Genomic DNA, 71215 nt, shown 5'->3' with positions numbered 1-71215 from the left:
TGAATGACTTTGTGAATGAGTGTGTGTGTGTGTCAATGAATGAATGTGAGTGCGGATGAGTGTGTGTGTCTTCTCTGTGTGTGTGTATGTGTTTCAGGGGAGCGGTAGTGTAGGGGTTATCGCGCTGCGCTACGAACCTGGCCACCCGGGTTCGATTCCCGCTCACGGCCAACGCCACAGTCCGTTCAGGCTATACGGGGTGATCCTTTGTCTTTGCTGTATGTGTCCATGTGTCAATGTGTGCGTGTGTGTCCATCCATGTGTGTGTGTGTGTCCATGTTAAGGCTATATGGGGGATCTTTGTCTTTGTGTCCATGTGTGTGTCTGTACGAGTGCTGGTTCAATAGATCCCCCTCCATGTGGCATCTATTTTAGGAGCACGTGTTCAAACATTGCATTTGTTACAGTATTTGGTTTGCATTTAGAGTCTGCGTGCGTGCGTGCATGTGCGTGCGTGTGTGCGGGCGTGTGCATGCGTGTCTGTGTGCATGCGTGCATGTGCATGCGTGCGTGTGTGTGCGTGCGTGTGTGTGTGTGCGTGTGTGTGCGTGCGTGTGTGTCTGTGTGTGCGTGTGTGTGCGTGCGTGCGTGTGCGTGCGTGTGTGTGCGTGCGTGTCTGTGTGTGTGTGTGTGTGCGTGCGTGTGCGTGCGTGCGTGTCTGTGTGTGCGTGCGAATCTGAATACCTGGTCGGGGGATAGTTGTGTACCAGCACTGTGGGGAGCGGTGGTGCAGCGGTTAGCGCAACGCTGCGCTACGAACCCGGCCACCCGGGTTCGATTCCCGCTCACGGCCACCAATTACCACGGTGACGATTATCTGAACCGGTCCTAGGCTTCCCCTAGGTCGACGCAGTCTGATGTTAACTACCTCGCCAGGTCTACAGGAGGTCGTGGGTTCGATCCAGACCCTGACGCCTGCTGTATATTTGTAGTTTGCGGTGTCTCTCATCATCATCATGGTGGCTAGGAGATGTTAACTACCTCGCCTGGTCTACAGGAGGTCGTGGGTTCGATCCAGACCGACGCCTGCTGCTGTATATTTGGAGTTTGCGGTGTCTCTTTCATCATCACGGTGGCTATGAGATGTTAACTACCTCGCCTGGTATACAGAAGTTCGTGGGTTCGATCCAGACCCTGACGCCTGCTGCTGTATATTTGGAGTTTGCGGTGTATCTCTCTCTCTCTCTCTCCCTCCCCGTGGCCGCGTGGATATTTTTCGGGGTCCTCCACATTTAGAATCATCAACAACACGCGTTCAGAGTATTTGGCTTCTGTGCATTTCCATATGATGATGTAAAACCACTTCGTTGAGCTATCGACAGCCGGCTCGCTTTTCATAAAGACCTACATCGCTCAGTGGGCCCTTACCTCGTCGCGAAATATAAACTCCTAAAAAATATATAATTTGAAACAACGGTTTTACCAACACCTTCGTTTTTAAACTCGGGGTCGAGAAGGGCGTCAATGGCGCCTGAGACACGCGGCGCGCCCGCGTTTTGTGCAAGCCGGTTCCACAATTTAGGGACCCCGCGGCGTTTTAGACCTACACGCAAAGACAAAAATTAATAAGCCGGTCCATACGACACATTTAATTGCTTTGCTTGGAAGGAGGCAATTAATTGATTATTCCATGCCGATTTTGACAACGGGCATCCATTGTAACCGGACCTGAGAACGTCGTGCACAATTTGGAATTGATTGGACAACAGGAAGGAGACTAGCTTTTGATTTGACCACGACACAGGAGTCAAGTTCAGCAAAACCGTTGAATAAAAACATTCCTTGTCGTTTTTTTTTATAACTATACACACACCGCGAGGAGGGAGAGAGACCTGGGAGAGAGCTAGGGAGAGAGGGGACAGCATTATTGATACAGACGGGGAGAGCGAGAGAGAGATCAATGTTTATATGCATGAAGAGAGCGGTAGACTTTTTGACTTTTTTAAACAACTTTTATCGCCGCCAGCAGCAACAGCACTGGAGGCGATTCCGAAATACGAAACACACAAAGTCACCAGCAACACAAATAACACAAACACGATCAACAACGCGGGCGCTGTGGCGCTAAACGCGTCGCGCACAACACGAAATAAAAGTCACGTGGTGGTGGTGGTGTTGGTCATCGCGCACGTCACAGTGACGAGCGAGCGCTTCAGAAGGTGAACACGTGGGGTGGTGCCGTCCACGCTGGTACAGAGAGGGGCTTGTCCGGCCACCCCAGCGTTCGAGGCAGACGCGCTGCACATCACCGACACGTGTGTGTGTCACGTGGCGTGCTCCAGCCGGAGCCGCGCCTTAAGCAGGCCCCTGAACACTGCAAGCAGCACAGATCAGCCGTCAGTGTCACCTTGCAGCGTCTTTTTACCTCGTTCTGTACCACCGCCAACTTCGCCTGAGCACAGGCGAAGTTGGCGAGGTCATGGCGCTTGTTAGCCAGATAAGGCACCACCCCATGAAGCTGCTGTAGAGAGCGAGGGGGGGGTGAGAGAGAGAGGTGGAGGCATGAGGAGAGTGACGGATCGCATGGAGTGAGGGATGGAGAGGGAGGGAGAGGGAATGGCGATGGAGGGGAGGGGGAGCTGGAGAGATGAAAATGGCAAAGTTGCTCCCGTGTGTCAAGCGCGCACGCAGACGGTATCTGTAAGTCCCTATTGAAGTCAGCACAGAGCAGCGACGGCCCGGCCGCCTTTGTCTCTCCAGTGCTGATGTTAAGGCACCACGCCGATTAATCATTTGAGGCCGAGTCCATCTAGAAGAGCCCCGGGACCGGACGTTCGCTGGCACTACTCTCGGTCGCGAGCGGGAGCCGAACTTGGATCTTTGCGGGGTTCGTAGCGCTGTACGCTAACCACTGCGCAACCGCTCCCCGGAGACACACACAGACGGACAACTCTCCACACATTCTCTCCCTCTCTCCCATCTGTCCCCTCTGCGCGCGCTCTCCCTCTCTCTCTCCTGTTTGTCTCTCTCCCTGCGGGTCTGTTTGTGAGTCTATGGCTCTGATGGTGTATGACTCTCTGTGTGTGAGTCGATGGGTCTCTGTGTGTGAGTCTATGGGTCTCTGTGTGTGAGTCTATGGGTCTGTGTGTGTGAGTCTATGACTCTGTGTGTAAGTGTGACTCTGTGTGTGTGTGTGTCTATGACTGTGTGTGAGTCTATGGGTCTCTGTGTGTGAGTCTATCACTCTCTGTGTGTGAGTCTATGGGTCTCTGTGTGATGAGTCTATGGGTCTGTGTGAGTCTATGGGTCTCTGTGTGTGTGAGTCGATGGCTCTGTGTGTGAGTTAATGGATCTGTGTGTGAGTCTATGGGTCTCTGTGTGTGAGTCTATGGCTCTCTCTGTGTGAGTCTATGACTCTCTGTATGTGAATCTATGACTCTCTGTAAGCCTATGACTCTCTGTGAGCCTATGACTCTCTCTTTGTGTGAGTCTATGGGTTTCTGTGTGAGTCTATGGGTTTCTGTGTGAGTCTTTGGCTGTGTGTGTGTGAGTCTGGGTCTCTGTGTGTGAGTCTGTGACTCTCTGTTTGTGAGTCTATGGGTCTCTATGTGTGAGTCTATGGGTCTCTATGTGTGAGTCTATGACTGTGTGTGAGTCTATGGCTCTCTGTGTGTGAGTCTATGACTCTCTGTGTGTGAGTCTATGACTCTGTTTGTGAGTCTATGGGGCTCTGTGTAGGTCTATGGCTCTCTTGGCGCGAGTCAATGGCTCTCTCTGAGACTTTACGGGTATGTGAGTGAGTCTACTGCATCATTCTGCGGGTCTCTGTGCGAGTCTGCGTGTATATGTGCATGTTTTTGTATCAATGTGTGTGTGGTAAATGCGGAGCTGCGTAGACTTAACGTTGTCAAGATCGGCCTCTGTGGAGGAGGCACGTGAAGGATGCTGCTGGGCAGTTGGAGGCAGTCGCCCTCCAACAGAAAAAAAGGGCAGAAGAGCGATGCTCACAACAACTAGCAGTGTGCTGGGTGGATAAATTACAGAGAGTTGGCACAGCAGGAGGCACAGGTGGTGCATCTGCCGGTAATCTCAGTCAGCCAACCCGTGGCACCTGGGTCTGCCCCGTGACCTCCTGCACCTAGCCTGGCACAGCAGGATTGACAGGTGGTGCATCTGCCGGTCATCTCAGTCAGCCAACCCGTGGCACCTGGGTCTGCCCCGTGACCTCCTGCACCTAGCCTGGCACAGCAGGATTCACGGGTGGTGCATTTGCCGGTCATCTCAGTCAGCCAACCCGTGGCACCTGGGTCTCCCCCGTGACCTCCTGCACCTAGCCTGGCACAGCAGGATTCACGGGTGGTGCATCTGCCGGTCATCTCAGTCAGCCAACCCGTGGCACCTGGGTCTGCCCCGTGACCTCCTGCACCTAGCCTGGCACAGCAGGAGGCACAGGTAGTGCATCAGCCGGACATCTCAGTCAGCCAACCCGTGGCACCTAGGTCTACCCCGTGACCTCCTGCACCTAGCCTGGCACAGCATGAGGCACAGGTGGTGCATCTGCCGGTCATCTCAGTCAGCCAACCCGTGGCACCTGGGTCTGCCCCGTGATCTCCTGCACCTAGCCTGGCACAGCAGGATTGACGGGTGGTGCATCTGCCGGTCATCTCAGTCAGCCAACCCGTGGCACCTGGGTCTGCCCAGTGACCTCCTGCACCTAGCCTGGCACAGCAGGATTCACGGGTGGTGCATCTGCCGGTCATCTTAGTCAGCCAACCCGTGGCACCTGGGTCTGCCCCGTGACCTCCTGCACCTAGCCTGGCACAGCAGGATTCACAGGTGGTGCATCTGCCGGTCATCTCAGTCAGCCAACCCGTGGCACCTGGGTCTGCCCCGTGACCTCCTGCACCTAGCCTGGCACAGCAGGATTCATGGGTGGTGCATCTGCCGGTCATCTCAGTCAGCCAACCCGTGGCACCTGGGTCTGCCCCGTGACCTCCTGCACCTAGCCTGGCACAGCAGGATTCACAGGTGGTGCATCTGCCGGTCATCTCAGTCAGCCAACCCGTGGCACCTGGGTCTGCCCCGTGACCTCCTGCACCTAGCCTGGCACAGCATGAGGCACAGGTGGTGCATCTGCCGGTCATCTCAGTCAGCCAACCCGTGGCACCTGGGTCTGCCCCGTGACCTCCTGCACCTAGCCTGGCACAGCAGGATTCACGGGTGGTGCATCTGCCGGTCATCTCAGTCAGCCAATCCGTGGCACCTGCGTCTGCCCCGTGACCTCCTGCACCTAGCCTGGCACAGCAGGATTCACGGGTGGTGCATCTGCCGGTCATCTCAGTCAGCCAACCCGTGGCACCTGGGTCTGCCCCGTGACCTCCTGCACCTAGCCTGGCACAGTGGTGTGGTGCATTGCCGGTCACCTCACTCGGTTGGCGGTACTCCACTAAACATCAATCTCCCCGTAATTTCGCACCTAAGGCAGAAACAAAACAAGGCGCAGATGACAAGCCGATCTGATTGTGTATCGGGTTTTTTTTTTCCCCCTGCTTGATGCAGTTAAAAAAGCCACCCCAAACAAGCCTAAACGAAATCTTCCGTAAACCCGCCGCTCGATTTGGCACTTTCAGATGAACGTTTGAATGTCCACGTTATAAAACCGCACGCTCCACCACCCCGCCCCCTCCCCCCCTCCTCCCTGAAGGGGGCCGATCACGCCGTGGGTCATCAATACAAAAAGTAGTGCTGCCCTAGCGTGCGTGAGAAGCAACAGATCGCGTACTGCCGTTTCATAGCGTGCCTGACCTTCGATCCCGTCTCCTAACGCTTGACTGTCAAATTCAAGTGGTAAACTGGTTTTTAACTTTTCTACCAGTTAAGGTGCCCCACCCCACCCCCCACAAGATTGAGCTATCAGGACGTAGAAGAAGTGTTGTTTGGGTGTTGCGGAAGCGACCTGGCCGTCACGAATGATAGCTCGTCGGCCGTGGGCTTGTCATCGTCATCGTCGTCAACATCGTCATGGTCATCATCATCGTCATCATCATGGTCATCATCGTCGTCATCATCATGGTCATCATCGTCATCATCATGGTCATCATCGTCGTCATCATGGTCGTCATCGTCGTCATCATGGTCGTCATCGTCGTCATCATGGTCATTATGGTCATCATCGTCGTCATCGTCATCATCGTGGTCATCATCATCATCATGGTCATCATCGTCGTCATCATGGTCGTCATCGTCGTTGTCATCGTCGTCATCATGGTCATCATCATCATCATGGTCATCATCGTCGTCATTATCGTCATCATCATGGTCATCATCGTCGTCATCATCATCGCCACCATCATGGTCATCGCCGTCGTCGCGTGGAAATGTGTGGTTGCCAAATACTCAAAACTCGTCGATTCTAAATACGGGAGGGGAAAAAACAAACCAGGAGGGGAGACCGGAGACAAATCCACGCAGCCACGTGGAGAGAGGCACCGCAAACTCCAAATACACAGCAGCAGGCGTCAGGGTCGGGATGGAACCCACAACCTCCTGTGTACCAGGCGAGGTAGTTAACATCTCATAGCCACCGTGGTGATGGTGGTGGTGGAACCCACAACCTCCTGTAGACCAGGCGAGGCAGTTAACATCTCCTAGCCACCGTGATGATGAGAGACACTGCAAACTCCAAATACACAGCAGCAGCAGGCGTCAGGGTCGGGATGGAACCCACAACCTCCTGTAGACCAGGCGAGGTAGTCAACATCTCATAGCCACCGTGGTGATGGTGGAACCCACGACCTCCTGTAGCCAGGCGAGGTAGTCAACATCTCTTAGCCACCGTGATGATGGTGGTGGTGGAACCCACGACCTCCTGTAGACCTGGCGAGGTAGTCAACATCTCATAGCCACCGTGGTGATGGTGGTGGTGTAACCCACGACCTCCTGTATACCGGGCGAGGTAGTCAACATCTCATAGCCACCATCTCATAGCCACCGTGGTGATCGTGGAACCCACGACCTCCTGTAGACCAGGCGAGGTAGTCAACATCTCTTAGCCACCGTGATGATGGTGGTGGTGGAATCCACGACCTCCTGTATACCAGGCGAGGTAGTCAACATCTCTTAGCCACCGTGGTGATGGTGGTGGTGGAACCCACGACCTCCTGTATACCAGGCGAGGTAGTCAACATCTCTTAGCCACCGTGATGATGGTGGTGGTGGAACCCACGACCTCCTGTAGACCAGGCGAGGTAGTCAACATCTCATAGCCACCGTGGTGATGGTGGTGGTGGAATCCACGACCTCCTGTAGACCATGCGAGGTAGTCAACATCTCTTAGCCACCGTGATGATGGTGGTGGTGGAACCCACGACCTCCTGTATACCAGGCGAGGTAGTCAACATCTCATAGCCATCGTGATGATGGTGGTGGTGGAACCCACGACCTCCTGTAGACCAGGCGAGGTAGTCAACATCTCATAGCCATCGTGGTGATGGTGGTGGTGGAACCCACAACCTCCTGTATACCAGGCGAGGTAGTCAACATCTCATAGCCACCGTGGTGATGGTGGTGGTGGAACCCACGACCTCCTGTAGACCAAGCGAGGTAGTCAACATCTCATAGCCACCGTGGTGATGGTGGTGGTGGAACCCACGACCTCCTGTATACCAGGCGAGGTAGTCAACATCTCATAGCCACCGTGATGTATTGCCCAGCAGCGCCGTGGTGGCGTCACTGCCACTTAGTGGCGAATGGCGGTTGTTGGTTGTGTGTGAGCGGGTGGGTGGTTGTGTGTGAGCGGGTGGGTGGTTGTGTGTGAGCGGGTGGGTGGTTGTGTGAGAGGGTGGGTGGGTGGTTGAGTGTGAGCGGGTGGGTGGGTGGTTGTGTGTGGGTGGGTGGGTGGTTGTGTGTGAGCGAGTGGGTGGTTGTGTGTGAGCGGGTGGGTGGTTGTGTGTGAGCGGGTGGGTGGTTGTGTGTGGGTGGGTGGTTGTGTGAGAGCGGGTGGGTGGTTGTGTGTGGGTGGGTGGTTGTGTGAGAGGGTGGGTGGGTGGTTGTGTGTAAGCGGGTGGGTGGTTGTGTGAGAGGGTGGGTTGGTGGTTGTGTGGGTGGTTGTGAGTGTGTGTCTGTGTGTGTGTAGCGGTTAGCGCGCTGCGCTATGAACCTGGCTACCCGGGTTCGATTCCCGCTCACGGCCAACACCAGTGACCATTATCTGAACCGGTCCCGGGCCTCCCCTAGGTCGACTCAGCCTCAAATGAGTACCTGGTGCGGTGTGTAAACATCGCCACTGGGGAGACAAAGGCGGCCGGGCGTGGTGTTGGCCACCACCAATACCCCCCACCCCTCCCCCCACTCCTCGTCTACCGTGTCGCTATGCATAGCATAGGTTTGTGCCTCCTGTGACTGCACTTGCCCCGGCAGGCTGAGCAGGCTACACGGGGGGGGTAGGCGGGCTTTATCTCTGTGTGTATCTCCACCACATCATCACAGACATCAACTCCCACCCGCTGATTCGCCCCATCTGCCTTAATTGTGTGTTCACAGAGAGAACGCAAAACAGATCATGTACCGTGTGCTTGTGATGCTTATGCGTGTGTGTATGTGAGAGTGCGTGTGTCCGTAGGTCGACTCAGCCTCAAATGAGTACCTGGTGCGGTGTGTAGTAAACATCGCCACTAGGGAGACAAAGGCGGCCGGGCGTGGTGTTCGGCCACCCACCCCCTCGTGTGCCGTGCCGGCCTACAATAGGTGCTCGCTAACAGCACTTGCCCCTACAGACTGTTAAGGCTACACGGGGGATCTTTGTCTGTGTGTGGGCACAGTAGGGGGCACAGGTGGTGCATCGGCCAGTCATCTCAGTCAGTCGACCCGTGCCACCACCTGGGTCTGTACCGTTCGACACTTCACCTGGCACTTAAAGTGCACCTAGCCTGGCATAAGGGCCATGGTGATGTCACCGCCACTTTGTGGCGAATGGTGGTTGTTGTTGTTGTTGTGTGTTGAGAGTGTTTGTGTGTGTGTTTTGTAGAATTTTTGTGTGTATTTGCAGAGTGTGTGTGTAGAGTATGTATGTGTGTTTGTAGAGTGTGTGTGTTTGTAGAGTGAGTGTGTGTAGAGTGTGTGTGTGTAGAGTGAGTGTGTGTGTTGAGTGTGTGTGTGTAGAGTGTGTATGTGGAGTGTTTGTATATGTAAAGTGAGTGTGTGTGTGTATATAGGCAGAGTATGTATGTGTGTTTGTAGAGTGTGTGTTTGTAGGGAGTGTGTGTGTGTGTTTATAGAGTGTGTGTTTAGAGTGTGTGTTTGTAGGGTATGTGTGTGCAGAGTGTGTATGTGGAGTGTGTGTATATGGAAAGTGAGTGTGTGTATATGGAAAGTAAGTGTGTGTGTATATAGGCAAAGAGTGTGTGTGTGTGTGTTTGTAGAGTGTGTTTGTAGTGTGTGTGTGTAGAGTGTGTGTGTATAGTGAGGGTGTGTGTATGTAGAGTGAGAGTGTGTGTATGTATGCTGTATGTAGAGTGAGTGTATGTGTGTAGCGTGAGTGTGTGTATATATAGTGAGTTGTGTGTGTAGAGTGTGTGTGTAGAGTGAGTGTGTGTATGTAGAGTGAGTGTGTCTATGTATGGTGTGTGTATGTAGAGTGTGTGTGTAGAGTGTGTATGTATGTATAGTGAGTGTGTGTATGTAGGGTTAGTGTGTGTGTGTGTAGGTTGTGTGTATGTATGGTGTATGTATGTAGAGTGAGTGTGTGTATGTATGGTGTATGTATGTAGAGTGAGTGTGTGTATGTAGAGTGTGTGTGTATGTATGGTGAGTGTGTGTACGTATGGTTAGTGTGTGTATGTATGGTTAGTGTGTGTGTATGTATATAGACACAGTGTGTGTGTGTATGTAGAGTGAGCATGTGTATGTAGAGTGTGTGTATGTATGTAGAGTGTGTGTGTGTATGTAGAGTGTGTGTATGTATGTAGAGTGTGTGTATGTATGTAGAGTGAGTGTGTGTATGGTGAGTGTGTGTATGTATGGTTAGTGTGTGTGTATGGTGAGTGTGTGTATGTATGGTTAGTGTGTGTGTATGTATGGTGTATGTATATAGACACAGTGTGTGTATGTAGAGTGAGCATGTGTATGTAGAGTGAGTGTATGTATGTAGAGTGTGTGTATGTATGTAGAGTGAGTGTGTATGTAGAGTGTGTGTATGTATGTAGAGTGAGTGTGTGTGTATGTAGAGTGTGTGTATGTATGTAGAGTGTGTGTGTGTGTGTATGTAGAGTGTGTGTGTGTGTGTATGTAGAGTGTGTGTATGTATGTAGAGTGAGTATGTATGTAGAGTGAGTGTGTATGGTGAGTGTGTGTATGTATGGTTAGTGTGTGTGTATGGTGAGTGTGTGTATGTATGGTTAGTGTGTGTGTATGTATGGTTAGTGTGTGTGTATGTATGGTTAGTGTGTGTGTATGTATGGTGTATGTGTATAGACACAGTGTGTGTATGTAGAGTGTGTGTATGTATGTAGAGTGAGTGTGTATGGTGAGTGTGTGTATGTAGAGTGAGTGTGTGTATGGTGAGTGTGTGTATGTATGTATGGTTAGTGTGTGTGCATGTATGGTGTATGTATATAGACACAGTGTGTGTGTATGTAGAATGAGTGTGTGTATGGTGAGTGTGTGTATCTACGGTTAGTGTGTGTATGTATGGTGTATGTATATAGACACAGTGTGTGTGTATATGTAGAGTGAGTGTATGTATGGTGAGTGTGTGTATGTATGGTTAGTGTGTGTGTATGTATGGTGTATGTATATAGACACAGTGTGTGTGTATGTAGAGTGAGTGTGTGTATGTAGAGTGTGTGTGTGTATGTAGAGTGTGTGTATGTATGTAGAGTGAGTGTGTGTATGTAGAGTGTGTGTATGTATGTAGAGTGAATGTGTGTATGGTGAGTGTGTGCATGTATGGTTAGTGTGTGTATGTATGGTGTATGTATATAAACACAGTGTCTGTGTATGTAGAGTGAGCATGTGTATGTAGAGTGAGTGTGTGTATGTAGAGTGTGTGTATGTATGTAGAGTGAGTGTGCATGTAGAGTGTGTGTGTATGTAGAGTGTGTGTATGTATGTAGAGTGAGTGTGTGTATGGTGAGTGTGTGTATGTATGGTTAGTGTGTGTGTATGTATGGTGTATTATATAGACACAGTGTGTATGTATGTAGAGTGAGTGTGTGTATGTAGAGTGAGTGTGTGTATGGTGAGTGTGTGCATGTATGGTTAGTGTGTGTATGTATGGTGTATGTATATAAACACAGTGTCTGTGTATGTAGAGTGAGCATGTGTATGTAGAGTGAGTGTGTGTATGTATGTAGAGTGAGTGTGCATGTAGAGTGTGTGTGTATGTAGAGTGTGTGTATGTATGTAGAGTGAGTGTGTGTATGGTGAGTGAGTGTGTGTATGGTGAGTGTGTGTATGTAGAGTGTGTGTATGTATGGTGTATGTGTATAGACACAGTGTGTGTGTATGTAGAGTGTGTGTATGTATGTAGAGTGAGTGTGTGTATGGTGAGTGTGTGTATGTAGAGTGTGTGTATGTATGGTGTATGTATATAGACACAGTGTGTGTGTATGTAGAGTGTGTGTATGTATGTAGAGTGAGTGTGTGTATGGTGAGTGTGTGTATGTAGAGTGTGTGTATGTATGGTGTATGTATATAGACACAGTGTGTGTGTATGTAGAGTGAGTGTGTGTATGGTGAGTGTGTGTATGTAGAGTGTGTGTATGTATGGTGTATGTATATAGAGTGAGTGTGTGTATGGTGAGTGTGTGTACGTAGAGTGTGTGTATGTATGGTGTATGTATATAGACACAGTGTGTGTGTATGTAGAGTGTGTGTATGTATGTAGAGTGAGTGTGTGTATGGTGAGTGTGTGTACGTAGAGTGTGTGTATGTATGGTGTATGTATATAGACACAGTGTGTGTGTATGTAGAGTGTGTGTATGTATGTAGAGTGAGTGTATGTATGGTGAGTGTGTGTATGTAGAGTGTGTGTATGTATGGTGTATGTATATAGACACAGTGTGTGTGTGTAGAGTGTGTGTATGTATGTAGAGTGAGTGTGTGTATGGTGAGTGTGTGTATGTAGAGTGTGTGTATGTATGTAGAGTGAGTGTGTGTATGGTGAGTGTGTGTATGTAGAGTGTGTGTATGTATGGTGTATGTATATAGACACAGTGTGTGTGTATGTAGAGTGAGTGTGTGTATGGTGAGTGTGTGTATGTAGAGTGTGTGTATGTATGGTGTATGTATATAGACACAGTGTCTGTGTATGTAGAGTGAGTGTGTGTATGGTGAGTGTGTGTATGTAGAGTGTGTGTATGTATGGTGTATGTGTATAGACACAGTGTGTGTATGTAGAGTGTGTGTATGTATGTAGAGTGTGTGTGTATGTAGAGTGTGTGTATGTATGTAGAGTGAGTGTGTGTATGGTGAGTGTGTGTATGTAGAGTGTGTGTATGTATGGTGTATGTATATAGACACAGTGTGTGTGTGTAGAGTGTGTGTATGTATGGTGTATGTATATAGACACAGTGCCTGTGTATGTAGAGTGTGTGTATGTATGGTGTATGTATATAGACACAGTGTCTGTGTATGTAGAGTGAGTGTGTGTATGGTGAGTGTGTGTATGTAGAGTGTGTGTATGTATGGTGTATGTGTATAGACACAGTGTGTGTGTATGTAGAGTGAGTGTGTGTATGTAGAGTGAGTGTATGTATGGTGAGTGTGTGTGTATGTATGGTGTATGTATATAGACACAGTGTGTGTGTATGTAGAGTGAGTGTGTGTATGGTGAGTGTGTGTATGTAGAGTGTGTGTATGTATGGTGTATGTGTATAGACACAGTGTCTGTGTATGTAGAGTGAGTGTGTGTATGGTGAGTGTGTGTATGTAGAGTGTGTGTATGTATGGTGTATGTGTATAGACACAGTGTGTGTGTGTAGAGTGTGTGTATGTATGGTGTATGTGTATAGACACAGTGTGTGTGTGTAGAGTGTGTGTATGTATGGTGTATGTGTATAGACACAGTGTGTGTATGTAGAGTGTGTGTATGTATGGTGTATGTATATAGACACAGTGCCTGTGTATGTAGAGTGAGTGTGTGTATGTAGAGTGTGTGTATGTAGAGTGTGTGTATGTATGGTGTATGTATATAGACACAGTGTGTGTGTATGTAGAGTGAGTGTGTGTATGGTGAGTGTGTGTATGTATGGTGTATGTGTATAGACACAGTGTGTGTGTATGTAGAGTGTGTGTATGTATGGTGTATGTATATAGACACAGTGTGTGTATGTAGAGTGTGTGTATGTATGTAGAGTGAGTGTGTGTATGGTGTATGTATATAGACACAGTGTGTATGTATGTAGAGTGAGTGTGTGTATGTAGAGTGTGTGTATGTATGGTGTATGTATATAGACACAGTGTGTGTGTGTAGAGAGCGAGAGCTCGCAGCTCCCCCTCGTTAATATCGGCACTCTCTGATCTGCCATGCTCTTTATTGTCCCTCCCGGGGCGGGGGGGGGGGGCTCGCGGGGGATCCTCGCGTGTGAAGTGAGTTTGACTCGGCTAACGGAGACCCCACATCCCTCTCTCTCGCTCTCTCCTTCCCTCTCCATCGCCCTCTCCCACCACCTTCCTCCCTCTCTCCCCCCTCTCTCTCCTTCCCTCTCCTTCCCTCTCCCACCAGCTTCCTCCCTCTCTCCCCCCCCTCTCTCCTTCCCTCTCCTTCCCTCTCCCACCAGCTTCCTCCCTCTCTCCCCCACCCTCTCCTTACCTCTCCCTCCCTCTCTCCCGCTTCCTCCTCCTCTCCGCCACACCCCCCCTCTCTCCCTGAGGGACTAGGGATCAGTGCTGAAGGCTCTAGACTCTAGAGTCTCACTCAGAGTCCCACTCAGAGTCTCACTAAGAGTCTCACTAAGAGTCTCACTCAGAGTCTCACTCAGAGTCTCACTCAGAGTCTCACTCAGAGTCTCACTAAGAGTCTCACTCAGAGTCTCACTCAGAGTCTCACTCAGAGTCTCACTAAGAGTCTCACTCAGAGTCTCACTCAGAGTCTCACTCAGAGTCTCACTCAGAGTCTCACTCAGAGTCTCACTCAGAGTCTCACTAAGAGTCTCACTCAGAGTCTCACTCAGATTCTCACTCAGAGTCTCACTCAGAGTCTCACTCAGAGTCTCACTCAGAGTCTCACTCAGAGTCTCACTCAGAGTCTCACTCAGAGTCTCACTCAGAGTCTCACTCAGAGTCTTACTCAGAGTCTCACTAAGAGTCTCACTCAGACTCTCGAGTGAGAGCCGGGCCGCTGGGATGCCAGGCTAGAGCCAGACCATTCACACGCTTCGCTCTCTTTGCCTTTCCGCCTCACCTCTCTCACACTCGCCACTCTCTCTCTCTCCCTTGCCCTCTCTCTCTAACATATCTCTCAATCCCAAGGGCAGTCTCTAAAAAGAGAGAGAGAGAGAGATCGTTTAGTCTTCTGTGCAGACCCATAATTTGCTTTTATTGTTTCTCTCCAACCAGCCATGAGTGCTGTTCCACTCTCTCCCTCTCTCCCCTCTCTCTGTCTATCTCTGCTCTCCCTTTTCCTCCTCTCCATTTCACTCCGCTCGCTCTCTGCTCTCCCACTCTCTCTGCTCTTCCTCCCTCTTCTCTCTCTCTGTGTCTCTTTCTCTCTCTGTGCGCCTCCCCTCTCTCCTAATCTCCCCTGTATATCTCTCCCCGCGGTCAGCGCACGGCGGTCCTAACGAACCCCCATCGTTCCAAGTTGGATTCCCGCTCACGGCCAACATCGGTGACGGTTATCCGGGGCGCCACGGGGACTAGGGGATGTTAACTACCTCGCCTGGTATGCGGGAGGTTCGTGGGTTCGATCCCGACCCCTGACGGTCTGCTGCTGTATTTTTGGAGTTTGCGTCTCATCATCATCATCATCACGGTGGCTAGGAGATGGTAATTACCTCGCCTGGTATACAGGAATTCGTGGGTTCGATCCCGACACCTGACAGTCTGCTGCTGTATACTTGGAGTTTGGATTTTTCTCCGGGTCCTCCGGTTTCACCCCCCGCCCCCCCCCCCGAACCACATTTGGAATCGACATCGGCGCGTTTAAGATCATTCAGCTGCTGCTATGAATGTCCACGTGATGATGGCGATAAGCTCACTTTCGTTGTGCTATAATTTTGTGACAGCCAGGTCGCATCTGAAAAATAAAAAGCAATTCAGCTCAGTGGGGCTTTGCCTGGTAAAAACAAATTGTAAAAAATCTTAGTGCCGAAACTGGTCCTAGGCCTCCTCCCCCTCCTCTAGGTTGACTCAACCTGAACTCAGTACCATCTCGGGTGCTGTGCCGGCCTTCGTAGGTGTGTTCGCTAACAGCCCTTGCCCCAAAAAGGCTGCTCAGGCTATACGGGGCATCTTTGTCTTTGCGTGTATTTGGTGTAATGGGGCTGGTGGTAGGGACCGCCAAATCTTAGGAGCAACGCTCCAGGTTCAGCAGCAGCGCCTCCAACTCCATCTCAGAGTGAGCAACAATCACCAGATCATCAGTGTACGTAAAATTGCCCACCAATAGGGAGCCATCCCTTGACCGCACCCAAGCACTGATCAGCCTCCCAATGTATCTGCTGTACCAGATGGAAAATTCCTCCGGTGCAGCCACGGAAAGCTTCTCGAACTGCCTGGTCAAAGATGATGTTCAGTAATGTGGGGACATTCCTGTCGCACCCGAAGGTGAACAGGGAATGGCTCTACTTGCTGACTTCTAGCCACGTAGCTTTACCCGGGCCTGCCCACCATCATGAAGGTCCTTCATGATTGTGAGCAGAGAGTCAGGGATTCTACGGTGGCTAGGAGATGTTAACTACCTCACCTGGTATGGAGGAGGCCGTGGGTTCGATCCCAGCTCTGACATCTGCTGCCGTATATGTGGAGTTTGCGGTGTCTCTCTCTCTCTCGTTCATCATCATCACGGTGGCTAGGAGATGTTAACTACCTCGCTTGGACTACAGGAGGTTGCGGGTTCGATCCCGACCCTGACGATGCCTGCTGCTGTATATTTGGAGTTTGCGGTGTCTCGCTCTCATCATCACGGTAGCTAGATGTTAACTACCTCGCTTGGTATACAGAAGGTCGTGGGTTCGATCCTGACCCCTGCGATGCCTGCTGCTGTATATTTGGAGTTTGCGTCTCTCTCTCTCTCTCCCTGTGGTTTGCGTGGATTTTTTCTCCCGGGTTCTCCGATTTTTTTCCCTCCACATTTATAAACAACATCACACGTTTAGATTATTTTGCTGCTACAAATATCCACGTGTTGATGATGATGATGATAAGCCGCACTTGGTTAAGCTATCAATTTTGCCCAAGTAGCTTTTGAAAAAGAGCTGCCGAGCTGAAATGGGCCTTACCTGGTCAAATAAAACAAACATCGCTCAGCTTTTAGTTGACTTTTAACAATCCAGAGCCCGGGGCTATTGCTGGTATCACAGGCCTTGACCAGGTCAATAAAGCAGAGATGCGCAGGCTCCCATTGGAATCCCCTACGGAGAACACGGCGTCTGTTTCAGGACCGCCCCGGCCTGAAACCACACCGGGCCTCCGCAAGCCTCTCGTCGACGAGAGGCTTGCGTCTGCCTGGGCATTGTGTGCCTACCAAAGCGCCCACCCCCACCATCCTCCACTCCCTTCAACCTCATTATAGTGACGGGGCAGTTGTGGAGGGAGCGAAGGATTTTCCCGGGCCTGGGCAATGGGGCTCACGACCGGCTCCGCTTGGGCGACTGAGGCCTCGCCATCGGCTGCCGTGACGCCGTGGTGGAAGATGCCGTGGGGCTCTGCCGCACCCGTGCGTCCATCCGTCTGTGCAGTTCTCGGGGTGTCTATGGTTAAGTCCATTGATTTCTGTGTAAATCTGTGGGTCTCTTTCACGGATGTGGGTCAGTGTGTGAGTCTGTGGGCGTCTCTGTGTTAGTCTGTGGGGACTCTGTGTGAGTCTGTGGGTTTTCAGTGTGAGTCTGTGGTTCTCTGTGTGACTCTGTGGGTCTCTGTGTGAGTCTGTGGGTCTCTGTGGGAGTATGTGGGTTTCATTGTGAGTCTGTGGGTTTCAGTGTGAGTCTGTGGGTCTCTGTGAGAGTCTGTGGCTCTCTGTGTGAGTCTTTGGGTTTTCAGTGTGAATCTGTGCGTCTCTGCGTGAGTGTGTGGGTCTCTGTGTGAGTCTGTGGGTCTCTGTGGGAGTGTGTGGGTTTCATTGTGAGTCTGTGGGTTTCAGTGTGAGTCTGTGGGTCTCTGTGAGAGTCTGTGGCTCTCTGTGTGAGTCTTTGGGTTTTCAGTGTGAATCTGTGCGTCTCTGCGTGAGTGTGTGGGTCTCTGTGTGAGTCTGTTGGTGTCTGTGCGTTCCCCATACCACCTCAAACAGACTGCGGTAGCGCAGCTGTTACCGCGCTGTGCTTCGAACCCGGCGACCCGAGTTCGATTCCCGCTCACGGCCACCACCACCACAAATGAACCGGTCCTGGGCCTCCACTAGCCTCAAATGAGTACCTGCACGTTGTGTGTGAACATCGCCACTGGGGAGGCAAAGGCCACCCTCCCCCTCGTGTGCCGTGCCGGCCTTCATAGGTGCTACTACTCGCTAACAGCACTTGCCCCGGCAGTCTATTACAGGCTACACGGGGGATCTTTGTCTCTGTCGTTCCGTCTGGAGGTGACAGCTAAGATTCATCTCTCTTGCACCCCTCAGCCTCGCTCCCCACTCCGCGCTCCGCTCTGCGTTATAAATTTTGCGATGCCGTGTTCCGCGTTTTCCCTTTTTATTATTTCCCCCCCCCCCCCCCCGCTCGGAGATGTCTCTGAAAATCGCTTCTCAAAGCAACAGTGATTTATACCTCTCTCTTTAGCTCTCTCTCTAGCACTCTCTAGATCTCTCTCTCTCTAGCTCTCTCTAGCTCTCTCTCTAGCTCTCTCTCTCTAGCTCTCTCTCTCTATAGCTCTCTCTCTGGCTCTCTCTCTAGCTCTCTCTCTCTCTAGCTCTCTCTCTAGCTCTCTCTCTCTCTCTAGCTCTCTCTCTAGCTCTCTCTCTCTCTAGCTCTCTCTCTAGCTCTCTGTCTAGCTCTCTCTCTCTCTAGCTCTCTCTCTCTCTAGCTCTCTCTCTAGCTCTCTCTCTCTAGCTCTCTCTAGCTCTCTCTCTAGCTCTCTCTCTCTAGCTCTCTCTCTCTAGCTCTCTCTAGCTCTCTCTCTAGCTCTCTCTCTCTCTAGCTCTCTCTCTTTCTAGCTCTCTCTCTCTAGCTCTCTCGCTCTCTCTAGCTCTCTCTCTAGCTCTCTCTCTCTCTAGCTCTCTCTCTCTCTCTAGCTCTCTCTCTCTAGCTCTCTCTCTCTCTAGCTCTCTCTCTCTCTCTCTAGCTCTCTCTCTCTAGCTCTCTCTCTCTCTAGCTCTCTCTCTCTCTCTAGCTCTCTCTCTCGTTTTTACGATCAGAAGAAACAAGAAGATGCTCGGTGTAGTCGGCACTTTGCTCCGTTCATCATTTCGTTTTTTTTTTTAATGCTTTGCTTTATGTAACCCCCCCCCCCCCTTTTAAATGAAAGACCCAAAACATTTTATTCTTTTTTCTTTCCCCTTCCCTCTCTCTCTACCCCCCTCTCTGCCCCCCCTCTCTCTCTACCCCCTCTCCGCCCCCCTCTCTCTCTGCCCCCTCTCTTCCTACTCCATTTGGCTCTCTCTCGCTCTCTCTTTTTTCTTTATAACTACGACAAGTGCTGCATCTGCACTCAGCCCTTCCCACAGTCAAACGGCCTCCGACGGGTAGCTTAGATCTGCATGCAGAGCTCTCCGTCATCTGCCACCGAGCACACGGCTTCCTCCAGTGCCCACTGCTCCTTGAAGGCCGGCACGGCGTGGGTCAGCCGCACATGGCGGAACTCCAGCCACACCCTGGCTCCGACCAGAGCGCGGAAGATTCCCAGGCTGCTGGCTGGACGTTGCCCCTCCAGGGCCACCTTCCTCGCCCTATATATGGCGAGCTTGGCGTAGCCGAAGAGCACGTTGACCAGCCCCTGAAGATGTTGGGGTCCGTCGCCCTTCGGGTATCCAAAGATGAGGACCGTCGGGGAGAAGTGGAGGCTGAACCTTAGGAGGATATTTCTCAGGACCTTGAACAACGAGTCCAGGCTCTTGCACTCCACGTATTGGTGCGCCACCGTCTCCACTTTACCACAGAACCGGCACTCCGGGGACGTGTCGGTGAAGCGCGCCAGGGAGACGTTGGTGGTGACGGTGCCGTGGGCGATGCTCCAGCTGAGGTCGCCGATGCGGTTGTACGTCGGGCTGGAGTAGAGTTGCCTCCAGCGAGGCCTCTCCGGAGAGACGCAGGGCAGGGCTTTCCTCCAGGCATGGTCCTTGTGGCTCCTCAGGGTGTCCTGTTGGTGGAACCGGACCATGTAGGAGTAGAGCACCTTCCTCTTCACATTTGCGAAGACCACCTCCGGTAGGTCTTCTAGCCGGCACAGGTTGTGATCCGCCTTCGTTTGTCGGCATTGGCGATGCAGTGGCACGACTGAGAGCTCCGGTGGAGGGGGATCGAGAGGGGCCTCGTCATCCCCAACGCCGATGGGGGGCGTTCTCCCCGCTGCCGCTGAGAAGGCCCCCTTGGCTTCGGCCGGGATCCGGGCAACCACCCGGAGCGACTGCAGCCCTGTCTTTGCGGCCACGTATGCTGGTCCGAGCCACCGGCTCCACCAGATCTCCCAACCTGGTGAGCCGCGCGTTGGCGAGGCGCCTCTCCATGCCAGGGGTGGTGGTGGTGGTGGATGGCAGCTTTATCTGTGTGTTCCTGAGGATGGGTTCGAAGACCAGATCCTCGGCCGATCGCGGTTGGTTCAGACTCCTGATGGCGAGGGAGCTCCATGTCTGCAGGACGCTTCTGTAGAAGGGTGGCAGCTGTCCCAGTGGGAGGCCCTGCAGGTCCATGTAGAATAGTTGCTTGGAGCACTGCAGACCCCCCAGCTGTTTCAGGAGGAAGGAGGCCGTGAAGCTCCAGGCCGGTGCAGGGGCGGCGTGCAGGAACTTTTGCGCTGCCTGTAGTCGGAAGGTGGCCAGCCGACGACTCCCCACGCACAACAACCCGTGACCGCCCTCATCCAGTGGCAGGGCCAGGACCCCAGCCGCGACCCGGTGTCCTCCACCCGACCAGAAGAAGTCGAGGACTCGCTTCTGAAGTGCGTTGACGAGGCTCATGGGGGGGTGCAGGGAGAAGAGTCGGTGCCACAGCATGGACGTCACCAGCTGGTTCACCACCAACGTCTTTGTCCTGAAGGTGAGGAACTTGCACAGTCGACTCCAGGTGGCCAGCCGCTCCTTCACCTTCTCCTCCAGCTCGACCCAGTTCCTCTGCAGTGGTTCCTCCTCTGGTCCGAGGAACACTCCCAGGTGGTGCAGCGATGTTGTGCTCCAATTGATGGCTTTTGCCTTCTTGGGACACTCGGTCATGTCCTATGCTCCAACCAGCAGACCGCTGCACTTTTGCCAGTTCATTTTTGATGAGGAGGCTTTCGAAAAGACCTCCTGGCACTCATGCAGCAGGGCGACATCAGCCAGGGAGCGCAGGATGAGGAGGACGTTGTCGGTGTGTGCCGTCAGGACCAACTTGACGCTTGGTTCCCTAAGCACCAGGCCGCTGAGTCTCCGCCTTATGAGATTCAGGAAAGGCTCTAATGCCAGGGCATAAAGTTGGCCCGACAATGGGCATCCCTGTCTCACTCCTCGCTCGAATTTGACCGGGGCAGTGAGGGCGCCGTTGATCTTGATCATGCACTCCGCCTTGGTGTAGAGTAGGCGGATCGTTCGGACAAAGGCATCCCCAAAACCCAAGGTCTTGAGAGTTCCCAGCAGGTACTTGTGGTCCACTCTGTCAAAAGCCTTTTCCTGGTCAAGAGCCAGAAACGCGATTGGGATGCCCAACCTCTGGGACACCGCGATGAGGTCCCTGACCAGGAAGATGCCGTCGTGGATGGTTCGTCCGGGGATGGTGTAAGACTGGTCCCCGTGTACGACTTGTGCAATCACCCCTTTCAGTCGCAGGGAGAGAGCCTTCGTCAATATTTTGTAGTCTGTGTTCAGGAGGGAGACCGGACGCCAGTTTTGTAGGTGCCTCTGGTCTCCGTTCTTGGGAAGCAGAGTGAGCACCGCCCTCCTCCAAGACTGAGGCATCACCCCAGTGACTGAGGCTTCCTCCAGCACCTCTCTGTAGTCCTCCCGCAGGGATGGCCAAAAAACGGCGTAAAACTCCCCTGTTAGGCCGTCTATCCCTGGGGATTTATTTGAGGCCAGTCCTCTTACAGCTGCATCAAGGACAGTCCTGGTGAGCTTTTGCTCTAGCAGCTCTTTCCCGTCTTCCCTCAGGGTGGGTAGACCACTCCATGCCTCCGCCTGGGCCGGTTCCGATGTTTCTTCAGGGGAGAACAGGCTGCCGTAGAAGTCTCTGATGATGGTCGACTTCTGCTGGAGTTCGTGCACCAGGACACCGGCACCATCAAAGAGGCACTCCATGGATTTGCGTCTCCCATTCTGCCTCCCGAGGGAGTAGAAAAGCGGGGATCCCGTGTCGAGGTCCGTGATGAGCTTCAGCCGGGATCGCACAAACGCTCCCCTCGTCTGCTCCTCCTGTAGCCCTTTGAGACGCTCCCTATTCTCCTCGTATTCTTGGAGAAGAGCAGGGTCGCTGTCCTCGGCGAGACGACCCTCCAAATTGAGGACTCGGGCTTCCATGTCGGTAATGTCCGCGTTCTTCAGTCTGGTTCTCCCCCAGGTGTATTGTTGGCACAACAGCCTGGTGTGCACTTTGCCCATATCCCACCACTGGGCCAGAGAGTCGATCTGCGTTTTGGGTTTTCGCCACTCTTTCCAGAAGTCCTCAAACATTTCTAAGAAGGTGCCATCCTCCAGCAGTGAGTTGTTAAAATGCCAGTGGGATGCACCCTCACGGGCCCTCTCCAGCCTGACACGGAGCACGATGAGGTTGTGGTTCGTGAAGGGTGCCGCCCTGATGCCAGACGTTATGGCGCACGTCACAAAGCTCTTAGAGATGTAAAATCTGTCGAGCCTGGACTGCGTCACTGAGCCATCGCGCCTCGTCCTCGTGTACGGGAACTGGCGTTGGCCCGGGTGATGTATGCGCCACACATCCACCAAGGCGGCGTCCTCCAGGAGTCCCTGCATTTCCTTCTTTGGCCCTACTCCCCCCGGCTGCCCCCCCGAACGATCCAGGGCGCCGAGTGTGCAGTTGTGGTCGCCACCCACAATCACGCACTCGTCGTCCGGGATCCCGGCCAGGTGCCTCCCCAGGAGGTGCAGAAACGGGATCTTCTCCTTGCTGGTCACCGGCGCGTACACGTTCAGCAGGTGGGTGGTGACGTCGCCCACCCTGACCGTTACTGCGAGCAGCCTTCCCTTCACCACTTCGGTGTGGGTGATGAGTTCGGGATGAAACCCTTTAGCGAACAGGGTCGCGACTCCACAGGAGGTGTTGTCAAGGTGGCTGTAGAAGGAGTCCCCTCCCCACTCCTTCCTCCAGTCATCCTCGTCCTCGACCGTGAGATGCGTCTCCTGAATGAACAAGACAGAGGCAGCGTGTTTCCTCGCAAGAGACATTGCGGAAAACCTCCGCACTGCCTCCCTGCACCCGTTCACATTCAAGGAGCCGATGTACATAGGCATTGCTTGTTCCTTGCCCCCGTGGCCTCCCACCTTGCAATTTGTTTGCGGAAAAATCTCAGCTTTGCCCTCTCCTTGCCCCGGGACTCGAGTCCCTGCTTGGCAAGGAGTCTCTCTGCTTGAGTCACAGAGGCCATTATTGCCTTGCTGTCCTTCCATCAAACCAAGGCAATGTCCACTCTGTCCTTCCTCATGTTGGTCTCGTCGAGGAATTTCCAGAGATTTTCCAAGGAGATCAGGGGAGTCTGAGGGTCAAGGAGTGTAGACCCCTGGCTGCTCTCGCTCCCCATGCTGAAACAGTCGTCCCGATCTGAATCGATTTCCTCGGTGTCCGGCTCCGCTGGAAGAGCTGCTGCGGCTGAGCTGGCGCATGGCCCAGCGGCGTCCTCTCCCCCAGTGTCAGGGATGGCCTGGGATGGCTCCTGCTCAGGCTCTTCGGGTGGATGGCCCGGTGTCTCTTCTGCTGGTTTTGGATCAGCAGTGGGACGGGGACCTTCCTCCTCAATCCCATCCATTTCGTCCTTGCCCCTGGTGAGTGTCTCTCCGCCAACTTCTTCCTCTTGGTCAAGGGCTTCCTGTATAGCTGGTGGGGAGTGAGTCTCTATGACAACAGTAGGCGGGTCGATTTCCGTGGTGATGTCACCTACATCGTCGACGGCCTCCTGCTGTAGAATACCCTTCCCCAGACGCACGCTGCTTCTTCCTCTTGGCGGGTTTCTTCCTCGCCGCCCGCACGTCACTCGGCGTGGCGTCCGGGAAGGCAAAAACCGCGTCTTCGGCGTCTGGCAGCTGTTCTGCTTCCTCCCCTGGTGTGGGGGGTTTCACCGCTTCTTCCTGTTCGAGGTCTGGGAGGGGTTCCTCCTCTGAATCTGACCGTTGAGATCCGGGTCCTTCTCTATTCTTCCTCTTGCAATTTGTCGCTTGAGGCGGCGAAGTTGGGGCCACGACTTCAGGTGTGGGAGGCTGCGTGGCTGGCGGGTCCGGTGTGGGCTGTTGGGGGGCTTGTTGCAATGGGGGCTCTTGCTGCTTTGCCCCCCTTGCTCTGCCTCCCTCCTCCCCGCTCTTTTCTCCGACCCTCGCCGTCGTCGGTTTAGGGCAATCCCTTCGGAAGTGCCCCTCTTCTTTGCAAAGATTGCATCTGATGGAATCTTTGGCATAGAACAGTCTATGGGCAATGCCTGCATTGACAATGACAAACGAGCCCTCTTCCTGCTGTCCGGGAGTCAGCAGGACGTGCACCTGCCTCTTGAAAGATAAAATGTGATTGAGAGCAGGGTTTCTGCACCCCAGTGCCAGGGCACGTGCTGGCACCACGATGGTGCCCAGCTTGGACACGTGCTCCAACACGTGCTCCAACACGTGCTCCAACACGTGCTCCAACACGTGCTCCAACACGTGCTCCAACACGTGCTCCAACACGTGCTCCAACACGTGCTCCAACACGGCCTAGTCGGGGATGTAGGGCGGCACGTTCGAAACGACTATTCGCGCCGCCACCGAAGCGACGGGTTCCAGCTGGACGTGGAGTCCCCCCACGGTCATCCCCCTTCTCGACGGCCGCATCGGCCACCTTCTTCGTCGTCAGGAAGAAGACGGCTTTCCCGCTGACCTTCGAGGCGTGGGTGACGGTGGCCGGCGGGACGATGGCGGCCGGGGCCTCGACGTACGTCTCGATCGTGACGGAGCTCGAGGCGTAGCGGCGGATTCCGTTCTCGCGCAGCGGCAGTGGTCGCTGCGCGCTTGGGGGGGTTGGCCTTGGAGCAGAGGCCCTAGTGGGGGGCCTCGTGCCTCTAAGCAGATTGGCAGCTGCGACCTTTGCGTAGGTGGCCATTTTGTTCCTGCTGCCTTCAATTTCTACCTGACTGTGGTGCTGCGCTTCTGTACAGAGCTCCCCTTGAGAGAATGTAAACTGAGGATGAATAAAGAATCCTCGTTTAAGAAACTAATGAAAGGAAAAAAAAGAAAGGAAAGAGATATATTTATTTATTCAATAAGCTATTTTTATTGAATAAATTATGAAGCAGTAAATGAAAGAAATAATTTGATAGTGATATCTAATAGTAAATTTGCGTGTTAAAATAAATGAATGTATTTTGCAAACATCTATTTTTTGGAAAAAAGTGTTTATTAAATACATTCACTCATCGTTTAATAAATATTACTTACAGTCCTTGCACACTCGTGGAGGCAAACAAAAAAAACGCAGTGTGTTAGGGAATCATTAACTAATAGATTGCTTTAGTCTCAAAGTAAACAATTTCTTTTGTGGCCTAAAATTTCTGCGCTACAATATGGATGCCTCCACGTGGCTCACACAAAATGTAAGTTTTAACAAATCTCAAATAGTTTGAGATTCGTAAACTGAGATTAAAAACATAAGCAGAAGAGTAAAGGAACAATAAGTAGAGTATAAAAAAATACCTGTAAAGTATGAAAACGATGCTTTAATTAACTATGGGATTGAGCCCATCGCCTAAGAAACACCAACGTGTTTCAAAAAGCTTTGACCTCACCATGAACTGTTTAGCGTAAAAAACAGTAAAGAAAAATGAGCAACACACAAAAAATACTACTTGTGTGTGCAAAAGGCAGAATACTTACTCCTGATGAATAAAAATTTGAAGAAAAGAAATTAATTAGAAGAGGGTATGTTAGATGTATAAAGTTACAACGGGGAGCTCAAACGAAGCGCGTTCTCTCTCTCTCTAGCTCTCTCTCTCTCTAGCTTTCTCTCTCTCTCTAGCTCGCTCTCTAGCTCTCTCTCTCTCTAGCTCTCTCTCTCTCTCTAGCTCTCTCTCTCTAGCTATCTCTCTCTAGCTCTCTCTCTCTCTAGCTCTCTCTCTCTCTAGCTCTCTCTCTCTAGTGCTCTCTCTATCTCTAGCTCTTTATTTTTTATTTTTTTACGATCAGAGGAAACAAGAAGATGCTCGGTGTAGTCGTCACTTTGCTTCGTTCATCATTTAGGTTGTTTTAATGCTTTGCTTTATGTAACCCCCCCCCCCTTTTTAAATGAAAGATTTAACGTCATATTTTTCGCACTGCTCTCCTTACGCCTCCCCTCTCTCTTTACCCCCCTATCTGCCCCCCCTCTCTCTCTACCCCCTCTCTTCCTACTCCATGTCTCTCTCGCTCTTTTAATTTATAACTACGACAAGTGCTGCATCTGCATGCAGCCTTCCTCACAGTCAAAACGGCCTCCGACGGGTAGCTTACATCTGCATGCAGAGCTCTCCGTCATCTGCCACCGAGCACACGGCTTCCTCCAGCGCCCACTGCTCCTTGAAGGCCGGCACGGCGTGGGTCAGCCGCGCGTGGCGGAACTCCGGCCCACACCCTGGCTCCGACCAGAGTGCGGAAGATGCCCAGGCTGCTGGCTGGACGTTGCCCCTCCAGGGCCACCTTCCTCGCCCTGTATATGGCGAGCTTGGTGTAGCCGAAGAGCACGTTGACCAGCCCCTGAAGATGTTGGGGTCCGTCACCCTTCGGGTATCCAAAGATGAGGACCGTCGGGGAGAAGTGGAGGCTGAACCTTAGGAGGATGTTTCTCAGGACCTTGAACAACGAGTCCAAGCTCTTGCACTCCATGTATTGGTGCGCCACCGTCTCCACTTTACCGCAGAACCGGCACTCCGGGGACGTGTCGGTGAAGCGCGCCAGGAAGGCGTCGGTGGTGACGGTGCCGTGGGCGATGCTCCAGCTGAGGTCGCCGATGCGGTTGTACGTCGGTCTGCAGTAGATTTACCTCCAGAGAGGCCTCTCCGGAGAGACGCTGGACAGGGCTTTCCTCCAGGCATGGTCCTTGTGGCTCCTCAGGGTGTCCAGTTGGTGAAACCGGACCATGTAGGAGTAGAGCACCTTCCTCTCTCTAGCTCTCTCTCTCTAGCTCTCTCTCTAGCTCTCTCTCCTCTAGGTCAACTCAGCCTGAAATGAGTACCCGGTGCGGTGTGTAAACATCGCCACTGGGGAGACAAAGGCGGTCGGGCGTGGTGCTGGCCGCTCACCCCCTTGTGCATCGTTCCAGCCTTCATTGGCGCTCGCTAACAGCACTTGCCCCTACGGTCTGATGAAGGCTACACGGGGGGTCTTTGTCTTTGTGTGCACGGGTTCGTTTCTGTTGCGACAAAACTGAGATCTCAATTTTCGTCTTGTTAGGGACGCGTTAATTAGAGCAAGCGAGATTGTTAATTGCTCGGGAATGGAAATGACGGAGTGGGCGAGGAGTGAGAGGGGGTGGTGGGAGCAAGGGGGGTGGGGGGAGGGGGCCAGGGGAGTGGGTGAAGAGGTGTGAGGACAAGAGACGTAAAAATAACATCGCTCGCTGTGCGTGCGTCACACGTCGGCTCTGCGACTCTGTGAGCGCGCGCGGGGGGAGTGGTGGCTCAGCGGTTAGCGCGCCGCGCTCACAAACACCGGCGGAGACCCGAGTGTGATTCCCACGCGAGGGACCGCCACCGCCACCGCCACCGCCACCACCGCCGTCGTCACTGCCGCCACTACCGCCACCACCACCGCCACCACCGTCGCCACCACCACCGTCACCGCCACCACCGCCACCGCCACCACCACCGCCGCCGCCATCACCGCCGCCTTTGGGCTGCGATCCGTCGAACAAACGGTTCGCAGCCCACAGAGGCGCGTCCGCGGCCGTCTGGAACCCGCTCTTGCCTTCCCGTATTGGGAAGCCCACCGGGAGCTGTGGTGGCACTTTGATATGATCATCGTCATCTAAGATTGACAAACTCACTTATGTAGGACTGCTGCTCGTTGTTGTGTTTAGTTTGTTCCCCCCCCCCCCGCCGGCGGGGCCTCCGATTAGCGCGGTTGGCTACGTACGGCGCAAAAGAAGTTCAACACACGCACGTACACATACACACGTACACACACACGTACACGTACACACACACATGTACACGCACACACACATGTACACGCACACACACATGCACCCACACACACGTACACACACATACACACACATACACACACACGTACACACACATACACACACATACACACACACGTACACACACATACACACACATGCACACACACACGTACACACACACGTACATACACACAAGTCCACACACAGGTACACACACATACATACACGCGTACACACACATGTAGACACCAACAACAACTACCATTCACCACAAAGTGGCAAAGTGGCGATGACGTCAACCACGGCGCTTGTGCCAGGCTATGTGCACGTTGAGGCCACGTGAAGTGTTGAACGCCCGCTGGCAGGAGGTCACGGGGCAGAGCCAGATGCCACAGGTCGACTGACTGAGATGACTGGCTGATGCACCAACTGTGCCCCCTACTGTGCCAACTTGCTGTGCTTTAGCCACTTGGCGCTCCGCTCGTTGTTGTGAGTGTCGCTCCTCCGCCCTCTGTTGTTGCTGGAGGGTGACTGCCTCCAACTGCCCAGCAGTAGCGTCCTGCACGAGCCTCCTCCACAGAGGCCGATCTTGACATCGCTGGTACTAGTCAATGGCCAGTCCACTCAGCTCCACGTCCTCCTGTACCACATCACTCCATCTCTTCTCTAGCCCATGCCGCGCCCGTTTAGCTCCCTCGATCCGGCTTAACAAAAGCTGTTTAGGCATTCGGTGGTTGGGCATGCGGGCTACATGACCCAGCCAACGCAGCCTTGCCTGCCGGAGGAGCTCACCGATAGGACTTTGTCCAGATCTTTCAAGGATTTGTGAGCTCCTCACACAGCCTGCTGGTTGGACCCAGGGTGGATCCTAGGCAGGCCCAGCCTGAATGTTTCTAACTGGCAAAGATGTTCCATTAGAGTGGGGGTTCCACTTAGACACACACATGCGTAAACAGACACACACACACGTAGACACACACACGTAGATACACACACAACAACAACCGCCATTCGCCACTAAGTGGCGGTGACGTCACCTCGACGCATGTGCCAGGCTATGTGCACCCTGAGGCCACGTGAAGTGTCGAACGCCCGCTGGCAGGAGGTCACGGGGCAGACCCAGGTGCCACGGGCCGACTGACTGAGATGACTGGCTGATGCACTACCTGTGCCCCCTACTGTGCCAACCTGCTGTGCTTTAGCCACCCGGCGCTCCGCTCGTTGTTCTGAGCGTCGCTCCTCCGCCCTCCGTTGTTGTTGGAGGGCGACTGCCTCCAACTGCCCAGTAGCATCCTTCACGAGCCTCCTCCACAGAGGCCGATCTTGACACCGCTGGTACCAGTCATCGGCAAGTCCACTCAGCTCCACGTCCTCCTGTACCACATCACTCCATCTCTTCTCTAGCCCGTGCCGCGCCCGCTTAGCCCCCTCAATCCGGCCAAACAAAAGCTGTTTCGGCATGCGGTGGCTGGGCATGCGGGCTACATGACCCAGCCATCGCAGCCTTGCCTGCCGGAGGAGCTCACCGATGGGACCCTGCCCAGATCTTTCAAGGATTTGTGAGCTCCTCACACAATCCAGTCTGGTTAAACCCAGGATGGATCGTAGGCAGGCCAGCCTAAATGTTTCTAACCGGCGAAGATGTTCCATTAGGGGGGTCCACGTTTCGCAAGCGTAGAGAAGGGAGGGAATGACCGTGGCCGAGAAGACCTGAAGCTTAGTGCGGAGCGACAGACCAGGTAGCTTCCACACAGCGTTACGCAACCGATGAAAAGATATTGCCGCTCGACTGATTCGGAGTGAGACCTCTGCTGTTAAACTGGAGCCAGTCATAAGCACACTGCCCAGGTATGGGAAACTCTCCACAACTGCCCCATCACCGATTGGGGTGGTGGGGGTGGAGTGTCCGATGGTACAAAATACCCAGGCAGGTGCTTAGTTTTGGTGGGGCTGATGGTAAGGCCCCACCTCTTAGTGGCACGCTCCAGTCTCAGCAGCAGCGTCTCCAACTCCTCCTCTGAATGAGCGGCTATTACCAAATCATCGGCATACATAACGTGGTTGACCAATAGGGAGCCATCCCTTGACCGCACCTGGGCATCGATCAGCCTCCCATTATATCTGTACCATATGGAGATTCCCCCGGTACAGCTATTGAAGGCTTCACGAACTACGTGGTCAAAATAGATGTTAAATAATGTGGGAGCCAGAGGACATCCCTGTCGCACCCCAAGGTGTACAGGGAATGGCTCTGACTCCCGGCCACGTAGTTTTACCCGGGCCCGCTCACCATCATGAAGGTCCTTAATGATCATGAGCAGTGGGTCAAGGACTCCGAAAGCGCGAAGAACCCAGAGCCCAGGCCTACTGATGGTATCATAGGCCTTGACCAGATCAATAAAGCAGAGATGTAAGTCTTGTTGGAATTCCCTACACCTCTGCTGTAGCAGAAGGACAGAAAATATGGCATCTGTGCAGGACCGCCCTTTCCTGAAACCACATTGGGGCACCGCAAGCCTCTCCTCAGCGTGCCTGGCAAGGCGATGTTGAATAATCCTTCCCAGGCCCTTTCCCGGCACACTGAGGAGTGAGATGCCCCTGTAGTTGTTACAGTCTGTGCGGTCCCCCTTCTTAAAGAGGGGGACCACCAGGGCACACACGTAGACACACACACACGTAGATAGACACACACACACACGTAGATAGACACACACACACACGTACACACACACACGAAGATAGACACACACACACGTAGACACACACACGTAGACACACACACACGTAGACACACACACACGTAGACACACACACACGTAGACACACACACGTAGACACACACACACGTAGCCACACACACACACGTAGACACGCACACACACAAGCTCTTCTCACAGTTCTCCCTACCCTCCAAGTCTACCTCTCCATCCTCCACCGCACCCCCAAAACCTAACCCCGCATCTCCGCCTTTGTATCTCCCTCCACCCCCCCCCCCCATCCACCACTAAGCCTGCAGCGGGAAGACTTCTTCATCGAGGTGCAGATCAACGACTACCTCGACGTCTCCTGTCCCCACTACACGGAGCCCGGGCCGGGCCCCGGCGGAATCCCCGGAGGAGGAGGAGGAGGAGGACGCCCGCCGCAGTGGCCGGCGGTCGTGCCCGAGACGCACCTCATCTACATGGTGAACTTCGACGGCTACAGCGGCTGCGAGCCACAAGGCCACGGCTTCAAGCGCTGGAACTGCAACCGCCCCCTGGCGCCCCTCGCTCCCCTCAAGTACTCGGAGAAGTTCCAGCTCTTCACGCCGTTCTCGCTCGGTTTCGAGTTCCAGCCCGGCCAGGAGTACTACTACATCTGTGAGCGCGTGCGCGCGTGTGTGCGAGCGTGTGTGTGAGCGTGTGTGCACGTGTGTGTGAGCGTGTGTGTGTGAGCGTGTGTGTGTGAGCGTGTGTGTGAGCGTGTGTGTGTGAGCGTGTGTGTGAGCATGTGTGTGTGTGTGTGCGTGTGTGTGTGCGTGTGTGCGAGCGTGTGTGCGTGTGTGCGAGCGTGTGTGTGTGTGAGCGTGTGTGTGCGTACATGTCTGTGTGTGTGAGGTACCGTGTGTGGTACTGTGTGCGCGTGTGTCCATGTGGTACTATGTGTGGTACTGTGAGCGTGTGTCTGTGTGGTACCGTGTGGTTGTCTGTGTGTGGTACATTGTGTGAGCGTGTGTCCGTGTGGTACTGTGTGTGGCACTGTGTGTGATTGGAAAGATGCCCTGGTGGTCCCCCTCTTTAAGAAGGGGGACCGCACAGACTGTAACAACTACAGGGGCATCTCACTCCTCAGTGTGCCGGGAAAGGTCCTGGCAAGGGTTATTCAACATCGCCTTTCCATGCACGCTGAGGAGAGGCTTGCGGAGCCCCAATGCGGTTTCAGGAAAGGGCGGTCCTGCACAGATGCCATATTTTCTGTCCGTCTGCTACAGCAGAGGTGTAGGGAATTCCAACAAGACCTAGATCTCTGCTTCATTGGCCTGGTCAAGGCCTATGATACCATCAGTAGGCCTGGGCTCTGGGTTGTTCTTCGTGCTTTCGGAGTCCCTGACTCTCTGCTCACGCTCATTAAGGAACTTCATGATGGTGAGCGGGCCCGGGTAAAACTACGTGGTCGGGAGTCTGAGCCATTCCCTGTACACCTTGGGATGCGACAGGGCTGTCCTCTGGCTCCCACATTAATTAAAATCCATTTTGACCACGTAGTTCGTGAAGCCTTCAATAGCTGTACCGGGGAATCTCCATATGGTACAGATATAATGGGAGGCTGATCAATGCCCGGGTGCGGTCAAGGGATGGCTCCCTATTGCTCAACCACATTATGTATGCCGATGATTTGGTAATAGCTGCTCATTCAGAGGAGGAGTTGGAGACGCTGCTGCTGAGACTGGAGCGTGACACTAAGAGATGGGGCCTTACCATCAGCCCCACCAAAACTAAGCACCTGCCTGGGAATTTTGTACCATCGAACACTCCACCCCCACAACTCCCAATTGGTGATGGGGTAGTTGTGGAGAGAGGGCAGTGTGCTTATGACCGGCTCCAGTTTAACAGCAGAGGTCTCACTCCGAATCAGTCGAGCGGCAATATCTTTTCATCGGTTGCGTAACGCTGTGCGGAAGCTACCTGGTCTGTCGCTCCGCACTAAGCTTCAGGTCTTCTCGGCCACGGTCATTCCCTCCCTTCTCTACGCTTGCGAAACGTGGACCCCCTAAGGGAACATCTTCGCCGATTAGAAACATTTAGGCTAGCCTGCCTACGAGCCATCCTGGGTTTAACCAGGCTGGATTGTGTGAGGAGCTCACAAATCTATGAAAGATCTGGGCAAGGTCTCATCGGTGAGCTCCTCCGGCGGACAAGGCTGCGATGGCTGGGTCATGTAGCCCGCATGCCCAGCCACCGCATGCCGAAACAGCTTTTGTTCGGCCGGATCGAGGGGGCTAAACGGGCGCGGCACGGGCTAGAGAAGAGATGGAGTGATGTGGTACAGGACGACGTGGAGCTGAGTGGACTTGCCGATGACTGGTACCAGCGGTGTTAAGATCGCCTCTGTGGAGGAGGCTCGTGAAGGACGCTACTGGGCAGTTGGAGGTAGTCGTCCTCCAACAACAACGGAGGGCGGAGGAGCGACGCTCACAACAACGAGCGGAGCGCCGGGTGGCGAAAGCACAGCAGGTTGGCACAGTAGGGGGCACAGGTAGTGTATCAGCAAGTTATCTCCGTCAGTCGACCCGTGGCACCTGGGTCTGCTCCGTGACCTCCTGCCAGCGGGCGTTCGACACTTCACGTGGCCTCAAGGTGCACATAGCCTGGCACAAGCGTCGTGGTGACGTCACCGCCACTTAGTGGCGAATGGCGGTTGTTGTGTGTGGTACTGTGTGTGTGTGTGGTGCTGTGTGTGTGTAGTACTGTGTGTGTGTGTAGTACTGTGTGTGTGTGGTGCTGTGTGTGTGTGGTACTGTGTGTGTGTGTGGTACTGTGTGTGTGTGTGTGGTACTGTGTGTGTGTGGTACTGTGTGTGTGTGTAGTACCGTGTGTGTGTGTAGTACTGTATGTGTGTGGTACTGTATGTGTGTGGTACTGTGTGTGTGTAGTACTGTGTGTGTGTGTAGTGCTGTGTGTGTGTGTGTGGTGCTGTGTGTGTGTGTGTAGTACTGTGTGTGTGTGTGGTGCTGTGTGTGTGTAGTACTGTGTGTGTGTTGTAGAGTGTGTGTGTCGTACTGTGTGGGGAGCGGTAGTGGTTAGCGCTACGAACCTGGCCACTCGAGTTCGAATCCCGATCACGGTCAAAACCGGTGGCGATTATCTGAACCGGTCCTGGGCCTCCCCTAGGTCGAATCGGCCTCAAATGAGTACCCGGTGCAGTGTGTAAACATCGCCACTGGGGAGACAAAGGCGGTCGGGCGTGGTGCTCGCCACCCTCCCCCTCGTGTGCCAACCCGGCCTTCATCGGTGCTGCTCGCTGACAGCTCTTGCCCCAACAGTCGGGCGCATGTTTGTCTCTCAGATTAACACGTGTGTCTGTGTCTCTGTGTCTCTGTGTCTGTGTGTGTCTGTGTGTGTCTGTGTCTCTCTGTGTCTCTGTGTCTGTGTGTATCTCTGTGTCTCTGTGTCTCTGTTTGTGTGTCTGTGTGTCTGTGTGTCTCTGTGTCTCTGTGTGTCTGTGTCTCTGTGTCTCTGTGTCTGTGTGTCTGTGTCTCTGTGTGTGTGTGTGTCTCTGTGTCTGTGTGTGTGTGTCTGTGTGTCTCTGTGTGTCTGTGTCTCTGTGTCTCTGTGTCTCTGTGTCTCTCTGTGTGTGTGTGTCTCTGTGTCTGTGTCTGTGTCTCTGTGTGTCTCTGTGTGTCTCTGTGTCTCTCTGTGTCTCTGTGTCTCTGTGTCTCTGTGTGGCTCTGTGTGGCTCTGTGTGTTTGTGTGTGTCTGTGTCTCTGTGTGTCTGTGTCTCTCTGTGTGTCTCTGTGTCTCTGTGTGTCTGTGTCTGTGTCTCTCTGTGTCTATCTGTGTCTCTGTGTGTCTCTGTGTCTCTCTGTGTCTTTCTGTGTTTCTGTGTGTCTCTGTGTCTCTGTGTCTGTGTCTCTCTGTGTCTCTGTGTCTCTGTGTGTCTCTCTGTGTCTCTCTCTGTGTCTCTCTGTGTCTCTCTGTGTCTCTGTGTGTCTCTCTCTGTGTCTCTCTGTGTCTCTCTGTGTCTCTGTGTGTCTCTCTGTGTCTCTCTCTCTGTGTCTCTCTGTGTCTCTCTGTGTCTCTCTGTCTCTCTATTTCTGTGTCTCTCTGTGTCTGTGTCTCTCTGTGTCTGTGTCTTTCTGTGTCTCTGTGTGTCTCTGTGCGTCTCTCTGTGTCTCTCTGTGTCTCTGTGTCTCTCATATTAACACGTGTCTCTGTGTCTCTGTGTGTCTCTCTGTGTCTGTGTATGTCTCTCTGTGTATCTCTGTGTCTCTGTGTCTCTCTGTGTCTCTCTGTGTCTCTGTGTGTCTGTGTCTCTGTGTGGCTGTCTCTCTGTGTCTCTCTGTGTCTCTTTGTCTCTCTGTGTCTGTGTCTCTGTCTCTCTGTGTCTCTGTGTCTCTCTGTGTCTGTGTCTCTGTGTGTCTCTGTCTCTCTGTCTCTCTGTGTCTCTGTGTCTCTCTGTGTCTCTGTCTCTGTGTGTCTCTCTGTGTCTCTCTCTGTGTCTCTGTGTCTCTGTGTGTCTATGTGTCTCGCTGTGTGTCTATGTGTGTCTCTGTGTCTCTCTGTGTGTCTCTGTGTGTCTCTCTGTGTGTGTCTGTGTCTCTGTGTCTCTCTGTGTCTCTGTCTCTGTGCGTCTCTCTGTGTCTCTCTGTGTCTCTGTGTGTCTCTCTGTGTCTCTGTGTGTCTCTGTGTCTCTCTGTGTCTCTGTGTCTCTCTGTGTCTCTGTCTCTGTGTGTCTCTGTCTCTCTGTGTCTCTGTGTGTCTCTCTCTGTGTCTGTGTCTCTGTATCTCTGTGTCTCTGTGTCTCTGTCTCTGTGTGTCTCTCTGTGTCTCTCTGTGTCTCTCTCTGTGTCTGTGTCTCTGTGTCTCTCTGTGTCTCTGTCTCTGTGTGTCTCTGTGTCTCTCTGTGGCTGTGTCTCTGTGTCTCTCTGTGTCTCTGTGCGTCTCTCTCTGTGTCTCTGTGCGTCTCTCTGTGTTTCTCTGTGTCTCTCTGTCTCTGTGTCTCTGTGTCTCTCTGTGTCTCTGTGCGTCTCTCTATGTGTCTCTGTGCGTCTCTCTGTGTCTCTCTGTGTCTCTCTGTGTGTCTCTGTGTCTCTGTGTCTCTCTGTCTCTCTGTGTCTCTCTGTCTGTCTGTGTCTCTCTGTCTCTCTGTCTCTCTGTGTCTCTGTGTGTCTCTCTGTGTCTCTCTGTCTCTCTGTGTCTCTGTGTCTCTCTCTGTCTCTCTGTATCTCTGTCTCTCTGTGTCTCTCTCTGTCTCTCTCTGTGTCTCTCTGTGTCTCTCTGTGTCTCTGTGTGTCTCTCTCTCTGCGTCTCTCTGTCTCTCTCTGTATCTCTGTGTCTCTGTGTCTCTCTGTGTCTCTCTCTGCATCTCTGAGTCTCTCTGTGTCTCTCTGTGTCTCTCTGTGTCTCTGTGTCTCTCTGTCTCTCTCTCTCTGCATCTCTCTGTCTCTCTGTGTCTCTCTGTGTCTCTCTGTGTCTCTCTCTGTCTCTCTGTATCTCTGTGTCTCTCTGTATATCTCCGTGTCTCTCTGTGTCTCTGTGTCTCTGTGTGTCTCTCTCTGCATCTCTGTATCTGTGTCTCTCTGTGTCTCTGTGTCTCTCTCTCTCTGCATCTCTCTGTCTCTCTGTGTCTCTCTGTGTCTCTCTGTGTCTCTGTGTGTCTCTCTCTGCATCTCTCTATCTCTGTGTCTCTCTGTGTCTCTGTATCTCTGTGTCTCTGTGTGTGTCTCTCTCTCTCTCCATCTCTCTGTATCTCTGTGTCTCTGTGTCTCTCTGTGTGTCTGTGTCCCTCTCTCTCTCTGCATCTCTCTGTCTCTCTGTGCCTCTCTGTGTCTCTGTCTCTCTGCATCTCTCTCTTTGCGTTTCTGTCTCTCTCTGCGTCTCTCTCTTTCTCTCTGTCTCTCTCTGCGTCTCTATCTATGTCCCTCTGCGTGTCTCTGCGTTTCTGTTTCCCTGGGGCTCTGTCTGTCTCTCTGCGTGTCTCTGCGTTTATCTGTCTGTCTCTCTGCGTGTCTCTGTCTCTCTGCGTGTCTCTGCGTGTCTCTGTCTCTCTGCGTGTCTCTGTCTGTCTCTTTGCGTGTCTCTGTCTCTCTGCGTGTCTCTGTCTCTCTGCGTGTCCTCTGCCTGTCTCTCTGTCTGTCTCTCTGCGTGTCTCTGCCTGTCTCTCTGTCTGCCTCTCTGCGTGTCTCTGCGTGTCTCTGTCTCTCTGTGTGTCTCTGTCTGTCTCTCTGCGTGTCTCTGTCTGTGTCTCTATCGGTCTGTCTCTCTGTGTGTCTCTCTGTCTGTCTCTCTGTCTCTCTGCGTGTCTCTGTCTGTCTCTCTGTCTCTCTGCGTGTCTCTGTCTCTCTGCGTGTCTTTGTCTCTCTGTCTGTCTCTGTCTGTCTCTCTGTGTGTCTCTCTGCGTGTCTCTGTCTGTCTCTCTGCCTGTCTCTCTGCGTGTCTCTGTCTGTCTCTCTGCCTGTCTCTCTGTGTGTCTCTCTGTGTGTCTCTCTGCGTGTCTCTGTGTGTCTCTCTGTGTGTCTCTGTGTGTCTCTCTGCCTGTCTCTCTGCGTGTCTCTGTCTGTCTCTCTGTCTGTCTCTCTGCCTGTCTCTCTGCGTGTCTCTGTCTGTCTCTCTGCCTGTCTCTCTGCGTGTCTCTGTCTGTCTCTCTGTGTGTCTCTCTGTCTGTCTCTCTGCCTGTCTCTCTGTGTGTCTCTCTGTGTGTCTCTCTGCGTGTCTCTGTGTGTCTCTCTGTGTGTCTCTCTGTGTGTCTCTCTGCGTGTCTCTGTCTGTCTCTCTGTGTGTCTCTCTGTGTGTCTCTGTGTGTCTCTCTGCCTGTCTCTCTGCGTGTCTCTGTCTGTCTCTCTGTCTGTCTCTCTGCCTGTCTCTCTGCGTGTCTCTGTCTGTCTCTCTGCCTGTCTCTCTGCGTGTCTCTGTCTGTCTCTCTGTGTGTCTCTCTGCGTGTCTCTGTGTGTCTCTCTGTGTGTCTCTCTGCGTGTCTCTCTGCGTGTCTCTGTCTCTCTGTGTGTCTCTCTGTGTGTCTCTCTGCGTGTCTCTGTCTCTCTGCGTGTCTCTGTCTGTCTCTCTGCCTGTCTCTCTGCCTGTCTCTCTGTGTGTCTCTCTGTGTGTCTCTCTGCGTGTCTCTGTGTGTCTCTCTGCGTGTCTCTCTGTGTGTCTCTCTGCGTGTCTCTGTGTCTCTGCGAGCGTAGCCACAACGGCGGTGTCTGGCAGGAAGCGCTGCTTGCGACTCCGCGTCGCCGTGTGCTGCACAATCAGTGAGTGGGGGGGGGGCACGGGGGGGGGGGCGTGAGAGGAGGGGGGTCACCATCAGGGGGGGGCACGGGGGGCACGGGGGGGGCGGGGAGGGGGGCACCAATGGAGTCATCACCTCGGCGCGAGAGACTGCTCCTCGTGATGTAGCACCACCGCCACAACCACCACAACCACCACCAAAACCACCACAAACACCACAAACACCACCACAACTACCACCATGACCACCACATCCACCACCAAAACCACCACAACCAAAACCACCACAAACACCACCACAACCACCACCATGACCACGACAGCCACCACCAAAACCACCAGCACCACAACCACCATCCGCATCTCACTGTCTCCTGTTCTCTCTCCTTGTCTCTCTCTCCATATCTCTGTCTCTGTGTATGTCTCTCTCTCTTCCTCTCTCTGTGTCTCTCTCTCTGTCTCTCTCTGCGTCTCTGTCTCTCTGTCTCTGTGTGTGTCTCTCTCTGTCTCTCTCTCTGTCTCTCTCTATGTGTCTCTCTCTCTCTGTGTATCTCTATGTGTGTGTCTCTCTCTGTGTCTCTCTCTGTGTCTGTGTGTCTCTCTCTCTGTCTCTCTCTCTGTGTGTCTCTCTCTGTGTCTCTCTCTGTGTCTATGTGTCTCTCTCTGTGTCTCTCTCTCTCTCTCTCTGTGTCTCTCTCTGTGTCTCTCTCTCTGTGTCTCTCTCTGTGTCTCTCTCTGTGTCTATGTGTCTCTCTCTGTGTCTCTCTCTGTGTCTCTCTCTCTCTGTGTCTCTCTCTGTGTCTCTCTCGCCGTGTCCCAGCTCCGAGTACGAAGCCGCTTAGTCTCCCCGGGCGGTCGCGAGTCCCCCACAAGCACACAGACACCAGTGCCCTGGAGCAGGCCGGTGTGTAACCTCCACCTCGTCAGTCACCTCCACCTCGTCAGTCACCTACTCCTCCACCTCGTCAGTCACCTCCACCTCGTCAGTCACCTACTCCTCCACCTCGTCAGTCACCTCCACCTCGTCAGTCACCTCCTCCTCCACCTCGTCAGTCACCTCCACCTCGTCAGTCTCCTCCACCTCGTCAGTCACCTCCACCTCGTCAGTCACCTACTCCTCCACCTCGTCAGTCACCTCCACCTCGTCAGTCTCCTCCACCTCGTCAGTCACCTCCACCTCGTCAGTCACCTCCTCCTCCACCTCGTCAGTCACCTCCTCCTCCACCTCGTCAGTCACCTCCTCCTCCACCTCGTCAGTCACCTCCTCCTCCATCTCGGCATTCACCTCCACCTCGTCAATCACCTCCTTCTCCATCTCGTTAATCACCTCCACCTCATCAATAGCCTCCTCCACCTCATCAATAGCCTCCTCCACCCTATAAATCACTTCCTCCACCTCGTTAAGCCTCCACATCATCAATCAGCTCCTCCACCACCTCATCAGTCACCTCCTCCTCCACCTCGTTAAGCCTCCGTCTACCCCACATCCTCCTACTCCACCTTGTCAAAGTCCACCTCCACTACCTCCACCACCTCCTCATCCTCCACCACCTCCTCCACCACCACCTCCACCTCCTCCACCCCCTCCACTTCCACCTCCTAATCCACCCCTCCTCAGCCACCACCTCCCCCACCACCTCCTCCACCACCTATTCTACCCCCTCCTCATCCTCCACCATCTCCTGTATGTGTCCATGTGTGTATGTCTGTATGTATCTGTGTGTATGTATATGTATGTGTCCATGTGTATGTATCTCTGTGTGTCCTTGTCAGTGTATGTGTGTGTCCGTGTATGATTATGTGTGTCCGTGTGTCTGTGTGTATCTGTATCTGCGGGTGGCCACGTGGAATGTTGGAACGCTCACTGCGGAGGAGAGGCTGCCACTCTTCTGCCGGGAGCTGGACCGGTACCGCCTGGATCTCTGGTATTCAGGAGGTCTGGTGGACCGGCTCTGGCTCCTGCCACCATGAGGGGTGGACAGTCCTCTACTCAGGGCAGAAGACTGCCAAACAACAGGGTGTGGCTCTTCTTCTGAACAAAAAATTAAGGGGGTGTGGGAGCATGGCGGTGAGGTGTGGGAATCTGTAAGCCTCAGGCTAATTTTGGTTCGCCTTCCCAACAACCAGAGGCGAGGAGTGGTGGTCGTGGTTGCTTATGCCGCCACCGAAGATGAACATCCATGGAGGGATACAGGCAAGGCCGATGAGTCGAATGCCTACTATGACCTCCTGTCACAGGCATTAGCTAAAGTGGCCCCTCGGGATAGAGTCATCCTGTTGAGTGACTTAAATGCCAAAGTGGGTCATGATGCTGGCACCGGGTCTGGAGTGATTGGAAGGCATGGGCCAGATCAGCTCAATAACAACAGCAGGAGGCTGCTTGACTTTTGTGCAGCCCATGGGCTTGTAATTACCAACACGCTGTTCCGGCATCGGTGCATCCACACAACATCATGCATGCATGCTGGGTCCAAGCAAGAACATCTGCTGAACTCTGAGGTGACGGAACAGCGGATGCAGGCCCATGTCCTTGACACCGGGACCTACTGTGGAGCTGATCTTCCCACTGACAACCGGTTTGTCTTCTGCAAGATGCGCCTGCCATTCTTCCACTCCAGTGGTGGGTGTATATACAGGACACTATTCAAATCCACAATGGCCTGGTCTCAGCTAGATGATTAAAGTTGCAAGCGAGAATTTCATCATCTTGATTTAAAGCTTTCGTGACTGCAGGGATTCATATTCTTGGTTCTTTCGGTAAAGTCACATAGAAGGGAAACAATAAAATAATAAAAATATAAAACAATAAAATTTTCACGACGTTTCGACAGCAACACAAGCAATCATCATCAGGTGTGAAAACCACAGCAATACATTTTCTTGCTGTGGTTTTCACTCATAGGGGGTGACTTCTTCCTCCAATATTTGAGGCACTGCAGCCTCAGCAGGGTCATCCCCACTTTTCCCCATGGTGTTTTTCCAGGATTTCCCCACCCCAAGACCTCAGAAAATGTTCTTGCTGTGGTTTTCACACCTGATGATGATTGCTTGTGTTGCAGTCGAGACGTCGTGAGAATTTCATTGTTTTATTTTTTCATTATTTTATTGTTTCCCTTCTACCTGACTTTACCGAAAGAACCAAGAATATAATTTCATCATCGTTTGCAGCTGGGGTTGGCATCGTCACCCACTATTCCTGATGCCGAGGGGAAATGGGTGAGGTTTAGGATTGTCGCTTATGCAGGTGCTATGGCTGCTTTGGGTACATGGTCCAAACCTCCCCAGAGATCCTGGCTGACAGAGGGGGTGTTCGTTCTGGCTGGCTGAGAAAAAGCGTCAGACCCACTCTCATTGTCTACAGCATCCCACATCAGAGAATGAGGATTACCGCAGCCTTCGCTCGGCGGTTCGGAGAGCCGTGAGATGCTGCAAGGATGGGTGGTGGTCACGGGTTGCTGAGATGGAATATGCCTCAGTGGCAGCGATCACAAATCACTCTTTAATTCCATCCAAAAAGTAACTTGTAGTGCCACACCTATCACCATCATTAGGGGAAAGAACGGTCATCCAATCTCCGACCCCCAGGAACAGATTTGCAGATCTGATGGAGCTTTTTGTGAGGTCTTGGGGCGGGGAAATCCATCAGCCTGGAAAAACACCATGGGGAAAAGTGGGGATGACCCTGCTGAGGCTGCCGTGCCTCAAATATTGGAGGAAGAAGTCACCCCCTATGAGTGGCTGGCAGAAGCGCCATCTGTTGAGGAAGTATAGAAAGCGATCCAGAGTCTGATATCAGGAAAAGCACCGGGCAGAGATGATCTCCCAAGCGAAATGCTGAGGGTGGCGTTTGTGCGCAAGCTGCCCTACATGACGTCATAATAACAATCTGGACCACTGCACGGGTTCCGCAGGAATGGAAAGATGCCCTGGTGGTCCCGCTCTTTAAAAAGGGGGACCACACAGACTAACAACTACAGGGGCATCTCACTCCTCAGTGTGTCGGGAAAGGTCCTGGAAAGGATTATTATTCAACATTGCCTTTCCAGGTACACTGAGTAGAGGCTTGCGGAGCCCCAATGCAGTTACAGGAAAGGGCAGTCCTGCACAAATGCCATTTTCTGTCCGTCTGCTACAGCAGAGGTATAGGGAATTCTAACAGGACCTACATTTCTGCTTTATTGACCTGGTCAAGGCCTGTGATACCATGAGCCATGACCAGGTTGTTCTTTGTAGTTTCGGAGTCCCTGACTCTTTCCCCACAATCATGAAGGACCTTCATGATGGTGAGCGGGCCTGGTTAAAGCTACATGGCCGGGAATCGGAGCCATTCCCTGTTCACATTGGGGTGTGACAGGGATGTCCTCTGGCTCCCATATTATTTAACATCTCTTTCGACCACGTAGTTCTTGAAGCCTTGATGGCTCTACCGGAGGAATTTACATCTGGTAAAGAAACAATGGGAGGCTGATCAGTGCCCGTGTGTGGTCAAAGATTGCCTCCCTATTGGTAAACCATGTTATGTATGCTGATGATCTGGTAATTGCTATTCACTCAGAGGAGAAGTTGGAGGCGCTGCTGCTGTCAAACCGGCTCTGGTTTGACAGCAGAGGTCTCACTCCGAATCCGTCGGGCGGCATTGTTTTCATCGGCTGTGTAATGCTGTGTGGAAGCGACCTGGTCTGTCGCTCCACACAAAGCTTTTGGGCATTTCAGCCACAGTCATGCCCCCCCCCCCCTTTTATATGCTTGTGAAATGTGGACCCCCCCCTAATGGAACATTTTCGCTGGTTAGAAACATTTAGACTGGCCTGCCTATGATCCATCCTGGGTTTATCCTGGCTGGATTGTGTAAGGAGCTCACAAATCCTTCAATGATCTAGACAAAGCCCCATCGGTGAGTTCCTCTGGCAGGCAAGGCTGCGCTGGCTGGGTCATGTAGCCCGTATGCCCAGCCACCGCATGCCTAAACAGCTTTTGTTCAGCCGGATAGAAGGGGCTAAATGGGCGTGGCACGGGCTAGGGAAGAGACGGAATAATGTGGTACAAGATGATGTGGAGCTGAGTGGACTTGCCAATGACTAGTACCAGAGGTGTCAAGATCGGCCTCTGTGGAGGAGGCTCATGAAGGACGCTGCTACTGGTCAGTTGGAGGCAGTCATCCTCCAGCAACAACGGAGGATGGTGCATAAGCCAGTCATCTCAGTCAGTCGACCGATGGCACCTGGGTCTTCCCCCGTGACCTCCTGCCAGTGGGCGTTCGACACTTCACGTGGCCTCAACGTGCAACATAGCCTGGCACAGGTGCTGTCGTGACATCACCGCCACTTAGTGGCGAATTGCGGTTGTTGTTGTATCCGTATGTGTCCATGTTTCCGTGCCAGTGTCTGTCCGTCTCTGCCCGTCTCTGTAAGTATCCGTACGTGTCCGTGACGGCATCTGTGTGTGTATCCGCGTGGTGTCCGTGTTTGTCCGTAGATGAGTCCCGGGCGTCCACGGGCCAGGCGACGCCGTCTCTGGGCTCCTCGCGGTGCCGAGCGCCGCTTGTAGCCCTGCTGGCGCTGCTCACGGCCACCGCCGCTCCACACACGTAGACCGCACGCACGCACGCACGCGCGCGCGCGCACGTAACAAATGTAGACCCCCCCCCCCCCCCACGTACACACGTACACACGTACACACACACACACGTACCAATACCCCGCCATTCGTCACTAAGTGACGGTGACATCACCACGGCGCCTGTGCCAGGCCAGGTACACTTTTGAGGCCACGTGTCGAAGGCTCGCCGAACGCGCACACGTACGCACGTGCACACACGTGCGTACGCGCGCACACACACCTCCGATGAGCACGGTTGCCTACGTACTGTGTGAAAGAAGTTCTACGTACACATGCAAAGGCACATGCGCATACGCACGGAGACGCGGCTGCTCTGCAAAAAAACGCACGCACGCACACACACACGTATCCACACACACGCGCACACACGCGCGTATCCACACACACGTGCACACACACGCGTATCCACACACACCCGCACGCTGCCCTGTGCGTGCTCGGCCCAGCGACCACATTCCGGATTCACCTCGGTGCGGTTCACGTTTCCCGACAAGCGATATCACTCTCCCTCTCCGCTCTCCCTCCTCGCTCTCACCTCGCATGCTCTCTCTTCTCCCTGTCCCTTCTCTCTCTCTCTCTCTCTTCCTCTCTCTTTTCTCTCTTTTCTCTCTCTCTCTGCCATCTCTCTCTCCCTTCTCCCACTCCCTTCTCTCTCTCTCTTTTTTTTGCTTCGTTCATCATTTCGGTTTTTTTTTTAATGCTTTACTTTATGTAACCCCCCACCAACCCCCCCTTTTAAATGAAAGACCCAACATTTTGTTTTATAACTACGACAAGTGCTGCATCTGCACGCAGCCCTTCCCACAGTCCTACGGCCTCCGACGGGTAGCTCACAATCTGCATGCACAGAGCTCTCTACCGTCATCTGCCACCGAGCACACGGCCTCCTCCAGCGCCCACTGATCCTTGAAGGCCGGCACGGCGTGGGTCAGCCGCGCGTGGCGGAACTCCGGCCCACACACCCTGGCTCCGACCAGAGCACGGAAGATGCCCAGGCTGCTGGCCGGACGTTGCCCCTCCAGGGCCACCTTCCTCGCCCTGTATATGGCGAGCTTGGCGTAGCCGAAGAGCACGTTGACCAGCCCCTGAAGATGTTGGGGTCCGTCGCCCTTCGGGTATCCAAAGATGAGGACCGTCGGGGAGAAGTGGAGGCTGAACCTTAGGAGGATGTTTCTCTCTCTTCTCCCTGTCCCTTCTCTCTCTCCCTTCTCTCTCTCCCTTCTCCCTCTGCCTTCTCTCTCTCTCGCTCTCACCTCCATTGCTCCCCCTTTCACATCTCACGGTGAGTCAGAGACTGCCAAGGCGCCGTGGGACAAAGGAAAAAGGTCCCCCACCTACCACGTGTAGCCCACACAGACTGTTGGGGCAAGTGCTGTTAGGAGCGAGTTGCAGCAGCGCCTGTGAAGGCCGGCACACGAGGGGGAAGTGGGGTGGGGGGCCAGCACCACGCCCGTCCGCCTTTGTCTCCCCACTGCCGCACCAGGTACACAGTAGTCCCTCCCTTAACATTCTAATCCGGTTCATATTTTGCCGCGGTGGCTAGGAGATGTTGACTCCCTCGCCTGGTTTCCAGGAGGTCGTGGGTTCGATCCCGACCCTGGCGCCTGCTGCTGTATATTTGGAGTTTGCGGTGTCTCTCTCTCTCTGTCATCATCATCACGGTGGCTGAGATGTTAACTCCCTCGCTTGGTATACAGGAGGTCGTGGGTTCGATCCCGACCCTGGCGTCTGCTGCTGCTGTATATTTGGAGTTTGCGGTGTCTCTCTCTTTCCCCCTGTGGTCGCGTCGATTTTTCTCCAGCTCCTCCAGTTTTTTCCCCTCCACGTTTAGAATCAACATCACCACGCATTTAGAGTCATTTGGCCCGCTTATACATTTCCATGCGGCGACGACGACGACGATGATGCTGATAGGCCGCCACACTTCGTTGGGGATATAATTTGCAATGGCCAGGGTCGTGTTCTGAACAAAGAGCTACATCGCAGCTCTGTGGGGCCTTACCTGGTAACATAAAAATAATAGTTTAGTTAACTAGTGTTAACCGAAATAACTGTTAATCGAAGGGGGTGGTGGGGGAGGTGGCTCTCGCAATCACTATTAATTCACTAATGAGTTGAAAAATTGAGTAAAAATCACTCAGTCTACTAGAGAGAGAGCTGTGTCCCACTGCTAAGATAGAAGACGCGTTAATGTTTAAGGAAGCCAGTGGAGGTTTGAACCCTTTCGCGGATGGTCGTCGCTGATTGGCTCCACCCCCCCTCCCGCCCCACTTAACCGGCGGCTCGGATTGGCTGAAAATCGGCGCTGTGCGCGTGACGCAATGCAATCACGTGCCCGCGAGTCATTTTTGTTACCGTTGACGCGTTACCGTGAGTCTAAAATGTTAACGTTGATGCGTTACCGTGAATCAAAACATGTTACCGCTGACGCGTTACCATGAGTCAAAACATGTTACCGTTGACGCGTTACCACGAGTCAAAACATGTTACCGTTGACGCGTTACCATGAGTCAAAAAATGTTACCGCTGACGCGTTACCATGAGTCAAAACATGTTACCGTTGAAGCGTTACCACGACTCTAAACATGTTACCGCTGACGCGTTACCATGAGTCAAAAAATGTTACCGCTGACGCGTTACCATGAGTCAAAACATGTTACCGTTGAAGCGTTACCACGACTCTAAACATGTTACCGCTGACGCGTTACCATGAGTCTAAACATGTTACCGTTGACGCGTTACCATGAGTCAAAACATGTTACCGCTGACGCGTTACCATGAGTCAAAACACGTTACCGTTGACGCGTTACCATGAGTCAAAAACATGTTACCGCTGACGCGTTACCGTGAATCAAAAAATGTTACCGCTGACGCGTTACCATGAGTCAAAACATGTTACCGCTGACGCGTTACCGTGAGTCTAAAATGTTACCGTTGACGCGTTACCATGAGTCAAAACATGTTACCGCTGACGCGTTACCATGAGTCAAAACATGTTACCGTTGAAGCGTTACCATGAGTCAAAACATGTTACCGTTGAAGCGTTACCACGACTCTAAACATGTTACCGTTGACGCGTTACCATGAGTCTAGAATGTTAACGTTGACGCGTTACCATGAGTCAAAACATGTTACCGTTGACGCGTTACCACGACTCTAAACATGTTACCGCTGACGCGTTACCGTGAATCAAAACATGTTACCGCTGACGCGTTACCATGAGTCAAAACATGTTACCGTTGACGCGTTACCACGAGTCAAAACATGTTACCGTTGACGCGTTACCATGAGTCAAAAAATGTTACCGCTGACGCGTTACCATGAGTCAAAACATGTTACCGTTGAAGCGTTACCACGACTCTAAACATGTTACCGCTGACGCGTTACCATGAGTCAAAAAATGTTACCGCTGACGCGTTACCATGAGTCAAAACATGTTACCGTTGAAGCGTTACCACGACTCTAAACATGTTACCGCTGACGAGTTACCATGAGTCTAAACATGTTACCGTTGACGCGTTACCATGAGTCTAAACATGTTACCGCTGACGCGTTACCACGAGTCAAAACATGTTACCGCTGACGCGTTACCATGAGTCAAAACACGTTACCGTTGACGCGTTACCATGAGTCAAAAACATGTTACCGCTGACGCGTTACCGTGAATCAAAAAATGTTACCGCTGACGCGTTACCATGAGTCAAAACATGTTACCGCTGACGCGTTACCGTGAGTCTAAAATGTTACCGTTGACGCGTTACCATGAGTCAAAACATGTTACCGCTGACGCGTTACCATGAGTCAAAACATGTTACCGTTGAAGCGTTACCATGAGTCAAAACATGTTACCGTTGAAGCGTTACCACGACTCTAAACATGTTACCGTTGACGCGTTACCATGAGTCTAGAATGTTAACGTTGACGCGTTACCATGAGTCAAAACATGTTACCGTTGACGCGTTACCACGACTCTAAACATGTTACCGCTGACGCGTTACCATGAGTCAAAACATGTTACCGTTGAAGCGTTACCATGAGTCAAACATGTTACCGTTGAAGCGTTACCACGACTCTAAACATGTTACCGTTGACGCGTTACCATGAGTCTAGAATGTTAACGTTGACGCGTTACCATGAGTCAAAACATGTTACCGTTGACGCGTTACCATGAGTCAAAACATGTTACCGCTGACGCGTTACCGTGAATCAAAAAATGTTACCGCTGACGCGTTACCATGAGTCAAGACATGTTACCGTTGACGCGTTACCACGAGTCTAAAATGTTAACGTTGAAGCGTTACCATGAGTCTAAAATGTTAACGTTAACACGTTACCATGAGTCTAGAATGTTAACGTTAACACGTTACCATGAGTCTAACGTTGATGCGTTACCATGAGTCTAAAATGTTAACGTTGATGCGTTACCATGAGTCTAAAATGTTAACGCGTTACCATGAGTCTAATATGTTAACGTTAACGCGTTACCATGAGTCTAGAATGTTAACGTTGACGCGTTACCATGAGACTAAAATGTTAAGGTTGATGCGTTACCATGAGTCTAAAATGTTAACGCGTTACCGTGAGTCTAAAATGTTAACGTTAACACGTTACCATGAGTCTAAAATGTTAACGTTGATGCGTTACCATGAGTCTAAAATGTTAACGTTGACACGTTACCATGAGTCTAAAATGTTAACGTTGACACGTTACCATGAGTCTAAAATGTTACCGTTGATGCGTTACCATGAGTCTAAAATGTTAACGTTGACGCGTTACCATGAGTCTAAAATGTTAACGTTGACACGTTACCATGATTCTAAAATGTTAACGTTGACACGTTACCATGAGTCAAATGTTAACGTTGATGCGTTACCATGAGTCTAGAATGTTAACGTTGACACGTTACCGTGAGTCTAAAATGTTAACGCGTTACCGTGAGTCTAAAATGTTAACGTTAAAGCGTTACCGTGAGTCTAAAATGTTAACGTTGATGCGTTACCATGAGTCTAGAATGTTAACGTTGATGCGTTACCGTGAGTCTAAAATGTTAACGCGTTACCGTAAGTCTAAAACGTTAAAGCGTTACCGTGAGTCTAAAATGTTAACGTTGATGCGTTACCATAAGTCTAAAATGTAAACGTTGACTCGTTACCATGAGTCTAGAATGTTAACTTTGACGCGTTATCGTTAAGTCAACCGTGGCGAGGTCCTCTGTGGGAGGCGTTAAACCGTTAACCGCAACAACAAAACACGCGAATCGATGTCACCGTTAACCAAGGGACTAACTGTAACTCATTTAAGGCTGAGTCGACCTAGGGGGATGTCCAGGACCGGTTTGAGTAATCGTCACTGGTGTTGGTGGTGGCCACGAGCGGGAATCGAACTCGGCTCTCTGCCGGGTTCGGAGCGCAGCGTAGCGCTAAGCGCTGCTCCCCACACACACGCACAGGATTACACCACAACGCGGTGTGGTGTGTGGGTGGATGAGTGGGTGGGTGGGTGAGTGGGTGGGTGGGTGGGTGAGTGGGTGGGTGATTGGGTGAGTGGGTGGGTGAGTGGGTGGGTGATTTGGTGGGTAGGTGATTGGGTGAGTGAGTGGGTGAGTGTGTGGGTGTGTCGGTGAGTGCGTGGGTGGGTTGGTGAGTGAGTGGGTGGATGATTTGGTGGGTAGGTGATTGGGTGAGTGAGTGGGTGAGTGAGTGGGTGAGTGGGTGAGTGAATGTGTAGGTGGGTGAGCGTGTGAGTGAAGGTGAGTGAGTGTGTAGGTGGGTTGGTGAGTCCGTGAGTGGGTGGGTGGGTGAGTGAGTGAGTGGGTGAGTGAGTGGGTGGGTGAGTGTGTAGATGGGTAGGAGGAGGTGTGAGTGCGTGTGTGAGTGTGTTGTAGGTGGGTGACTGAGTGGCTAGGTGGGTGGCTGGGTTAGTGAGTAGGTTAGGAGGGGGTGTGAGTGGGTGAGTGTGTAGGTGGGTGAGCGTGTGAGTGAGTGAGGGTGAGTGTGTAGGTGGGTGAGCGTGTGAGTGAGTGAGGGTGAGTGTGTAGGTGGGTGAGCGTGTGAGTGAGTGAGGGTGAGTGTGTGGGTGAGTGAGTGAGTGAGGGTGAGTGAGGGTGAGTGAGTGAGTGTGTAGGTGGGTGAGTGAGTGTGAGTGAGTGAGGGTGAGTGAGTGTGAGTGATGGTGAGTGTGAGCTTCACAACCGTGTAAAAAAAAACTCTTTGGTTCTTTCGGTAAAGTCGCGTGGGAAATAAAAATCAAATAATAATAGAATACGACGTTTCGGTTGCAACACAAGCAACCATCATCAGCTCAGAATGAATGGTAAACCACAGACACGGCGACAACACAGGCAGACGCACACGCAGAGAGAGAGAGAGAGACACACGCACAAAGACACGGCGGCTGGCGTGCTGAAAGAGCGGTCCATCGTGAGAGAGACGACCACCAGACCCAGGACTCGAACCCAGGCTGCCTCCGGCACGCCACAATTACGCTTGGCGCACTGCGCCGCGATGCAGCTGTCGACCTGAGTTTGATTCCCGGCCCACGGCTGTCATCAGTTGGCGGGCGACTCTTTATCTTAACCGGGCGCGCACATGACCCAGAGTGGCGAGGTATGGTCAAACAGCTCCCCAACCCCCACTGTGGTTCACTCCTCTCTCGCCTCCACTCACCACCCGACTCGCCTCCACTCACCGGGCGTTAGAGAGTCGCCGTGCGTTAGAGAGTCACCGTGGGTAGAGAGTCGTAGAGAGTCACCGTGGGTAGAGAGTCACCGTGGGTAGAGAGTCGTAGAGAGTCACCGTGGGTAGAGAGTCACCGTGGATAGAGAGTCGTAGAGAGTCACCGTGCGGAGAGAGTCACCGTGGGTAGAGAGTCACCGTGGGTAGAGAGTCACCGTGGGTAGAGAGTCACCGTGGGTAGAGAGTCGTAGAGAGTCACCGTGGGTAGAGAGTCGTAGAGAGTCACCGTGGGTAGAGAGTCGTAGAGAGTCACCGTGGGTTGAGAGTCACCGTGGGTAGAGAGTCACCGTGGGTTGAGAGTCGTAGAGAGTCACCGTGGGTAGAGAGTCACCGTGGGTAGAGAGTCACCGGGGTGTTCCGTGTGTAGCTTGTACTCACAGCTTGGATGAAGACACTTGATTGATTGATTGATAGACAGACAGAGAGACTCGCCGGACAGGGACAGACACGGACAGACGGACAAATTGGAAGACAGGCGGCCTACCAAGAAAGCAGGCAGATCTCAAATACAAAGACAAAGATTCCCCCTAAAGCCTTAACAGACTGTCGGGGCAAGTGTCGTTAGCGAGCACCTATGAAGGCCGGAACGGTACACGAGGGGGTGGGTGGCCAGCACCACGCCCGACCGCCTTTGTCTCCCCAGTGGCAATGTTTACACACCACACCGAGTTTTCTATTTTGTTCGTATGGCTATGGAAGGCCCCACAAGTAGCGACGGTGTGTGTGTGTGAATGTGTGACTGTGTGTCACTGTGTGCATGTGCCACTGTGCGTGTGTGTCACTGTGTGCATGTGCCACTGTGCGTGTGTCACAGAGATCCACAGACTTGCATAGAACCACAGAGACCCATAGAGACCCACAGAGACTCATAGAGACCCACAGAGATACAGAGACTCACATAGAACCACAGAGACCCATAGAGATCCACAGAGATACAGAGACTCGCATAGAACCATAGAGACCCACAGAGATCCATAGAGATCCAGAGACTCACATAGAAACACAGAGACCCACAGAAATTCAGAGACCCACATAGAACCACAGAGACCCATAGAGATCCAGAGACTCACATAGAAACACAGAGACCCAAAGAGACCCACAGAGATACAGAGACTCGCATAGAACCATAGAGACCCATAGAGACCCACAGATCCATAGAGATCCAGAGACTCGCATAGAACCACAGAGACCCATAGAGATCCAGAGACTCGCATAGAAACACAGAGACCCATAGAGACCCACAGAGACCCATAGAGACCCACAGAAATTCATAGACCCACATAGAACCACAGAGACCCACAGAGATACATAGACTCACATAGAAACACAGAGACCCATAGAGACCAACAGAGACCCATAGAGACTCACATAGAACCATAGAGACCTATAGAGACCCACAGAGATCCATAAACTCACGTAGAAACACAGAGACCCATAGAGATCCAGAGACTCGCATAGAACCACAGAGACCCATAGAGATCCAGAGACTCACATAGAAACACAGAGACCCATAGAGACCCACAGAGACCCATAGAGACCCATAGAGACCCAGAGACTCACATAGAACCATAGAGACCCATAGAGACCCACAGAGATCCATAGACTCGCATTGAACGGGATCGAACCCACGACCTCCCGCATACCAGGCGAGGTAGTTAACATCTAGCCAACGTGGTGATGGATGCCCATTGCCGTGTCCACGATGGCACCGCTCCCCGTTGCTCTTCCGTGCCCCCCACCCCCCACACCCCCCACCCACCCCCCACCCCCCACGTGTAGCTGCTCGCGTGTATGTGTCCGTGTGTGTGTCCGTGTGTGTGGGGAGCGGTGGCGCAGCGGTTAGCGCCACGCTGCGCTACGAACCCGGCGAGCCGAGTTCCGATTCCCGCTCACGGCCACCAACACCGCGTTGACGATTTATCTGAACCGGTCCTGAGCCCTCCCCTAGGTAGACTCGGCCTCAAACGAGTAACCCGGTGCCCGTGCGTAGTAAAAATCGTCACTGGGGAGACAAAGGCGGCCGGGCGTGGTGTTGGTCACCCTCGTGTGCCGATCCGGCCTTCATAGCTGCTGCTGCTGCTCGCTAACAGCACTTGACCCCAGCAGCCTGTGCAGGCTATACGACAGGGGCGGGCTTCTTTGTCTTTGTAGCACGTGGTTGGCGATGGTTTTGGATTAACCGGTTTTAGTTTAACCGGTTTCAGTGTAACCGGTTCTTGTCGCGCGAGGTTACCTGTACACTGGCCACGCGAGACTTTGGCGTGTTCACGGCCACCCCCACGTCCGCCCGCGATGATGATTATGCAGTAATTAAGACGCGATGCGATTTATATATATACGGTATATAATATTGGCTTACACACAAAAAAAACAGTTGCAGCTCTGGACAAGTCGTCACGGTAATTTATAATTGTTAATTATTATTTTGGCGTCTTTTTTTTGTACCGATGTCGGGTTTTTTTTCTCCTCTCCCCTCTCACTTGTAATTAATGATTATCTTGTAATTAATTATGATTCTCTGTGTGTGTTTGTGAATATTATTTACTGCATTGCCTTCGGTTTGTCGTCCAATCAGAAGGCCGCGTTGCGCGCGCGCGCGCGCGTGTTAGGGCTGTACCACTTGAGAGTTGTGGCCGGGGGGGGGGGGGTGTTGTAGTGTGACAGCTGCGCCCTGAAGAGCATTGACCGCAGTTCACATTCGGACTGGTCCATTCACTCCCAGTGCTTGGTGGAGGAGGAGGGGGGGGGGGGAGTTTCTGTTCTTTAAATCGTGAAGGACGCCGCTACTGGGCAGTTAGAGGCAGTCGACCTCCAGCAACAACGAAGGGCGACGCTCACAACAACGCGCGGAGCGCCGGGTGGCTAAAGCACAGCAAGTTTGCACAGATGGTGGATCGGCCACTCATCTCAGTCGGGCGAACGCATTGTCACCTGCCGGGTATGTCCCGTGACCTCCTTGCCAGAGGTCGTTCGACACTTCACGTGGCCTCAACGTGCACATAGCCTGGCACAAAGCGCCGTGGTGACGTCACCGCCACTTCGTTGTTGTTGTTGTTCTTTAACAGTTGTCACGGTAGGGGCGGGGGGGGTGGTACAGCTGGTGGTGCATCTACCGGTGGTCATCTCAGTCGGCCAACCCATGGCACCTGCTGGGTCAGTCCCCGTGACCTCCTGGTCAGCGAGAGCCTTCGACACCACACGTGATAGCCTCAACGTGGTGCACCTAGCCTGGCACAGGCGCCGTGGTGACCTCACCGTTACTTGGCGGGTGTTGGTGTATTTACCACTGATAAAGACAAAGGTCACAACACCCTCCCCCTCCGTATAGCCTTCACAGACTGTTGGGGCAAGTGCTGTTAGCTACGAGCAGCAGCAGCAGCAATACCTGTGAAGGCACTCGAAGGGATTGGTGCGGTCAAGAACCACGCCCGGCCGCCTTTGTCTCCCCCCCGGGTGGCGGCGATGTTTCCTGCACGCACCGTACCAGGCTACGCATTTGAGGCTGAGTCGACCTAGAGGGGGGGGGGAGGGGTGCGGTTCGTGGAATCGAACCTCCTCGTTCGGTGCCGGAGCGCGTGCGGGCGCGCTAACCGCTGCGCCACCGCTCCCCCAACGCGCACGTGGCGTTTACCGTTGGGTCACGTGGCAGGTTGGACACGTGGGATGGGGGGGGGGGCGTTGATGTTTGTGACGTTCGCGGTGTCATCATCGTCTCGTCGTCGCTTATTGGTTGGACTCGCCGCTCGCACTTTTGCATTCCAGCAGAGGAGAGAGACGTTGAAGCAGACACCGCTGGTTACTGCTCAGTTGAGTGGTGGTGGTGGTAGTGGTGATAGTGGAGGTGGTTATGATGGTGGTGGTAGTGGTGGAAATGGTTATGGTGGTGGTGATGGTGGAGGTGGTGATGGAGGTGGTGGAGGTGGTAATCGTGGTGGTAGTGGTGGTTGAGGAGGTGATGGAGGTGGTGGGTGATGGTGGTGTTGGTGATGGAGGTGGTGGTGGTCGGATGGGACGAGGGTATTATGACCATACTTCACCACTTGACTCCAACAGTTTGTTGAGGATACTCGGGGGGAACTTTGTCTTTGCGTGTTGATAGGAGCTCCCAGGATGGACAGACTCACAGAGGGAGTCTCCATCGATGGGGTTGTGTACTACATCACTGGGTCTTGTTGGGGTTGTGTACTACATCACTGGGTCTTGTTAGGGTTGTGTACTACATCACTGAGTCTTGTTGGGGTTGTGTACTACAACACTGAGTCTTGTTGGGGTTGTGTACTACAACACTGCGTCTTGTTGGGGCTGTGTACTACAACACTGAGTCTTGTTGGGGTTGTGTACTACATCACTGAGTCTTGTTGGGGTTGTGTACTATAACACTGGGTCTTGTTGGGGTTGTGTGCTACATCACTGGGTCTTGTTGGGGTTGTGTACTACATCACTGAGTCTTGTTGGGGTTGTGTACTACAACACTGGGTCTTGTTAGGGTTGTGTACTACATCACTGGGTCTTGTTGGGGTTGTGTACTACAACACTGAGTTTTGTTGGGGTTGTGTACTACAACACTGCGTCTTGTTGGGGTTGTGTACTACAACATTGGGTCTTGTTGGGGTTGTGTACTACATCACTGAGTCTTGTTGGGGTTGTGTACTACATCACTGAGTCTTGTTGGGGTTGTGTACTACATCACTGGGTCTTGTTAGGGTTGTGTACTACATCACTGGGTGTTGTTGGGGTTGTGTACTACATCACTGAGTCTTGTTGGGGTTGTGTACTACATCACTGGGTCTTGTTGGGGTTGTGTACTACATCACTGAGTCTTGTTGGGGTTGTGTACTACAACACTGAGTCTTGTTGGGGTTGTGTACTACATCACTGGGTCTTGTTGGGGTTGTGTACTACAACACTGAGTCTTGTTGGGGTTGTGTACTACAACACTGGGTCTTGTTGGGGTTGTGTACTACATCACTGGGTCTTGTTGGGGTTGTGTACTACAATACTGAGTCTTGTAGGGGTTGTGTACTACAACACTGAGTCTTGTTGGGGTTGTGTACTACAACACTGAGTCTTGTTGGGGTTGTGTACTACATCACTGGGTCTTGTTGGGGTTGTGTACTACAACACTGAGTCTTGTTGGGGTTGTGTACTACATCACTGAGTCTTGTTGGGGTTGTGTACTACATCACTGAGTCTTGTTGGGGTTGTGTACTACAACACTGGGTCTTGTTGGGGTTGTGTACTACATCACTGGGTCTTGTTGGGGTTGTGTACTACATCACTGGGTCTTGTTGGGGTTGTGTACTACATCACTGAGTCTTGTTGGAGTTGTGTACTACATCACTGGGTCTTGTTGGGGTTGTGTACTACATCACTGGGTCTTGTTGGGGTTGTGTACTACAACACTGAGTCTTGTTGGGGTTGTGTACTACAACACTGCGTCTTGTTGGGGCTGTGTACTACAACACTGAGTCTTGTTGGGGTTGTGTACTACAACATTGGGTCTTGTTGGGGTTGTGTACTACATCACTGAGTCTTGTTGGGGTTGTGTACTACATCACTGGGTCTTGTTGGGGTTGTGTACTACATCACTGGGTCTTGTTGGGGTTGTGTACTACAACACTGAGTTTTGTTGGGGTTGTGTACTACAACACTGCGTCTTGTTGGGGCTGTGGAGTACAACACTGGGTCTTGTTGGGGTTGTGTACTACAACATTGGGTCTTGTTGGGGTTGTGTACTACATCACTGGGTCTTGTTGGGGTTGTGTACTACATCACTGAGTCTTGTTGGGGTTGTGTACTACATCACTGAGTCTTGTTGGAGTTGTGTACTACATCACTGAGTCTTGTTGGGGTTGTGTACTACAACACTGGGTCTTGTTGGAGTTGTGTACTACATCACTGGGTCTTGTTGGGGTTGTGTACTACATCACTGAGTCTTGTTGGGGTTGTGTACTACATCACTGGGTCTTGTTGGGGTTGTGTACTACATCACTGAGTCTTGTTGGGGTTGTGTACTACAACACTGGGTCTTGTTGGGGTTGTGTACTACAACACTGAGTATTGTTGGGGTTGTGTACTACAACACTGAGTCTTGTTGGGGTTGTGTACTACAACACTGGGTCTTGTTGGGGTTGTGTACTACATCACTGGGTCTTGTTGGGGTTGTGTACTACAATACTGAGTCTTGTAGGGGTTGTGTACTACAACACTGAGTCTTGTTGGGGTTGTGTACTACAACACTGAGTCTTGTTGGGGTTGTGTACTACATCACTGGGTCTTGTTGGGGTTGTGTACTACATCACTGGGTCTTGTTGGGGTTGTGTACTACATCACTGGGTCTTGTTGGGGTTGTGTACTACATCACTGAGTCTTGTTGGGGTTGTGTACTACATCACTGAGTCTTGTTAGGGTTTTGTACTACATCACTTCCCCTGACGCAGCTTGTCACAATCTGTTATGCACGGCGGTGGCGGTGGTGGTGATGGTGATGGTGGTTACCCATCCAAGCGCTTGTCCAGCCTAGGGTGAAGCCTGCTTGGAAGGCCGGAGACATCCCGCTGGCGACGATGACGACGACGACGACGCCGATGACGATGACGATGACGACGACAAGCGGCCGCCACGACGGGAGACGGAGGCTTGGTTGCGTACCCGTTCTTAAACCCACGCCGCCGCCGCCACCGCCACCATCAACCACAAGCAGCTCGCTCTAGACCGGAGGCCGTGACGGCAACGTGACAACGTCGCCACGTGACAACGCTGCAATGGCCACCGATCCACAAACACGAAGGGAGACATCGCAGCGGCGGCGGCGGCGGCGACGGAGCACGACTCGGCCGGCTCCTGACCGCGGTTCCCTGCGGCTCGACCCCAGCCACCTCAACGTGACACTGGAGCCTCTGCTCTAGCGCCGGTGCCGTACGATAGAAAGCAGGCAAGAGATGGAGCTCCGATCACGTGTGTCCAGGGACCCGCGTGGTCCTCTTGCCCCGTGCCTCATCGGTGGCAACTGTCCCCAGCGTGCATCTCTCCACGCTGTCGTCGTCATCGACGTCATGGCAGTGATCTCTCCACTGCTGGATGAATATCAACGTGACGTCTCTGATCACAGTGTGTCCAGGGACCCGCGTGGTCCTCTTGCCCCGTGCCTCATCGGTGGCAACTTTTCCCAGCGTGCATCTCCGCACGATTTCGTCATCACCGTGGCCTCTCCATTGCTGGATGACTATCAGCGTGTTTGCGAAAGAAGTTCAGCATCTACGGCATCATCAGCCACAGCAGCAGCAGCAGCCATACGGGAGAATAACAGCCGGGAGGTTTGGCCCCGCAAGTTCCGTGTGGACCGACCGAGAGGGAAACCGGAGGGACCCTCCGCAGAGAACCCCCGGGCCGCCGCCGCCGGCTGCGCAGGGATCGAGTGTGCCCCCCTCGCACGCGATGGGCGAGGGCACTGTGTCCAAGCGACGCCGCAACGGATGGGTTTCACGAGCCCGCGCCCACCCTCGACCCGGATGAAATGGTGCGGCCGCAGTGAGGATGTAATGGACACCTCGAATACAAAATGAGCTGCGCGGGGCGGTTAACCGGTTAATTGACTGGTTAATTAACTGATTAGTTGACGGATTAATTAACCGGTTAAATGGCGGGTTAATTAACCGGTTAATTAACGATTTATTAACCATGTAATTAACGGGTTATTTAGCGGTTCAATTAACGGGTTAATCCACCCGTTAGTTAACGGTGTAATTATAGGGCAAATTAACCCGTTAAATTACCGGGTTAATTGACGCGCAATGAGCAATTAGGGCGAGTCCGCCACCATAATTAACTCCTCGTTGTGGCGTCGAGCCACGGAGCTCCCTACGCTCACCCCCCCAGACGCTCACCCCCCCCACCCCCACGCGCTCACCCCCCCAGACGCTCACCCCCCCCCACACCCCCCCACACTCACCCCTCCTGCGTTCACCTCCACGCGCTCACCCCCACACTCACCCCAAGCACTAACCCCCCCCCCCACGCTCACCCCACCGCCCTCACCCCCACGCTCACCCCACGCGCTTACGCAAAATCATAGCCGGTGGCGGAAATTCCACGTTCCTATGGCAGGCGACGGGCCATTGAAACCCGCCGAGCGGATTGTCGAATCTCGGAAGCTGAGGAGGTGTGAGCGTGGGCAGTGCTTGGATGGGCGACCGCTGTGGTGCATAACAGGTGCTACAGGCTCCCATCGTTGTACTCCACTTCTATGCTTCCACGTGTGTATTTTGGGGGGGGGGGGGGCACCGTCATCAACCCAGCACTGACCAGAGTGGTGAAGTATGGTCACGGTGGTGGTGATATGATAATGATGATGGTGGTGATGGTGATTCTGATGATGATGATGGTGGTGATGATGGCGATGGTGACGATGGCAATAGTGACGATGATGATGGTGGCGACGATGATTGTGACGATGGTTGTGATGGTGATCTGTGATGGTGGTGGTGATGATGATAGTGGCAGGTGGTGATGATGTCTGCGTGAGTGCAATTTCCCATCTCGCGGCTTGGTGACCTGTGAGCGGGAAGGATGGAGGAGATGCCCTGGAGTGATGGGAGGGATGAGTGATGGGTGGGATGAGTGATGGGTGGGATGAGGGTTTGATTGGTGGGATGAGTGATCGGTGGGATGAGTGAGTGAGTTATCGCTGGGAAGAGTGATTGATCGGTGGGATGAGTGATTTATCGATTGCTGTCAATCTATCAATACACGTGGCCTCTTGAAACGCAACGAATACAAAAATATCGATGCATCTAAACAAAACAAAAACCTACAACAACCAACCCATAAATATGAATACGCAACATTTATATAACATCGGGGGAATGCCGTGAGCAAGCGATACAGACGCGAATCAATAATTAAAGCGGTTTAAACTCGTGACATCAATTTGGGGGGCTGCTATTGCAAGTTGCGGGCGTGGCGTGAGGTGACGTTGTAAGGGCGAGCAGCGAGCAGGATTGGTGATCCAGAGGGTGCCCCGATTCGACCTCCCTGCACGAAAAGTTGATGCAACAACAGTGGGGCAATGAGTTGTACCCTGTTCACCACCTGTACCGCCACCTGTACCACCAGCACAACTACCTCCACCTGCACCACCACCACGTGCACCACCTGCACCACCACCTGCACCACGACCACCACACACCACCACCACGTGCACCACAACCTGCACAACCACCATCACCACACGGAGATAGAGAGATACTCACTGCAGATACATACAGACACGTACAGAGATACACACGGATATACATACAGACACGTACAGAGATACACACGGAGATACATACAGACACGTACAGAGATACACACGGAGATACATACAGACACGTACAGAGATACACACGGAGATACACACGGAGATACATACAGACACGTACAGAGATACACACGGAGATACATACAGACACGTACAGAGATACACACGGAGATACAAACACAGATATACAAGTGTGCTGTGTGTGTACTCTGCATACTGTGTACGTGCTCTGTGCACTGTGTATGTACAGTGTGTGTATACTGTGTATGTATGTGTGTATTATGTGTGTATATGTGTATGCACTGTGTGTATTGTGTGTGTGTACCGTGTGTGTGTACTGTTTGTATGTGTGTACTGTGTGTGTACTGTGTGTATGTGTGTACTGTGTGTACTGTGTGTATGTGTGTACTGTGTGTACTGTGTGTATGTGTGTACTGGTTGTGTAGTGTGTGTCTGTGTGTGTACTGTGTGTACTGTGTGTATGTGTGTGTACTGTGTGTGTACTGTGTGTGTACTCTGTGTTTGTACTGTGTGTATACTGTGTGTACGTGTACTGTGTGTATATACTGTGTGTACTGTGTGTGTGTACTGTGTGTACTGTGTAGTGTGTGTGTGTACTGTGTGTGTGTACTGTGTGTGTGTATACTGTGTGTACTGTGTGTGTACTGTGTATACTGTGTGTACTGTGTGTGTACTGTGTGTGTGTACTGTGTGTGTACTGTGTGTGTGTGTACTGTGTGTGTGTTTACTGTGTTTGTACTGTGTGTACTGTGCGTGTACTGTGTGTACTGTGTGTGTACTGTGTGTGTGTACTGTGTGTGCACTATGTGTACTGTATACTGTGTGTATGTGTGTGTACTGTGTGTGTACTGTGTGTACTGTATACTGTGTGTGTACTGTGTGTAGTGTGTGTGTGTACTGTGTGTATGTGTGTACTGTGTGTATGTGTGTACTGTGTGTGTGTGTACTGTGTACTGTGTGTACTGTGTAGTGTGTGTGTGTACTGTGTGTGTGTACTGTGTGTGTGTACTGTGTGTGTATACTGTGTGTACTGTGTGTGTACTGTGTATACTGTGTGTACTGTGTGTGTACTGTGTGTGTGTACTGTGTGTGTGTACTGTGTGTGTACTGTGTGTGTGTGTACTGTGTGTGTGTTTACTGTGTTTGTACTGTGTGTACTGTGCGTGTACTGTGTGTACTGTGTGTGTACTGTGCGTGTACTGTGTGTGTGTACTGTGTGTGCACTATGTGTACTGTATACTGTGTGTGTATGTGTGTGTACTGTGTGTGTACTGTGTGTACTGTATACTGTGTGTGTACTGTGTGTACTGTGTGTAGTGTGTGTGTGTGTACTGTGTGTATGTGTGTACTGTGTGTATGTGTGTACTGTGTGTGTGTACTGTGTGTATGTGTGTACTGTGTGTAGTGTGTGTACTGTGTGTACTGTGTGTGTACTGTGTGTATGTGTGTGTACTGTGTGTATGTGTGTACTGTGTGTGTACTGTGTGTATGTGTGTACTGTGTGTGTACTGTGTGTACTGTGTGTATGTGTGTACTGTGTGTAGTGTGTGTACTGTGTGTGTACTGTGTGTAGTGTGTGTACTGTGTGTACTGTGTGTGTACTGTGTGTATGTGTGTGTACTGTGTGTATGTGTGTACTGTGTGTGTACTGTGTGTATGTGTGTACTGTGTGTGTACTGTGTGTACTGTGTGTAGTGTGTGTACTGTGTGTGTACTGTGTGTACTGTGTGTGTGTGTACTGTGTGTACTGTGTGTATGTGTGTGTACTGTGTGTACTGTGTGTGTACTGTGTGTTTGTATACTGCGTGTACTGTGTGTGTACTGTGTGTGTACTGTGTGTGTACTGTGTGTACTGTGTGTGTGTACTGTGTGTGTAATGTGTGTGTACTGTGTGTGTACTGTGTGTTTGTATACTGCGTGTACTGTGTGTGTGTACTGTGTGTGTACTGTGTGTACTGTGTGTATGTACTGTGTGTATGTGTGTATACTGCGTGTACTGTGTGTGTGTGTACTGTGTGTACTGTATATACTGTGTGTACTGTGTGTGTACTGTGTGTACTGTATGTGTACTGTGCGCGCGGCCGCTTTTTGTTCAGTATTGTTTTGGCGAACGCATCTACCACCACTACCACTACTAACTACCACCACCACTACCACCAACGCCACCACCACCACTACTACTATCTACCACTACCACCACCGCCACCATCACCACTACTAGCACCACTGCCACCGCCACCACCGCTACTAACGCCAGCGCTATCACCACTACCACCACCGCCACCACCACCACCATCACCGCTACTACCGCTACTAACGCCAGCACCGCTACTAACGCCAGCACTATCACCACTACCACCACCGCCACCAACACTACCACCGCCACCACCGCCACTACCGCCAGCGCTACCACTACCGCACATGGTGAAAGAAGCGGTGGGGGGGGGGGGGGGTTAACTGCCAGCTGTAGCGTGAAATGGGTTGTGCCTTTACGTGTGACGTCGTCGCCTGTGACGTCGTCGCCTGTGACGTCCTCGCCTGTGACGTCTACGCCCATGGCGTCCTCGCCTGTGACGGCGTCGTCGTCGTCCTCACCACGAGCGCGTGGCGATGGGTCGCCAGGTTGGGGTTGGTGGGGAGTCATCGTCCTTGCGTGGCGAACGCCCATTGGGCAACATTTGTAGGAGGACAGCGGCGCCCTCCACCACCCAGCGGCGGAGCCGGGCACGGCTCGCTTTGTCATCGGTGACGTCGGGGTGGATCATTAGTGTGGCCTCCGATGTTTTTTGGGGCGCGTCAGAAACAACAACAACAACAACAACAAAAGTCGGACGAGGAGGGAGAAGGGAGTTGGGGTGAGGAGGGAGGGAGTAGGAGGATTGAAGCGCCCGAGCAAACAACGATCTTGGAGTCTATCCGAACGACGTTTCACTGGAGATGATTACACCCAGCATCAGCATCATCAGCATCATCAGCAGGATCATCATTCTCAGCAACATCATCAGCTTGCATCATTATCCTCAGCAGTTTCATGCCTCAGCATATCCTCAGCGCCGACTCGTGTGGACCGAGTCCCCTACGTCCGATGTGCCTCTTACCGCACGGACGGCGGATGGTTCTGGCGACTAACTAAATCGATGTCGCCATTGCACCTTTGCACAGTTACCTATCCCGCGCTCAGAAACTCTCGTTGTGATTTCATGATCATCATAATGATTATTACAATTGAACGTTTTCTTTGGCCGTGGCAGCCGGAGGCTCTGAATGATTATGCCGCGACGATTGGTCTCGTCCGCCCGTCCGTCGCGGCGATCGTCGGCGGATGCCAAATATCGATGGCGACGTGAGCTCCTCGCTCTCGTAGAGAGAGGACGACTCGGGGAGAGAGAGAGAGAGAGGGGATGAGTCGGAGAGAGAGAGAGGGGATGAGTCGGAGAGAGGGAGAGCAACTCAGAGGCAGCAGGAGAAGGAATCAGAGACGAGGAACGGGAAGGCAGCAGCAGCCACGCGGTTAGCAATCGGAGCTCCCAGCGATTACCCCCCCCCCCCCCAAGCTGTGCGGACCTCTATATATGTGTAGGTCTTATCGGCCCAATTAATGATGAATGTTGGTTACATGCGAGAGGACGAAACCGAGGTGTCTCGGAGATAACCCACGCGTGCGTGCGAGGGGGGAACACTCTATCCCGCACGGATGACACGGGTGCGGTCTGCAGTATGTTTGTACGTTTTGTTGAACGTCTTTCGAAACCGTAGGTTAGCCAACCGTGATTATTTCGGAGGGTGCGTTGGAAAGGACGACATACTGAACTCTACAACAACAAGCAGTTACCAAGAAATGAGTTTGTCGATCTAGATGACGATGATGATGATGATTTAGAAGCGCATCATAGCTCCCAGTGGCTTTCTCATATTGGAAGGAAGAAGTCATGTATGCCTCCCTTACATCCTCAGTGACGTAGTAACTACATCAACAGTGTCGTAGTAACTACATCAACAGTGGCGTAGTAACTACATCAACAGTGGCGTAGTAACTACATCAACAGTGGCGTAGTAACTGCATCATCAGTGTCGTAGTAACTACATCAACAGTGGCGTAGTAACTACATCATCAGTGGCATAGTAACTACATCATCAGTGGTATAGTAACTACATTATCAGTGGTGTAGTAACTACATTATCAGTGGTGTAGTAACTACATTATCAGTGGTGTAGTGACTACATTAGCAATGGTGTAGTAACTACATCAACAGTGTCGTATTAACTACATCAACAGTGTCGTAGTAACTGCATCAACAGTGTCGTAGTAACTACATCAACAGTGGCGTAGTAACTGCATTATCAGTGGTGTAGTAACTACATTATCAGTGGTGTAGTAATTACATCATCAGTGGTGTAGTGACTACATTAACAGTGGTGTAGTAACTACATCATCAGTGGTGTAGTAACTACATTTTCAGTGGTGTAGTATCTACACCATCAGTGGTGTAGTAACTGCATTATCAGTGGCGTAGTAACTACATTATCAGTGGTGTAGTAACTACACCATCAGTGGTGTAGTAACTACATTATCAGTGGCGTAGTAACTACATTATCAGTAGTGTAGTAACTACATTATCAGTGGTGTAGTAACTACATTAACAATGGTGTAGTAACTACATTATCAGTGTCGTAGTAACTACATCAACAGTGGCGTAGTAACTACATCAACAGTGGCGTAGTAACTACCTCATCAGTGGCGTAGTAACTACATCATCAGTGGTGTAGTAACTGCATTATCAGTGGTGTAGTAACTACATCAACAGTGGCGTAGTAACTACATCATCAGTGGTGTAGTAACTGCATCATCAGTGGTGTAGTAACTACATTATCAGTGGTGTAGTAACTACATTATCAGTGGTGTAGTAACTACATTATCAGTGGTGTAGTGACTACATTATCAATGGTGTAGTAACTACATTATCAGTGTTGTAGTGACTACATTATCAGTGGTGTAGTAACTACATTATCAGTGGTGTAGTAACTACATTATCAGTGGTGTAGTAACTACATTATCAGTGGTGTAGTAACTACATTATAAGTGGTGTAGTGACTACATTATCAATGGTGTAGTAGCTACATCATCAGTGGTGTAGTAACTACATTATCAGTGGCGTAGTAACTACAGTATCAGTAGTGTAGTAACTACATTATCAGTGGTGTAGTGACTACATTATCAATGGTGTAGTAACTACATCATCAGTGACGTAGTAACTACATTATCAGTGGTGTAGTAACTACATTATCAGTGGCGTAGTAACTACATTATCAGTGTCGTAGTAACTACATCATCAGTAGTGTAGTAACTACATCATCTGTGACGTAGCAACTACATTTTTAGTGGTGTAGTCACTACATTATCAGTGTCGTAGTAACTACATCATCAGTGACGTAGTAACTACATCATCAGTGGCGTAGTAACTACACTATCAGTGGCGTAGTAACTACACTATCAGTGACGTAGTAACTACATCATCAGTGGTGTAGTAACTACATCATCAGTGGTGTAGTAACTACATCATCAGTGGTGTAGTAACTACATTATCAGTGATGTAGTAACTACATCATCAGTGGTGTAGTAATTACATTATCAGTGATGTAGTAACTACATTATACTGGTAGGAACCTCCTGGTTACACCAACCCACAGGGGATTATTGTGTCCGTCCGTCCGTCGTGCATCCAAAAATGGGAGGGGTGGGGCTGGGTGGAGAGGGGAGGGTGGGGAGGGGCTTGGTGGGGAGGGTGGGGCTGGGTGGGGAGGGTGGGGCTGGGTGGGGGCTGGGTGGGAGGGGTGGGGCTGGGTGGGGAGGGTGGGGCTGGGTGGGGCTGGGTGGGGAGGGTGGGGCTGGGTGGGGGCTGGGTGGGAGGGGTGGGGCTGGGTGGGGAGGGTGGGGCTGGGTGGGGCTGGGTGGGGAGGGTGGGGCTGGGTGGGAGGGGTGGGGCTGGGTGGGGGCTGGGTGGGTGGGGAGGGGCTGGTCACCCCGTGGTGCCCTTATAAAACTCAACGTTTAACCTACTCACGCCGGCTTGTGCCCGCCCTCACAGTCGGGAATATTGTGCGGAATACACCACGTGGTGCCCCCGTTGACCCTGGCCATTGAGCGAGCAACTCAACGTTCCTACCAGCTCCCTCCGCAGGAATGTGTTCAGTGGTGTTGTAACTACATTATCAGTGACGTAGTAACTACATCATCAGTGGTGTAGTAACTACATCATCAGTGGTGTAGTAACTACATCATCAGTGGTGTAGTAACTACATCATCAGCTCAGAGATGGGGGGTCGGGGGGGGGGGTGTCCCAATAATTAAATCGCCTCTTCGCCCGATCGCCAAATGGTGACTGCTACGAATTAAAATCGTACAACAACAAAAACACAAATGTTTGCATTTAAAAAAATCAGGACTTTGTTCCTTCATTGTTTCACAATGTTGTCGACGCCGGATATCGTGGTGGTGTTTGTCGAGGGTGGTCGGGGATGGTGGCGAGGCGGTTTTGTTAACAGCACCGTCTGCGTGTGGTCCACCAACCCCACCACCACCAGCAGCAACAGCAGCAGCTGCAGCCTAACTCGCAAGCTGCCTGCTGCACCCACAGCAGTTGCGGGGATTCGCGTTTGGCCACGGTGCAGCGAGAAGCTCAACAGCCAGCAGGTAGCCCGGTTACCATTAGACTCCATCTCGCTCTGCGGTCCCCTACATATAGTGAAGTTGTATGTCACACAGTTACGTGGTTTGAGCGATGGGTGGTTGATTGATGGTGACGATGGTGATGGCGACGACGACGGTTTGTGATGTCGAGAATCTCGTTGATTATTTTGCAATGCTCGGGATTAGTTGTGACGATGATGATGGCGCTGATGATGGTGATGATGATGGCGGTGATGATGGTGATGATGGCGGTGATGATGGTGATGATGGCGGTGATGGCGGTGATGATGGTGATGATGGCGGTGATGATGGCGGTGATGATGGTGATGATGGCGGTGATGATGGCGATGATGGCGGTGATGATGGTGATGATGGTGATGATGGCGGTGATGATGGTGATGATGGAGGTGATGATGGTGATGATGGCGGTGATGATGGTGATGATGGCGGTGATGATGGTGATGATGGCGATGATGACGGCGATGATGATGACTACAGCGATGGTGACAACGATGGTGACGATGATGATGATGATGGTGGTGAGGATGACGATGGTGGTGAGGATGACGATGGTGACGACGATGATGATGGTGACAATGATGACGATGATGATAACGATGATGATGGTGACGATGATGACGTATGATGATAACGATGATGATGGTGACGATGATGATGGTGGCGATGATGACGATGATGATGATGATGGTGACGATGATGATGACGATGATGATGGTGGCGGTGATGATGATGATGGTGATGATGACGATGATGACGATGGTGATGATGACGATGTTGACGATGGTGATGTTGACGATGTTGACGATGGTGATGATGACGATGATGACGATGGTCATGTTGACGATGGTGATGTTGACGATGTTGACGCTGGTGGTGATGACGATGATGGCGATGGTCATGTTGACGATGGTGACGATTGTGATGATGACGATGTTGACGATGGTGATGTTGACGATGTTGACGCTGGTGGTGATGACGATGATGGCGATGGTCATGTTGACGATGGTGACGATTGTGATGATGACGATGGTGACGATGGTGAGGACGAGCATGGTGATGCTGACGGTGATGATGATGATGATGATAACAGTGATTATGATGATTATATATTCTCTATCTCGGCGAAGATGCTTTTGTATACAATACGAACAAGGGAGTGGGGTGTGGTTGGGGGGATTATTTTTTTGCGGAATAAAACAAAAATCACTTTTAAATAAAAGTACAAAAAAATATAATGAGGAGCTGAAAGAGATCTGGGTGGGGGGGGGGGTGGCGGGGGTTGGAGATGAAGAAGAAAACTGCTCCACACTTTACTCACTGCTGTATATATTTGTGTAAATAAATATCGTCCTATTCACGAATAAAGTGATACAAACACTGGTGCTGTGAGTGGTGAGTTTGCGGGGTGAGGTGAGTGGTGAGTGTGGGGGGTGAGTGTGGGGGGTGAGGTTAGTGGTGAGTGTGGGGGGTGAGTGTGGGGGGTGAGGTTAGTGGTGAGTGTGGGGGGTGAGGTGAGTGGTGAGTGTGGGGGGTGAGTGTGGGGGGTGAGGTTAGTGGTGAGTGTGGGGGGTGAGGTGAGTGGTGAGTGTGGGGGGTGAGTGTGGGGGTGAGGTTAGTGGTGAATGTGGGGGGTGAGGTGAGTGGTGAGTGTGGGGGTGAGGTTAGTGGTGAGTGTGGAGGTGAGGTTAGTGGTGAGTGTGGGGGGTGAGGTTAGTGGTGAGTGTGGGGGGTGAGGTTAGTGGTGAGTGTGGGGGGTGAGGTTAGTGGTGAGTGTGGGGGGTGAGTGTGGGGGGTGAGGTTAGTGGTGAGTGTGGAGGTGAGGTGAGTGGTGAGTGTGGGGGTGAGGTTAGTGGTGAGTGTGGGGGTGAGGTTAGTGGTGAGTGTGGGGGTGAGGTGAGGTTAGTGGTGAGTGTGGGGGTGAGGTTAGTGGTGAGTGTGGGGGTGAGGTTAGTGGTGAGTGTGGGGGTGAGGTTAGTGGTGAGTGTGGGGGTGAGGTTAGTGGTGAGTGTGGAGGTGAGGTGAGTGGTGAGTGTGGGGGTGAGGTTAGTGGTGAGTGTGGGGGGTGAGGTGAGTGGTGAGTGTGGGGTTGAGGTTAGTGGTGAGTGTGGGGGGTGAGGTGAGTGGTGAGTGTGGGGGGTGAGGTGAGTGGTGAGTGTGGGGGGTGAGTGTGGGGGTGAGGTTAGTGGTGAGTGTGGGGGGTGAGGTGAGTGGTGAGTGTGGGGGTGAGGTTAGTGGTGAGTGTGGAGGTGAGGTTAGTGGTGAGTGTGGGGGGTGAGGTTAGTGGTGAGTGTGGGGGTGAGGTTAGTGGTGAGTGTGGAGGTGAGGTTAGTGGTGAGTGTGGGGGGTGAGGTTAGTGGTGAGTGTGGAGGTGAGGTGAGTGGTGAGTGTGGGGGGTGAGGTTAGTGGTGAGTGTGGGGGGTGAGGTTAGTAGTGAGTGTGGGGGGTGAGGTTAGTGGTGAGTGTGGAGGTGAGGTGAGTGGTGAGTGTGGGGGTGAGGTTAGTGGTGAGTGTGGGGGTGAGGTTAGTGGTGAGTGTGGGGGTGAGGTTAGTAGTGAGTGTGGGGGTGAGGTTAGTGGTGAGTGTGGGGGTGAGGTGAGGTTAGTGGTGAGTGTGGGGGTGAGGTGAGGTTAGTGGTGAGTGTGGGGGTGAGTTTGCGGGGTGAGGTTAGTGGTGAGTGTGGGGGGTGAGGTGAGTGGTGAGTGTGGGGAGTGAGTGTGGGGGTGAGGTTAGTGGTGAGTGTGGGGGTGAGGTTAGTGGTGAGTGTGGAGGTGAGGTTAGTGGTGAGTGTGGGGGGTGAGGTGAGTGGTGAGTGTGGAGGTGAGGTGAGTGGTGAGTGTGGGGGTGAGGTTAGTGGTGAGTGTGGGGGTGAGGTTAGTGGTGAGTGTGGGGGTGAGGTGAGGTTAGTGGTGAGTGTGGGGGTGAGTTTGCGGGGTGAGGTTAGTGGTGAGTGTGGGGGGTGAGGTGAGTGGTGAGTGTGGGGAGTGAGTGTGGGGGTGAGGTTAGTGGTGAGTGTGGGGGTGAGGTTAGTGGTGAGTGTGGAGGTGAGGTTAGTGGTGAGTGTGGGGGTGAGGTTAGTGGTGAGTGTGGGGGTGAGGTGAGGTTAGTGGTGAGTGTGGGGGTGAGGTTAGTGGTGAGTGTGGGGGGTGAGGTGAGTGGTGAGTGTGGGGGTGAGGTTAGTGGTGAGTGTGGGGGTGAGGTGAGGTTAGTGGTGAGTGTGGGGGTGAGGTGAGGTTAGTGGTGAGTGTGGGGGTGAGGTTAGTGGTGAGTGTGGGGGTGAGTGTGGGGGGTGAGGTTAGTGGTGAGTGTGGAGGTGAGGTTAGTGGTGAGTGTGGGGGGTGAGGTGAGTGGTGAGTGTGGGGGTGAGGTTAGTGGTGAATGTGGGGGGTGAGGTTAGTGGTGAGTGTGGGGTTGAGGTTAGTGGTGAGTGTGGGGAGGTGAGGTTAGTGGTGAGTGGGGGGTGAGGTTAGTGGTGAGTGTGGGGGTGAGGTTAGTGGTGAGTGTGGGGTTGAGGTTAGTGGTGAGTGTGGGGGGGGTGAGGTGAGTGGTGAGTGTGGGGGGTGAGTGTGGGGGGTGAGGTTAGTGGTGAGTGTGGAGGTGAGGTTAGTGGTGAGTGTGTGGGGTGAGGTTAGTGGTGAGTTTGCGGGGTGAGGTTCGTGGTGAGTGTAGGGGTGAGCTTGGTGGTGAGTGTGGGGGTGAGGTTAGTGGTGAGTGTGGGGGGTGAGGTTAGTGGTGAGTGTGGGGTTGAGGTTAGTGGTGAGTGTGGGGGGGGTGAGGTGAGTGGTGAGTGTGGGGGGTGAGGTTAGTGGTGAGTGTGGGGGGTGAGGTTAGTGGTGAGTGTGGGGGGTGAGGTGAGTGGTGAGTGTGGAGGGTGAGGTTAGTGGTGAGTGTGGGGGTGAGGTTCGTGGTGAGTGTAGGGGTGAGCTTGGTGGTGAGTGTGGGGGTGAGGTTAGTGGTGGTAGGGGTGAGCTTGGTGGTGAGTGTGAGGGGTGAGAGGGAGTGAGGTGAGGGCGAGTGAGGTGGGAGAGAATGGAAGAGATACGTGAGAGATAGGAAGAGAGAGATAGCGTGAACATACTGGGCGAGATCAGTAGACGTCAGAGGGGAGAGCAAAGGGAGAGAGTGAGACGGGGACGGAGGGGTGAGGAGGGGCTTGAAGCGATCCACGCCCACGGCAATTATCTCCTTATTAAATCATTTAACCTCCAACAACACCGACACACACACACAGATACACACACACAGATACACACACAGATACACACACACACAGATACACACACACACAGATACACACACACACAGATACACACACACACAGATACACACACACACAGATACACACACACACAGATACACACACACAGATACACACACACACAGATACACACACACACAGATACACACACACACAGATACACACACACACAGATACACACACAGATACACACACACACAAATATGCACACAGATACACACGCAAATACACAACAACAACAACCGCCATTCGCCACTAAGTGGCGGTGACGTCACCACGACGCTTGTGCCAGGCTATGTGCACCCTGAGGCCACGTGAAGTGTTGAACGCCCGCTGGCAGGAGGTCACGGGGCAGACCCAGCAGGTGCCACGGGTCGACTGACTGAGATGACTGGCTGATGCACCACCTGTGCCCCCTACTGTGCCAATCTGCTGTGCTTTAGCCACCCGGCGCTCCGCTCGTTGTTGTGAACGTCGCTCCTCCGCCCTCCGATGTTGTTGGAGGGCGACTGCCTCCAACTGCCCAGTAGCATCCTTCACGAGCCTCCTCCACAGAGGCCGATCTTGACACCGCTGGTACCAGTCATCGGCAAGTCCACTCAGCTCCACGTCCTCCTGTACCACATCAATCCATCTCTTCTCTAGCCCGTGCCGCGCCCGCTTAGCCCCCTCAATCCGGCCAAACAAAAGCTGTTTCGGCATGCGGTGGCTGGGCATGCGGGCTACATGACCCAGCCATCGCAGCCTTGCCTGCCGGAGGAGCTCACCGATGGGACCCTGCCCAGATCTTTCAAGGATTTGTGAGCTCCTCACACAATCCAGTCTGGTTAAACCCAGGATGGATCGTAGGCAGGCCAGCCTAAATGTTTCTAACCGGCGAAGATGTTCCATTAGGGGGGTCCACGTTTCGCAAGCGTAGAGAAGGGAGGGAATGACCGTAGCCGAGAAGACCTGAAGCTTAGTGCGGAGCGACAGACCAGGTAGCTTCCACACAGCGTTACGCAACCGATGAAAAGATATTGCCACTCGACTGATTCGGAGTGAGACCTCTGCTGTTAAACTGGAGCCAGTCATAAGCACACTGCCCAGG

The 71215-nt window shown here is 52.6% G+C and overlaps 1 protein-coding gene across 1 annotated transcript; it reads left to right on the top strand.

Moving 5' to 3' along the window:
• Positions 1-30145: 30145 nt before the first annotated feature.
• Positions 30146-52392, top strand: LOC116955005 (ephrin-A5-like). Its single transcript, XM_076052682.1, has 4 exons — positions 30146-30919; positions 37444-37509; positions 38307-38390; positions 42962-52392. Exons 1-4 carry the CDS (start codon positions 30742-30744, stop codon positions 43075-43077), a joined length of 444 nt encoding a protein of 147 aa, XP_075908797.1. The 5' UTR covers positions 30146-30741; the 3' UTR covers positions 43078-52392.
• Positions 52393-71215: the final 18823 nt, after the last annotated feature.

This window comes from Petromyzon marinus, chromosome 57 (genome assembly GCF_048934315.1).
Source record: "Petromyzon marinus isolate PM22_M1 ecotype Great Lakes invasive population chromosome 57, UKy_Petmar_22M1.pri1.0, whole genome shotgun sequence".
NCBI lineage: Eukaryota > Metazoa > Chordata > Hyperoartia > Petromyzontiformes > Petromyzontidae > Petromyzon > Petromyzon marinus.
The sequence above is the reverse complement of the archived record's forward strand: the minus strand, read 5'-3'. Positions and strand labels throughout refer to the sequence as shown.

Coding starts and splice junctions, on each gene's coding strand:
- LOC116955005 (XM_076052682.1), top strand. CDS start 30,742: ATGGTGAACTTCGACGGCTACAGCGGCTGCGAGCCACAAGGCCACGGC. Junction 30,920..37,443: donor CCAGGAGTACTACTACATCT/GTGAGCGCGTGC, acceptor CTGCGAGCGTAG/CCACAACGGCGGTGTCTGGC. Junction 38,391..42,961: donor CAGTGCCCTGGAGCAGGCCG/GTGTGTAACCTC, acceptor GTTTGTCCGTAG/ATGAGTCCCGGGCGTCCACG.